Source organism: Pelobates fuscus, chromosome 5 (assembly GCF_036172605.1).
Source record: "Pelobates fuscus isolate aPelFus1 chromosome 5, aPelFus1.pri, whole genome shotgun sequence".
Classification (NCBI taxonomy): domain Eukaryota; kingdom Metazoa; phylum Chordata; class Amphibia; order Anura; family Pelobatidae; genus Pelobates; species Pelobates fuscus.
In genome coordinates this window covers 212,529,623-212,601,711 of record NC_086321.1, presented here as the reverse complement: position 1 = coordinate 212,601,711, position 72,089 = coordinate 212,529,623, and positions in this window count along the sequence as shown.

The following is a 72,089-nucleotide window of genomic DNA, read 5'->3' as shown; positions in this document are numbered from 1 at the left end:
GGGGGAAAGGTTGGGTGGGGGTGGCGCGGGGGGAGGGGTGGCGCGGGGGGAGGGGGGGCGCCTGAGTTTTGTCCTGCCTAGGGCAGCACAAAACCAGGATACACCACTCATTCCTGCAATCAACATTCCAATTGCACGCTCCCTCAAAACTTGCGAAATCTGTGGCATTGTGCTATGTGATAAAACTGCCCATTTTAGAGTGGCCTTTTTTGTGGCCAGCCTAAGGCACACCTGTGCAATAATCATGCTGTCTAATCAGCATCTTGATATGCCACACCTGTGAGGTGGATGAATTATCTCGGGAAAGGAGAAGTGCTCACTAACACAGATGTAGACAGATTTGTGAACAATATTTGAGAGAAATAGGCCTTTTGTGTACTTAGAAAAAAATATTAGAGCTTTGAGTTCAGCTCATGAAAAATGGGGGCAAAAACAAAAGTGTTGCGTTGATAATTTTGTTCAGTATATATATATATATATATATATATATATATATATATATATATACATATATATATATATATATATATATATATATATATATATATACACAAATTGATATAAAGCCATCAACCCTTGGATTTCATTCAATATAAGGAGTAAAAAAAAAAAAAGTGAAATAGGCCATCCTTAGGTTGTAAAATATATATATATATATATATATATATATATATATATATATATATATAGGCAGAATAGAGGGATGACCAGCACTCACGGTTTTCTAAGCTGTAAAAGTTGTAGATTTTAATGTAAATTCATTTTAAAATAGGACCAACGTTTCAGTCCATGTGGAGATGGCTTATGATAGAAAAATAAACATTCAATTAAGATTTTGCTTTTCATTCTGAGTTTAGTGAAGTACCCTGTATATCTTAGTATTGCAGAAGACTCCATTCTGGGAGATGCCCAGCACTAAAGTAACAGTAGGCAAACTGTTTTTTTCCATTGTACAGGGCTATAGAATTTGTTGGCGCTTTATAAATAATAATAATAACTCTTCTTGTACAAACTATGGCTAACGTGCTGTGCTGCTCACAAAAAAGTGTTTAGATTAATGATCTTCAGTTTTATATATATATATATATATATATATATATATATATATATATATATATATGTATTATTTTTTCCCCTCTGTATTGATTACTTTTTACTTGGTTTGTGAATAAAATCAACATTTAATGACTGTCCCCTAACCATAAATCTACTTTTTCCTTATCAGTCATAATTTTTTTTGGTACAATGGGATAATTTCAGAATCACAAATCAAAATGAACATAGTAATTTGATTGATCGGCCAATATTCATATAAATGCTGTTTGTAATAAAATGAATCTCTAAGTTTAATGTATTACTGGTGGTGATTGTTTCATCAAAATTTAGTAGAGTGCTAAGCTAGTCCACATTATTTCCATTTCTTATGATTAAGGGAACACGGTAAGAATAAAAATATTTATTGTAATGTTATAGTGCTCTAGTAACCATTTAGGTGACTGGGACAATTCTGTCAGAGTTAAAAAGGTAGTTTCCCATAGGAAAGCATTTAGAGGGTAGTGCACATGTGTGCCAAAAGCCGCATTAGATGGTCAGTTTTACTCTGCTTTTTCACAGAAAGGCCTCTAGTGATTGTCAGTACCCTTGAACAGAAAACATTGCTGTTCCTGAACAATGGCAATGCTTTCACCTGCAGGGTTAAAATGGTGAGGGTGGGGGCACATGGCACCCAGACCACCTTATTGAGATGAAATAGTCTGGGTGCCTATAGTGTTCCTTTAAACATATTGTAGTATGCAGTCTGTACTTTTTTGCTTCTAGCAAAACTAACAGAGAATGGGCAAACAATTAACTAGTTTGCTCTTCAGTTTAGCCCTCACTCAAATCTCAAACATGCTGCGTACATGTGCCATTTCACAGAGAACCTACACTATTTGCATTTCAGACAAATCATTTCTATAAAGGTAATCCTGACTAGCAACTAACCAGAGGGAAATCTACTTTGTTTTTGCCTGTTTTCAGTGTTTTTTTTTTATCTTTGGTTTTCCCTAGAACCTTCCTATCTTCATTTCTTGTTGCATGGGCTATAAATTGAATGGATGCATGCCATCTGATTAAGAAATGCAACATTTTGTAGAAGACGTCTACTTGGCACACTTCTTTGTTCAAAGGGAGATAATATCCTTTAGCAACGATCACAGCATTTTGTGCACCCTTTTTCTGAGCGCTGAGATACTCTTGTCAATGTGGTGTGTTTTTCAGCCTAGTAGGAAGATAACTATTTGGGTATAACTGTTTATACAATTGAGATAAATACTTGACTAGTTTCAAGTGAAGTTCAGATGGTTACTGCAGCAAATCAGAAGTATTCATTTTAATGCAAACTTTTCTTTGATAGTCTTGGTTGATTGCTATATATTTCTGTTTAAGAAGCCTTAAATAGTGAAAAGTAGCCAAGATTTGGTTTAGCCAAATAATTTTTTATGAAATTTAAATATTTTTCAGGCAAGTCAAAGGCTGGCCATGCCCAAATTCATGTTCGGGATTCAGTGTGCTTGACCATGGTTTGCATAATTGTGTTTCAAATGGAATTTGAATGCCGATTTTGATTTTGATGCTGGCAGTGATAAATGTTTTGTTAGTTATCTGTCATCATCATATTGTGTAGTACAGTATAATGGGGTCACATACAGATTTGGGATGCTAGATGCATTAATTGATTGAAATGAGTGCATTCAGAAAAAGGAATGTTTCCGAATAAAAAAGGGTTTGACCGAATGACCGAAAACACCAAAAGCTTCATCAATGCACGTATCTTGAATTGGGAGAACAATGTCAAGATTATTAAATTGGGAGGACAATATCAAGATTTTGCTTTTCATTCTGAGTTTAATGAAGTACCCTGTATATCTTAGTATTGCAGAAGACTCCATTCAGGGAGATATCCAGCACTAAAGTAACAGTAGGCAAACTGTTTTTTTTCCATTGTACAGGGCTATAGAATTTGTTGGCGCTTTATAAATAATAATAATAATAACTCTTCTTGTACAAACTATGGCTAACGTGCTGTGCTGCTCACAAAAAAAGTGTTTAGATTAATGATCTTCAGTTTTGTTTCTTTGTTAAATATATATTTTTATATAATTATAATGTATTTATGCAATGATATTATTTAATGCAGTGAATACTAGGAAGGTCGGAAGATACCATTATTGGCTAATAGGAAACACATATCTGTATGAAACAACGTTGAGCTGTTATGGATATGACATGCCATATTATAGTTGTAAATTAAAAGTTAATGATAGTTTACCATAATCAAATTATCGGTAAAAGCCAACACTCATTAAATTGATAAGTGTTTGGATAATACAGAGTATAAAATAATAAAACCCAAACTCTGCAAATTGTTCCACTTTTCCCAACTACTTGAATCAATTTTTGAAATACATTCTTTGTTTTTATATGTTACTGGAGAAAGGTTGTAAATTCCCAAAAGCAAACCTTTTTTAAAATTATACAGATATACAATTGAAGCAATTGACATTCTAAACTAAATCTAGATACAATTTATCTGAACAGATGAAAAACTTTATGAGTATTTCTCTAAAGCGGGACATAAACTGTAAAATCTTGTTAGCAGCAAGAAAGCCACATTGTCACCAGAAAAGAAAGTGTCAAGATGACTTGATGACAGAGCTGTGGCAGAACATATGTTCCAATCTCAAGAGGGTATGTTGAGAGGAAAATGTTTTGCAGCATTCTTGATCATGTTGGAACAAAATTCAGCAAGAGATTTAACTGGGACACTTAAAAGTTTTTTTTTCTGCCCCACGAGACTGCTTTGAAAAAGATATTCCAGAAAGAGAAATAATTGAAGCATTTGGCATGTAGGTTTATCCAACCAAGAACTCAACTTTGCACAAAAGAGAATTGTTTGTACATGGGGAATATATTTTACTGCTTTGAGAAAAAGGTGTCTATAAAAAGACAAAACACTGAAGGTAGTTGTATATTTTGCTAAGCATGATCTTAAATTCCTTTTTTAGTATATGCAGTAGAGCTTTTCTGCAATGGAAAGCATAGCACAGATATATTCTCTAAAAATACACAATTCTTTTAATAATTTAAAAGGAAATGTGTGATTGATATATACAGTTTTCAAAGCAAAACACTGTCAGCAGAATAATCATTAGTACGTTGCAATTATTACATTATTGATAATAATGGATTTTTTTCAAGTCACATTGTAAATAAATATTCATATAAAATATATCCATGAAATAATGGTGTCTTATTTGAGACACCATTATTTCTCAGATCAGGACAAATCAGAAGCCACACATACATTTGGAGGGTTAATAAGACACTGTCAGGATCGGGACAGGGATCCAACACGCAGAGTACAGACAGTAGAAAGGTGTCAGGATCGGGACAGGGATCCAACACGCAGAGTACAAAGAGTAGCAGATACGTATACCGGACCTTAGAATGGCCGGACTTAACGTAATACTACGTATAGAATGGTCAGGGACAAGCCGAGGTCGAGGGAACGAGAAGACAGGTAAGCGAGAGACAAGCCGGGTCAAGGATAACAGAGAAGACAGGTAAGTAATAACAAAGCCGGGTCAGAACCAAAAGACAAGAGAATACAAGAGCACTGTGTGACTAGGCTGGCTAGAACCACGACAGGGCAATGAGCAAATGCTGAGAGCTCCCTTAAATACCCTGGTTCTAGAGACTAATCACGCCTCCGCCGAGACCTGATTCGTGTCCGGGATTTGACTGACAGGTCGGGCTAGAATAGCGTCATGACGTCGACTATTGAGCGTCACGTTACAAAAAGGCATAGTTCTCTCGCGGCCGGCGTTTACATGCGCGAGGGGACCGCGAGGAACGGGAGAATCATGCCGTCTGGATGGAAAAACGTCTAAGTCTCTACCCGTCTCAGGGGTAGAGACTACAGGTACCCTGACCAAAGGTACGTATACCGGACCTTAGAATGGCCGGACTAACGTACGGAGATAGAGAGAATGGTCAAAGGCAAGCCGAGGTCGAGGGAACGAGAAGACAGGTAAGCGAGGAACAAGCCGAGTCAAAGGGTAACAGAGATAAGCAGAGTAATACAAACAAGCCGGGTCGGAACCAAAAGGATAACTGGAATACAAGAGCGCTGGGTGACTAGACAGGCTAGAACCACGACAGGGCAATGAGCAAATGGAAGAAGCACTGTTAAATACCCTGGCTCAGGAGAGTAGACACGCCTCCGACGAGTCCTGATTAGTTTCCAGACAATTGAGTGACAGGTCGGTCCGGGTTGGCGTCATGACGTCGACTGCTGGGCATCGTGTTACAAAAGGAAGTGGATCCCTCGCGGCCAGCGTGTAAATGACCGGAAGGACCGCGAGGGACGGAGGAAACAGCCCTTTTGGACGGATAAACTTCTAAGTCTCTACCTCTCTCAGAGGTAGAGACTTCAGGTACCCTGACAGTACCCCCCCTGTCAGATACGCCCACCGGGCGGAAGGAACCGGGACAAGATGGGAAGAGGGAGTGAAACGCCCTGCGGAGGCGAGGAGCATGAACATCCTCTTGAGGTACCCAACTCCTCTCCTCAGGACCATATCCTTTCCAGTCGACCAGATATTGTACTCTCCCCCGGGAGATTCGAGAATCGATGATAGAGTTGACCTCATACTCCTCCTGACCCTCCACCTGAACAGAGCGAGGAGAGGATACCGTGGAGGAAAATCTGTTGCAGACTAGCGGTTTCAGCAATGAAACATGAAAGGAGTTAGGGATGCGTAAGGCAGATGGGAGAGCTAGACGATACGCAACTGGGTTAATTCGAGTCAGAACCCTGTAAGGTCCAATATAACGAGGGGCGAACTTCATGGAAGGCACTTTTAAACGAATGTTTCTAGTACTCAACCATACTCTATCGCCTGGAACAAAAACCGGAGCCGACCTTCTACGTTTATCAGCGTGTTTCTTAACCAGCATAGAATTGTGCAGAAGAATTTGTCGAGTCTGATCCCACAACTTCCTCAAATTGGCAACATGAACATCAACCGACGGTACCCCTTGGGAAGGAGAAACCGAGGGAAGAATGGATGGATGAAAGCCATAATTCATGAAGAAGGGGCTTGAATGAGTAGAATCACAAACGAGATTGTTGTGCGCGAACTCCGCCCAAGGAATCAAACCGACCCAATCGTCCTGGTGTTCAGAAACAAAACAACGTAAATATTGTTCAATCTTTTGGTTGGTGCGTTCAGCAGCTCCGTTAGACTGAGGATGATAGGCGGAAGAGAAATTCAATTTGATACCCAGTTGAGAGCAGAAGGATCTCCAAAAACGAGAAACAAATTGGGAACCTCTGTCAGATACAATTTGGGAGGGTATCCCATGTAAACGAAAAATCTCCCTTGCGAATATCTCTGCCAACTCGGGAGAAGACGGAAGTTTAGGCAGAGGAACGAAGTGAGCCATCTTGGTGAATCTGTCAACCACGGTGAGGATAACAGTCTGTTTTTTAGATATAGGTAAATCGACAATAAAGTCCATAGCCAAACAGGACCACGGCTTTTCTGGAACCTCTAAGGGATGCAGAAATCCACATGGAAGCGTATGAGGTTGCTTGGTCTTAGTACAAACCTCACACGCACCGATGAAATCTTTGATATCCCTACGTAAAGCAGGCCACCAGAAGTCTTTAGAGATCAAAGCGCACGTCTTGCGAATGCCAGGATGTCCAGCCACCTTGCTGTTGTGGAAACATTGTAGCAGTTCCAGTTGAAGAGCAGGAGGAACGAAATGTCGACCTCCGGGAGTCTGTTTAGGGGCTAGATGTTGCAGCTTTAAGATCTCGGCAAGTAACGGAGAGTGAATCCTGAGATTCGTGTTAGCGATAATATTGCATTTCGGAACTATAGAGGAAAGAACAGGTTCAGATATAGTAGAAGGTTCATATTGGCGAGACAAAGCATCGGCTTTAGAGTTCTTAGAACCAGGTCTATAAGTAAGCACATAATTGAAGTGGGTCAGGAATAAGGACCAACGAGCTTGTCTGGCGGACAGTCGCTTAGCCTCCCCAATATAGGACAAGTTCTTGTGATCCGTTAAAATGGTAACAGGATGTAAGGTCCCCTCCAATAAATGTCTCCACTCGTTTAAAGCCATAATGACCGCTAATAATTCCCTGTCACCGATGTCATATCTGCTCTCAGGGCCAGACAGTTTCTTGGAAAAAAAACCACAAGGGTGTAGTGGTTTGTCCACCCCTAACCTTTGTGAGAGAATAGCACCTACGCCTGTCTCAGAGGCATCGACCTCGAGTAGGAACGGCAGAGTCGTATCAGGGTGGACTAAAATTGGAGCAGAGGCAAAAAGTTCCTTGAGAGTCTTGAAAGCAATGACAGCTTCAGTAGACCAAGTCTTAGTGTCAGCCCCCTGTCTGGTCATATTGGTAATAGGCGCAATAATAGAAGAGTATCCCTTAATGAAGCGCCTATAATAATTGGAGAAACCAATAAACCTCTGAATAGCCTTGAGTCCCTTAGGCAATGGCCAATCTAAAATAGACTGGAGTTTGTCGGGATCCATCTTAAAGCCTTCCCCAGAAATCACGTAACCAAGAAAGTCTATCTGAGACTGGTCAAAACTACATTTCTCCAATTTGCAGTATAACCCATGTTGAAGAAGTTTGTGTAATACCTTTCTGACTTGTCTGTGGTGGGTCTCAATCTCCCTAGAGTGTATCAGTATGTCATCCAGGTACACAATAACACAATCATGTTGAAATTCCCTGAGAACTTCATTAATCAAATCCTGAAATACTGCCGGTGCGTTACAAAGACCAAAAGGCATGACCGTGTATTCATAATGCCCATAACGGGTATTGAACGCTGTCATCCACTCGTGTCCTTGCTGGATTCTCACCAAGTTATATGCCCCTCTGAGATCCAACTTGGTGAAAATTTTAGAGCCCTTTAGGCGATCAAACAGCTCGGTAATCAAGGAGATCGGATAGGCATTTCTGATGGTTATTTTATTCAACCCTCGGTAATCAATGCAAGGTCTTAGGGAACCATCCTTCTTTTTAACAAAAAAAAAACCAGCCCCGGCAGGAGAAGAAGATCTCCTAATGAATCCTTTGTCTAGATTCTCCCGAATATATTCCTCTAGAACTGAATTCTCTTTGGTGGATAGAGGATATACATTGCCCCTCGGAGGCATGGTACCAGGTAGTAGATTAATTTTACAATCAAAAGTCCTGTGTGGAGGTAGAGTATCAGCATTCCTTTTGTCGAATACTGCTTTTAAATCCAGGTACCGAGGCGGTATCTGTAAATCTGTAGACTGGGTAGAACTACCTGGTGTGTTGATTACACCCAATGGAGAAACCCTTCGTAAACACCTCTCCTGGCAACCCTGGCCCCATGAGAGTATCTCCCCTAACTCCCAATCAATAATAGGGTTATGTCTCTTTAACCATGGGTAACCCAGGACTATGGGAACAGAAGGGGACGAAATAAGCATAAGCGATAAGTTTTCCTCGTGTAAGATACCAACAGTTAAGTTAACGGGTATGGTTTCACGAAAGATAACAGGCTCAAGTAAAGGTCTACCATCTATGGCCTCAACGGCCAAGGGTGTATCCCTTAACTGGGATGGGATAGTGTGTTTAGTAGCAAAGGCCTGGTCGATAAAATTCTCAGCAGCTCCGGAATCTATCAAAGCCATGGTCTTTAGTACTCCCTTCTCCCAAGTTAAAGAAACTGGTAGCAGAAGCCTGTGATCTTTATAGTTATGAGTAGAGGACAAAATAGAAACACCCAAGGCCTGTCCTCTAGAGAAACTTAGGTGCGGGCGTTTCCCGAGCGATTAGGACAATTCAGGCGTAAGTGACCTCTGACTCCACAATACATACACAATCCCTCCCTTCTCCTGTACTGTCTCTCCTCTTCTGAGAGGCAAGTATTGCCTATCTGCATAGGTTCAGGAAACAGTGAGGTAGTGGAATCAGGACTTTGAAATGCGGGAGCTAATTTAAAGGAAGGTCTAAAGTTCCTCTCTCGAGTGTTCTGTCTCTCTCTTAAACGCTCATCAATACGAGAAATGAACGAAATTAAATCCTCCAAATTTTCAGGAAGCTCTCTAGTAGCAACCTCGTCAAGGATTACATCTGATAGCCCGTTCAAAAATACATCTATATAAGCCTGCTCATTCCACTTAACTTCTGCCGCCAAAGACCTGAACTCTAGTGCATAATCCACAAGTGTTCGGTTATCTTGTCTCAGGCGCAAAAGTAATCTAGCTGCATTGACCTTTCTACCAGGAGGGTCAAAAGTTCTTCTAAAGGCAGCTACAAAGGCATTATAATTATATACTAACGGGTTATCATTCTCCCATAATGGGTTGGCCCATCTCAGAGCTCTCTCAATGAGTAAGGTGATAATAAATCCAACCTTCGCCCTATCTGTAGGATAGGAGCGAGGTTGTAATTCAAAGTGGATACTGATCTGGTTTAAAAAACCACGACACTTCTCAGGTGAACCACCATAACGTACTGGTGGGGTAATACGGGAAGAGGCACCTACAGTGGCTACCTCTAGGCCTGAACTCACAGGGGGAATAGAAGTAGTACGCGTCTCCTCTGGTGGGTTATTAGCACGAGATAATAACGCCTGTAGTGCTAGGGCCATCTGATCCATTCTGTGTTCCATGGCTTCAAACTTAGGATCGGAAGGACCAAGCTGACTGTTTGTACCTGCAGGATCCATTGGCCCTGTCGTAATGTCAGGATCGGGACAGGGATCCAACACGCAGAGTACAGACAGTAGAAAGGTACGTATACCGGACCTTAGAATGGCCGGACTAACGTACGGAGATAGAGAGAATGGTCAAAGGCAAGCCGAGGTCGAGGGAACGAGAAGACAGGTAAGCGAGGAACAAGCCGAGTCAAAGGGTAACAGAGATAAGCAGAGTAATACAAACAAGCCGGGTCGGAACCAAAAGGATAACTGGAATACAAGAGCGCTGGGTGACTAGACAGGCTAGAACCACGACAGGGCAATGAGCAAATGGAAGAAGCACTGTTAAATACCCTGGCTCAGGAGAGTAGACACGCCTCCGACGAGTCCTGATTAGTTTCCAGACAATTGAGTGACAGGTCGGTCCGGGTTGGCGTCATGACGTCGACTGCTGGGCGTCGTGTTACAAAAGGAAGTGGATCCCTCGCGGCCGGCGTGTAAATGACCGGAAGGACCGCGAGGGACGGAGGAAACAGCCCTTTTGGATGGATAAACTTCTAAGTCTCTACCTCTCTCAGAGGTAGAGACTTCAGGTACCCTGACAGACACTTAATAGTAATTGTAATAATTAGGCAGTACAATGTCTAAAAATTGATTTGACTGTTTCAACATTTGGTACACAATTTATGTCTCTATTTCTTTTAATAATTTAATAATTTTGATAATTAATATTAGGATATATTATTTCTACTTAAGATCGATTTACTGGTTGGGAGGTAAGTGTATGCTTATTACAATTTATCTTTGCATTGCAGTGTGAAATAAGTTTGGCAGTCATGCTACTAAAACATTGTAGATTATGCTAGCTTTAGTGTACCTATAATCTTAGTTTTATTAAAGGGACACTCCAGGCACCCAGACCACTTCTGCTCATTGGAGTGGTCTGGGTGCCAACTCCCACTACCCTTAACCCTGCAAGTGTAATTATTGCAGTTTTTCATAAACTGCAATATTTACATTGCAGGGTTAACTCCACCTCTAGTGGCTGTCTATTAGACAGCCACTAGAGGTCACTTCATTGTTTCTAGCACAGGTTTCCTGTGCTAGAGCGTCGCTGGACGTCCTCACGCTGTGTGAGGACCTCCAGCGTCGCTCAAAACCCCATAGGAAAGCATTGAAATGATTTTTCAATGCTTTCCTATGGGGAGACGTAATGCGCATGCGCGGCATTTCCGCGCATGCGCATTAGGTCTCCTCGGCCGGTGAGCGAGATTAGTCTCGCCCACCGGCCGACGTAATCACTAGGAGGAGCGTCGCGGAGGCGGAGACAGCGGCGAGGGACATCGCCGCTGTCCCAGGTAAGTGACTGAAGGGGTTTTTACCCCTTCAGTAACTGGGGATTGGTGGGTGGGAGGGAGAGGGACCCTCCAGTGCCAGAAAAACTGATCGTTTTTCTGGCACTGGAGTTTCCCTTTAATGAGAGGAAGCAAATATTTTGCTTAAGTCTCTCTTTCCTTAAGCTCAACAGCAGCACAAATTTAACATAGCAACAGAGTAAACCAATCAGAAAAATGTAACAGACAATAAAACTCCATCCCACAGTTGACTTATCCTCTTTCTAGCTGTGAACCAAATAGGAAGAAACACCAGAGGAGAAGACGAGATGAGTCCAAGACCAGTAGAAAGGGCTTTAGGCTCAGCATCTGGAGAAAACTTTAAACTGAAACAAAGATAACATAGTTGAAAACATGGATTAATTGAAGAATTGGACTTCTAAAGGCAATCAAACCTAGCCACCATAAATTCAGTAATGTATAATAATACATGCAATGAAACATGAAAAATTAACAAAATCATGACATAATACCCAAGGAAACCGAAAACTAGATATATAACATCATACTCCCCTCCCACCCCCTGGTTCAAGAGTCTTAACGGATGAGGGAAAAAAGAAGTAGGGTAACAACAGGATGGAAAAATATTTGCCTCCTGTCATTAATAAAATTAAAATTATAGGTACACTAAAGCTAGCATAATCTACAATTATATCACATGACAGGAGGCTTCATATGTTACTGTTTTAACTCTCAGACCCTGTTTTATTTTCAGGGAAAGACGGTAGTTCATCCAAGATGCAAAGAGGTCCACCACGAATATGCCCCTCAATCATAAGGTGCAGATAAAGACCAATCGGTGAAGCCACCATTCGCTGTCATCTCTCCAATGTCTGGAGAACCAATCCACCATAAGGTTCGTCTCATCAGGAAGGTATTTCATTTGCAGAGTAATGTTGCTTTGAAAACAGAAGCTGTTAATATCCTTTGTCACTTCTGAGAGGGTGTGTGATCTAGCCCCGCCTAGGCAGTTGATTTATTGAATGGAGGATATGTTATCCATCCTCAACAGTCTGAGAGATGGTTGGCGAGGCTGCAGATTGTGAATGAGCCCGCAATCAATTCCAGACAACTGATGTGGAAGATAGTTGTTGATGTCCAGTGGCTGCCTGTGGTTGCTGTCGAGCAAGTCGCACCCCACCTCCAGACCCTCTCGTCCGACTCCATGATGAAGTCTGGAGTGGGACCAAAAATCGCCTTGCCATTTGACGCTGACAATGCAGGTAGCCACCATTGGAGTTCTTCTTTAACCTTGGAGCTGAGAGGGACCATATGGTTGTACGAGGGCTGTGCCAGCAGGAATCAAGCTTTCAGGCATTGCATGGCCTGATAATGTAGTGGTCCTGGATAGATTGTTTGTTTGTATATAGGTGGAGAGAAGGCCCATGATCCGAGTTAGCATGTGGAGGGTAAGATACTCTTGATATAGGGTCCTGTGAAGTTCCTTTTCAATTCCAGAGACATTTCAATGAGGGAGACAGAGAACACACATGGAGGCATCTATTTTAAGCCCAGGAATTCGACCATATGAGATGGAGAGAGGGCCGACTTCTCCTGATTCACCACAAAGCCCAAGGACTCGAGTAATGAGATTACAAAAAGTGCCTGATGTTGCAGTATGGAGATATCATTGTAGTACAGTAAGAGATGGTCTAGGTAGATGAAGCAGTGTATGCCTTTGGAATATCGGTGTGCCGCGACTGGTTTCAACAGTTTGGTAAAACATGAGGGGGTGTAGCTGTGGTCGAATCGTTGGCTTGCTGGGTCCACCAGTACTGACAGATATGTGTCCTTTAGGTCGTGGTGGGCAAGCCAATACCCAGGGCGAAGAATGTCTTGAAGTAGATTAATGCATTCCATCTTGAAGTCTCTGTAAACAATGAAAGCATTCAGATGTCGTAAATGTATGACAGGGTGGAAATTTCCTGATTTCTTCCGGGCCAAGAAAATGGAGCTGAAGAACCCCCATCTCTGTGTCCAACCGAACGTGTTGATCTAGCGACAGAACTGGGCAATATGGGTGATCTTACTGGATGGGGGGAATGAAATTCGATTGAGTAGACTTGGACTGTATTTAAAATCCAAGAGTCTGAAGACAGAGTAATAGATTTTTTAAATCCTAGTCTTTTTGATTAAAGAATATATAGACACTGCTCAAAAAAATTAAGGGAACACTAAAATAACACATCCTAGATCTGAATGAATTAAATATTCTTATGAAATACTTTGTTCTTTGAATGTGCTGACTAGAAAATCACACAAAAATAAAAAAAATGGAAATCAAATTTTTCAACCATGGAAGTCTGGATTTGGAGTCACACTCAAAATTAGTGAGTGCAACTGGCACCTATAAGGTCACTTTTATCATCTTTACCCGTGAGTGCAACTGAGAATTTGCGTTTTCTGTTTATCAGACAATATTGCACTATGTCACTTTTCTATTTATAGGTTTACCATCAAGATCCCTAAATTCTGTAGTTTAAGCAGACTGTGATTGTCTATTGTTGTGACTTAGATGATGATCAGATCACATTTTATGACCAATTTGTGCAGAAATCCATATCATTGCAAATTCTGTATATATACATATCAGTTGTGGTTGGTTACCCTCTTGGAGGTAACCCTGGGAGGCTTTGAACGTATAAGCTAAATTGTATTTTTATTTATATTTCTGTTTTATTTCACTAGTGTCCGGTGAAATAATCACATTTGTATTTATTGTATAGATTAACATGTTTGTTGAGATCTTTGATGAAAGGTTCTTCAAACAATAGGCGCTTGGCTAAGGGATCTAGCTCCTTGAACCCGAGGTCAGAAAGCTTGGTATCTATGCATAAGAGTACCGATTTTCTTTGCTCTTTACAGAGTGGTACATTTGCATTGCCCAGCAAGCATATGGAGCATAAAGCCAAGTCTTGAATCATAGACGGGTCTAGGGATCCCTCATGTGAGAGGGCTTCATCAGCCAACATCAGTATTTTAGCAAGAGCTCCCAGGACATCCAATAGCTTGCAATGAGTCAGTTGTGAACTGTGTTCATTGCCCTTACATGGGTCATGGCAAGTCCTGGTCAGGTATGCATATACAATCATATCAGATATCCATGGTAATCGTGACCTTATCTGGTAGGAAAGGTGTGGAACATTCTGCTCGCAGTCGCTTTCGGACTTCCTGACCCAGTGATCTTCACCTTCTCCACGGATAATAAATAAGGACTTGTTAATTTTGATCTTGGGTTGGTGGGTGCGTCCATATTGATAACCAAACAGCACCTAAAGGGTAGAGTAGGCTAGTATTAGAAACAGACCACTGGCTGTCCAGTTATAATAATAATAATAATAAATTACAGCAGAATAAAAGTAACGTATAAATAACGTATAAAAACGTGGGACTCACACAGTAATGTAGGGAGGTAGAGGCACAGGCAAAGCAGACCAATTAGGGAGCAGTGAAGCAGCTGTGGTGCTAGTGTTGGTGGTGGCGGCAGGCGGGCGAGTGGTAACTTGAGAGTTGCCCGAAGCTAAGCTGGAGGAGGATGGTGCGTCAAGGTCCCGAGCAGAATCTGTAGAAGATTGAGTGTCCTGTGTTAGCCAGTCAACTATGTCCTCAGAACTTTTCGAGTTCAGGGTACATGGCCTCTGAACACTGGCCATTATTCTTGGGCCAAAGGGAATCACAGCACCACGACCACGACGGCCCCTGCAGGGTGGCCTGCCTCTGCCTGTCATTTTTTTTTCGATTAGTGGTACTATGCGTGCAAGCTACTGTGACAACAGATATGAGTGGCACTGTGCACTGGCAGAAGTTGGCAGAGTAGACGCTGTAGGCCTGACACACACGCTTGCAGACAACTAACTGCTATTCAATCTATTACAGTCAAAATTTTTTTTTTTTTAAATGTACACTATTGTTATACCAGATATGAGTTGCACTGGTGTGACACTGTGCCCTGGCAGGCCCTGAAACGCACACGTGTGAAGGAAACTGACTGCTATTACATTACAGTCAAAAAAGTATATTTTTTTTTTAAATGCAAGCTATTGTGACACCAGATATGAGTGGTGGCACTGGACAAGTGGGTACAGTATACGCTGTGAGCCTGACACACACGCTGGCAGGCAGGCAACTGCAATTAGATTACACAGTAAAAAAAGCAGACTGATGTTCTAGCCCTAAAACGGGCTTTTTGGGGTGCTGTCCTTACAGCAGAGATCAGATGAGTCCTTCAGGACTGTAGTGGACACTGAATACACTAGCCTAGCTATCGATTTCCCTATTAAATCAGCAGCAGCTACACTGTCCCTCCTCTCACTAAGAATGCAGCTTCCGGTGGGCGGGGCCTAGCTGTCATGGATGAAAGACGCTCCCTCAGTATCTCACTTTAAGCAGCTATCAACAAGCGAATTTCACCCCAGAAGGGGATGACCCATCAATGTTGCTCCTACCTGACCGACCCGACATGCTTAATAGCGGTCAGCAACTCGACAGAGTCTTACTTACCCCCACGTGGCAAGTGTGGCCTGGTGCTCCCCGGGCGGGAGAGGCGGCCCAGGATGCCCAGGAGCAGCTACTTCCCAGCAGGAGCTCCGTTACCCCCCCCTCGAACCAGTGGGGGTTATCCCGGTCCACCCCTGAGAGGCTGTCTGGAGCTAATGGACGCACAGAGCACAGCCACCCAGGCTGACATACTCATCTGCGACTCTCCCAATATGGCGGCAGCCGCGTGTCCTCCTAGTACCAGCAAAACATGGCAGGATATTGAGTCTAAGCTGGACAGACTCTTTAATCAATTTTGGAAGCAAATAACAAGCAGGAAGCCCCAACAAGCTCCACCACAGCCCCAACAAGCTCCACCACAGCTAAGCGATCCACCATTGCAAAGGCGTCGAAGACGGGACCGGAGGCACAAACAGAAATGCAGAGACTGCCCCACGTCAAGCACTCGCCTCCACCTTAAGCCACCACAATCCCGCAGCGGACGTGAAGCACCACCAGGACAGATCCGACCACCCGACAAAACAAGCTTCCACCACCTCAGACAGAGACTTGCCTTTGTTGTTCCAGGTATCAGGGACTCCCAGGGTCTGCACCTGGCGCCCAGAAGGGATTGGATGAGCACAAGCAGTAAACAGCAGCCTGCCAAGCATGTCCCACTATAGTCGATCCTCCACACCATGCCTTTGATCACATGTACTGCTCTCTGCACATTAACTAATCGTAAAGTAGCAAGCGTTTAAACATGTCATTATTTCACCTCCTAAAGAGTTTATTGTCGTAGTTCCTTACATGCCTTTACCTTAACCGTTCATGTATTATGTTATTCACTAGTCTCATCTCATGGGGCAACTCACACTTGATTTATAACTAGTGGTGGAGCTGCTGATATAAATACACAGTTGATAACGCGCAAGCTACACCCTAAACATGACAGCCATCTTTCACAACAATGTACTGCTATATACTCATACCCTCAGTGCAACTAGCCATGATATACGCACGTTCAGCCTAGCATGCTCAAATATAACACACTTCTGTCTAAAAAAAAGAAAAAAAGAAAAAAAAGAATGCAGCTTCCGAATGAATCTAAAATGGATGCTGTCCAGGAGGTTGGAGGGTCTAGGAGGGAGGGTCTGCTGCTGATTGGCTGGAATGTGCCTGCTGACTGTGAGGTACAGGGTCAAAGTTTACTCAATGATGACGAATAGGGGGCGGACCGAACATCGCATATGTTCGCCATCCGTGGCGAACGCGAACAAGCTATGTTCGCCAGGAACTATTCGCCAGCGAACTATTCGGGACATCTCTATTTGTATGTTATTGGGAACGGGAGAGTTGTGAAGGAAACAAAGGCATCTGAGTTTGATAGAAATGGATATAGTGCCCCAAAAGTCGGTACACCCATGTATATGCCATTAGGATAGAGTTTAATTCCCCCAGCAGCAAACACACACCACAGACAGCTCATATCACATATACTACAAGCAACCCACATGCAAACATTTTACATCACAGACAGCCCACATACACTATACCATAAATAGCCCACACATACCATCAGCAGCCCACAGATACCACAGCCCGCCCACCATACAGAAAGGCAACAAGCACCCCGCATACACAATCATCCCAGACAGTACACACATCACAGACAGCCCTCAAACACACATATTACATCAGACAGCAGTCATAAACACACACAATAACACAAATAGTCCACATGCATATAACCACAGACAGCCCCACCCACATAAATACCACAACAATGTACACTCATACATGAAACAGGTAGCCAACAAAAACACACACACACAAACATAATACCTAAATACCACAATATAGCAGAACCATCACATATATACCATCAGGGGGTTTCAGCAAATATAGGATCATCTCATTATATCATATCAATTTATTGTTTTTGAATGCTTTTTTTTCTGACTGTAAATACTGGGATGGAATACCAGCAGTTCTATAAAATGAAAAATAAACTCTTAAATATGAACAATGAATAATGTCATCAACAAGATGTAATTGATGCAAACCTAATACCAGCATGGAACATTTTGATAATTTTGCCTATACCAGCACCCCAGAATCTGGCTGTCACAATATTTTCAGGCAATTGTTACAACTAGGTAGTTATAAGTCATAATTGATATTTAATGGGGTAGCAATAATTCTGTATATGCACAATTAATTTTCTTTTTTTTAATATTTACATTTTATTGTTTTGATAACGTACTGGGGTGTGGGGTACAGAAAAGAAGAAGGGAGGGGAGGGAATGGGGTACATCACAACATTTTCATTATACTTTACAGTTAGTTTCAAGGTACATACATCACAATAAAGTGTCACAGTGAGTCTGGCTCTCTTGTGATGGTGACTAGATAAGCTAGGGCTCTGGCCCAAGGGGTAGTGAAGGGAGGGTTAATAACCAGGGATAGTAACATTGCATGTTAAACGCTGTCAATGTACCTTTAGTTCTAGTGTCGCTTATTGTGCGGTAGTGGTAGTGCGTATCAGTGATCTTGGAGAAGGGCGGGTGTGAACGAGGGTTTGTGTCTGTTTGTGGCGTGACCTACCTTCGTCCACATGCGCATGGGTAATAGCGAGTGCTAAAAGCTTAGTCCGTTCTCGTTTCACGGTATCTGGGGAGGGGCCATAACTATGTCACTAGTGGGTTAGGTGGATGTGATTCATTGGCGTATATGTTAGTCCACGGCTCCCAGGTGTCCTGAAATATCTGTGATTGTTTGGGGGAGGTTGTGGCCAAGCATTCATAGGTGTTGTATAGATGGATTTTATCCATTAGTTGTTGCTTAGAGGGACAGGTATTTTGTTTCCATCTGGTCGCTATGAGGTTTCTAGCTGCCAAAATGGTAAGTATCGCCATTTGTTTTAGTGGTTTGGTTAGGGGGGTGGGGAAAAGCAAGAATAGGCAGACGGTTGGATCTAGAGTGATATTCTTGACATTTAGGGAATTGAGAATATTGGTCACATGTCCCCACAGCGGTGTCAGGATTGGGCAGTCCCACCATATGTGAAACATCGTGACTTCTGCATTTTTGCACCTCCAACAATCCACTGATACCATAGGGTAGATCTTGTGTAATCTACTGGGCGTTAGATACCACCTGAAAATCTATTTTTTATGGGCTTCCACATGGGATTAGCAGTTGGTGACACCTTTAAGTGCATTAAGGGAGCATAACCAGGTGTCTCCTGATGGAGAAGAATTATATTCCGCTTGCCATTGTTTCTTGTAGGGGAAGGGTGTAGGGCAGGGGTAGGCAACCTTCGGCTCTACAGATGTTTTGGACTACATCTCCCATAATGCTTTTACAGCCATATTGCTGGCAAAGCATCAAGGGAGATGTAGTCCACAACATCTGTAGAGCCGAAGGTTGCCTACCCCTGGTGTAGGGGAAGGGTGGCGGTATTGTGTAGTAGCGAGGCAAAGCATAGAGATAGGGACTTGGGTTTCGTGGGAGTCTGCCAGCATCTGTCGTATATGATGTCTAGTGAGTGGTGATCATAGAGTGTTATATCTGCCTGTGAGAGGATTTTGTGGGTGGTGATACTTTTGAGTTGGAGGTATTGGAAAATGGAGGAGTTTGATAGTCCATATTTCCTCTGGAGGTCTGGGAAGGACATGAGCCGTTGGTTAGTGTACGTGTCTGCTATATGAGTAATACCCTGTTTTTTCCAGGAGTTCAGTGTTAGTCCTGGGGTCAGTGAGTTCAAGGCTGCAATCGGGGCTCTCGGGTGGAATTTATTAACCCTAGATTGGTGTAGGATGTCCCAATGTTTCATCGTTAGGAATGAGGTGTGAAACGCGTGGGGTGTGTGTGGTCTAAGGTGTGAGGGCGTCCATAAAAGTGGTATCAGTGAGCCTCCAGGTGCATTGGCATGCTCCATATCTACCCATTGAAAAGTTCCTTTAGCGGCGTGGAGTTTAATTGCTGCTTCTAAAAGCACAATTAGCCACATCTGGGAAGCCTAGGCCTCCCTGTTGTGGGCGTCGTTGGAGAAGTGATATTGCTAAGCCTGGTTTGCGCACTTCCCATATAAAGGATGTGAGTATAGCCTGGAGACGTTTGTAAAACGTTGGTTTAACGTATATTGGTAACATCCTGAATTTGGGGAGTAGCATCATCTTAACTGTGTTTATCCTTCCTAGCCAAGAAAGTTTCACCTTTTTCCATTGCGGAGCGTGTGTCGTGCGGAGTGATAGTAAAGGTTTAAAGTTAAAGTCAAATATTGCTGTGGGGGAGGGACCGAGTTTTACACCTAAGTAAGTGATATCATTAGTTCTCCAATCAAAACGGAAGGCTTGTTTGAGTTGAGATTGTAGTGTGCTTGGTAGGTTAATGGGAAGGGCTTGTGTTTTGCTTTGGTTGAGTTTGTAGTAGGATAGGCGTCCAAAATGGTGCAGTAAATGTATTAGTGCTGGGACTGATTTTTCAGGTTCTTGTACTGTGAGCAAAATGTCATCTGCAAACATGGAGAGACAAAACGTGTGGTCTTTGATAGGTATGCCTGTGATTTCGTCATGGTGACTAATTTTGGATGCTAGAGGTTCTAGTGAGAGAATAAAAAGAAGTGGCGAGATGGGGCACCCTTGTCTGGTGCCATTGGTGATATGGAAGGGCTTAGATAGGAAGCCTGAGTTAGATACCTTTGCTTGTGGGTCATTGTATAGGGCCATAATGCCTTTAATGAGGCCTTCTGTAAATCCAAATTTGCGGAGGACCTGTTGCATGTATTCCCAATTGACCCTATCAAAGGCCTTCTCTGCGTCCAGGGCCAATATTAGTCCTCTGGTTTGCGTCTTATGCATATGTGATAATATATTTAGAATTTTTTGCGTGTTGTCCAAGCCCTGTCTGCCTTTAATAAACCCGGACTGGTCATTATGGATCAGTGCAGGTAGAACCTGGGATAACCTGTTAGCTAAGAGTTTGGCATACATTTTGACATCCACATTGATCAGGGAGATTAGCCTAAAGTTTTGGCAGAGTGTTGGTGGCTTACCTGGTTTGGGAAGTGTCGATATGTGGGCTACTAGCATGTCTTTAGGTAATTGTCCTGAGGTATAACAGGAATTAAAGAGGTTCGTCAGGGGGCTGTCAGGAGTTTAGTGTAAGTTTGGTAGTATAGGTTGGTAATACCATCTGGGCCTGGGGCTTTCTGCTTGGGTAGGTCATGAATGATCTTCTCCACTTCTTCTACTGTGAATGGAGAAGTGAGGGTTTCTATGTCTTCAGTCTGAAGTCTAAGGACGTCCACCAAATGTAGAAAGTCTACAATAGATTGGGGAGAAGGTGGGACCGTCATTGGATTGTTTTTGAGATTGTATAAAGAGCTGTAGTAGGACGCGAATTTGTCCACTATTTCTTGTGGGTTAATTATTTTGTGATCTTTGGAACTTTTTATATGTGCTATTTTTGAGGTTTGTGACCTAGTTTTGAGTTGTGTGGCTAGCAGGGCCCCTGCTTTGTTCCCGGTAGCAAAGAACCTATGTTTGTATCTCTGTAATAGGTAGGTGTTTTTTTCTAGCTCTAGTTGTTGCAGGTCTTTCTGTAGCGCGGTAAGTTGTATATGTGTGTCCTTTGAGGGTTGGAGTTTATTTTTGTGTGTAAGATCTGCGATGTCCTGAGTTTTGTATATCGCAATCTGCACTGTTTCTGTTGATAACTAGCCAATTTAATAATTGTAAAAGCAAGACAACGAGTAAGCGCTAGATAACAGTACGGCAGCAACCCTATAAGGGAATCCCTCAAAAACCCTTAGACACAACACAGAAGAAAAGCAAATAAAAGTAAGGGCTGCGCCTTATAAAACTAAGTGACTAGTCCAGATAAAATAAGTGGGTGAAATGAAAAAGTCTTATCTAGAGACGTCTATCGAGGTCTTGTTGTATGGTAGTATTCAGTCCAAAACAATTTGTCCTTGTTATGTTCTTCCTTATGGGTCAGCTCATATGCAAGAGACAAAAGATATATAGGGAACCAAATAGTGTAGTATTTGTAACGACTGCTTTGTGTGCTTGCCATAGGATTTCCACACTTGTGTCTTCTGATGTATTTTCAATGAAGTATGCTTCTATGTCTCTCTGTATGCTAACTACCGTGTCTTGTCATGCGAGCAAGGTGTCATTCAGTCTCCAGGTGCCATTGCCTTTGGATGCGTATTGTTCGTGGATGGTCAGTGTGACTGGAGCGTGGTCCGACCATGTTATGTGGTCTATTGTGGCTGCCTGAACTTTGTCTATGTATTTGGCGGGTATCAGGAATCTGTCGATCCTTGTGTAATTATTATGCACCGCAGAGTGGAAAGTATAATCTCTGTCGGTGGGATGGAGTATTCTCCATGGGTCTACCAAGCCATGTTTAAGGATGGTGCATGCAATCTTAAAGGTAAGGGCTGTGGATCGTTGGGATGTTTTCATGTGATCTGGGCGGTGTGTAGATGTATCTATGGAGGCGTTCAACAGGAAGTTAGTACCCCCTCCTATTATGACATCCCCAAAGCTATACAGTGAAAGTAAGCCAAATATGTTAACTATAAATTCATGTTGGTTGTCATTTGGACCATAAATGTTTACCAGCGTGTAAGGGTTGTTGTTGATATAACATTGAATAATTAAATATCTGCCATGTTTATCTCCTATTTTTTTCACCAATGTGAAGGATGCATCTTTGCTAATTAAAGTAGACACCCCTCTTTTTTTTTATTTGTAGCAGGAATGAAAGTCATGGGGTAATACACTGTGTGCAGAATTATTAGGCAAATTAGTATTTTGACCACATCATCCTCTTTATGCATGTTGTCTTACTCCAAGCTATATAGGCTCGAAAGCCTACTACCAATTAAGCATATTAGGTGATGTGCATCTCTGTAATGAGAAGGGGTGTGGTCTAATGACATCAACACCCTATATCAGGTGTGCATAATTATTAGGCAACCTCCTTTCCTTTGGCAAAATGGGTCAAAAGAAGGACTTGACAGGCTCAGAAAAGTTTAAAATAGTGAGATATCTTGCAGAGGGATGCAGCACTCTTAAAATTGCAAAGCTTCTGAATCGTGATCATCGAACAATCAAGTGTTTCATTCAAAATAGTCAACAGGGTCGCAAGAAGCGTGTGGAGAAACCAAGGCGCAAAATAACTGCCCATGAACTGAGAAAAGTCAAGCGTGCAGCTGCCAAGATGCCACTTGCCACCAGTTTGGCCATATTTCAGAGCTGCAACATCACTGGAGTGCCCGAAAGCACAAGGTATGCAATACTCAGAGACATGGCCAAGGTAAGAAAGGCTGAAAGACGACCACCATTGAACAAGACACACAAGCTGAAACGTCAAGACTGGGCCAAGAAATATCTCAAGACTGATTTTTCTAAGGTTTTATGGACTCATGAAATGAGAGTGAGTCTTGATGGGCCAGATGGATGGATTGGTAAAGGGCAGAGAGCTCCAGTCCGACTCAGACGCCAGCAAGGTGGAGGTGGAGTACTGGTTTGGGCTGGGATCATCAAAGATGAGCTTGTGGGGCCTTTTCGGGTTGAGGATGGAGTCAAGCTCAACTCCCAGTTTCTGGAAGACACCTTCTTCAAGCAGTGGTACAGGAAGAAGTCTGCATCCTTCAAGAAAACATGATTTTCATGCAGGACAATGCTCCATCACACGCGTCCAAGTACTCCACAGCGTGGCTGGCAAGAAAGGGTATAAAAGAAGAAAATCTAATGACATGGTCTCCTTGTTCACCTGATCTGAACCCCATTGAGAACCTGTGGTCCATCATCAAATGTGAGATTTACAAGGAGGGAAAACAGTACACCTCTCTGAACAGTGTCTGGGAGGCTGTGGTTGCTGCTGCACGCAATGTTGATGGTGAACAGATCAAAACACTGACAGAATCCATGGATGGCAGGCTTTTGAGTGTCCTTGCAAAGAAAGGTGGCTATATTGGTCACTGATTTGCTTTTGTTATGTTTTTGAATGTAAGAAATGTATATTTGTGAATGTTGAGATGTTATATTGGTTTCACTGGTAAAAATAAATAATTGAAATGGGTATATATTTGTTTTTTGTTAAGTTGCCTAATAATTATGCACAGTAATAGTCACCTGCACACACAGATATCCCCCTAAAATAGCTCTAACTAAAAACAAACTAAAAACTACTTCCAAAAATATTCAGCTTTGATATTAATGAGTTTTTTGGGTTCATTGAGAACATGGTTGTTGTTCAATAATAAAATTAATCCTCAAAAATACAACTTGCCTAATAATTCTGCACTCCCTGTAGAGTGGAATGGAATTTATGTCTGTTACCCCATTTGAAATGGGTTTCTTGGTAGAAAGCCACTTGGGCTTTGGATTTCTTAGCCTCCGCCAGCGCTAGTCGCCGTTTGAGTGGCGTGTTCAGGCCTTTTGTATTCAATGATATAATTGGGAGGGTCATTTTACAGTGTTAGGAAAATTTGCTACACAAGGCATGAGGGACTTTGATCCAGTCTGCCATACCCTATCCATCATGAAGGTAGGTATCTTGCTATGCTCTATGGGGTGAGATGCAGGATTTCGCAGGTGTGACCACGGTGTCCTGTGACGTGGCGTACTTTGAACCAGGGTATTTAGAATGGCCTTGGGGGGAGGGGGGATTGTGGGCCTTAATTACACACATCTCAGATGATAGGTGCGAGTATAGTCTCACAGTGGTGACACTAGTGGTACAATAATGACATTCATAGTTAGACACATTATACATAACTTAACAGTTTGAACTATATACATGGTGCCGTCCAGGGTGGTACCTGAGAGTACAGATGGCATAAACAAGGCCATTAGTGGCCTAGTGGGGGTCGATGGATTGACCTGCAAGAGACTCTCATAATAAGTGAAGAGACTCTGTATGACATATTTGCGTAGCGCACGGGCTACTAACAGATGCCCAAATATGGTCGGCAATTTATGTAATATGAGTTGTAAGGTTAACCTCAGTGAGGATGCAGAGGTGTTTAACAAAACGTGAAACAGAACCTAAAATAGTAAAATAAAGATATAAAGTGTGTCAAGATGGAGCAACCGAAATGTATAGTGTCGGTTTTAGCTCATGACACTGGTTAGAAGGGAGCATGATATGTAGTGCATGTCAAAGTCACTTAGCTGTGCTCCAATCTCTGGATATCTGCATCGGAAAGCATCGTGGAGGGCTTTGTGCCCACTTGTCAGTCGGTGGTTGTTGGGGGATGTTCCATTCTTTGAGCATACGGTGTCCTTCTTCTACCGTGAGGATATGTTTTTCTGTTCCATTCCTTCTGATCATTAGCCTAGCTGGGAAACCCCATCTGTAGAGAATATTAGCATTTCTCAGAGCAGTGGTAATAGTTGCTAATGACTTTCTTTTTTTTTTTTTTTTTTTTTTTTTTTTTTTGCATATATTGCAAAAACTGCTTTATTTGTGTACTTTTTTTTTATAATTTGTATTTTATTGAGTGTTTTGCATCATAGAATACAACTGTTACAGAGTATGTCTTGGAGGCATGTATTATTCTTTTGCCTCATCTATAGGTCAGAATTCTGTTGCTTTTTCAACCGTGTCACACAGTTCGCCTTTAGTTGGGTTTTGTCATGGTCTGGTGTGTGTTCTCGTCCACTGTGGGTTGTTAGGTTTCGGCTATGTTGTGTAGTCTCGTGTAGTTATGTGTGTCTATGGTGTTGGGCTTCAGGGCTATGTGGTGTTGCGTCTCTTAGCGTGTCTTGTGAAGTGTCTGAGGGACGGAGTGTCATGGATTGTCTTCTATTCCGTCCTTGTGTGGGGTTGTCTCTCTCTCTCTCTCTCTATGTGAGTCTCGTGTGGTCTATGGGTCATGTAGCCTAGTATGGGGTTAGGTAGGTGGTAGGACTGTCCTTGTTATAGGGCCGCTCTGCCCTTAGGTTCTCTGACGTCTTTGCTGGAACACTCCGAGTCAGGCCTCAGTATTTCTTGGTGCTTTGCCCGGTAGGTTCATAGTCTTCCAAAACGCCGTGGGGTCGTCCCCAGCCGATAGGGTAAGCGTTTCGTGTTCCTTTTGGATGTTCAGCGTTCCATCGTCTCCCCAGCGGTACCGGACCTCTGCCTCTCTCAATTTCTTGGCTACTGGTGCCAGTTGTCTCCTCGCTACCAGCGCTTCAAAGGGAAGATCCCCATAAACCGTCACGCCGCAGCCCTCGATCCGGAACACCTTGATCTCTCGGGATTTGTTGAGGATAGCGGTTCTCACCCCAATGTCTCTGGTAATGACTATGGTGTCTCTAGGTGCCCCCTGAGGTGCTGCTGCCGCTTTTCGTACCCTAAACGCTGAGACCACCATCCCTTTGGTATCTCTGCTCTTTAGGCCCATCGAGTCCACCAATCTCTGGGCAAAGGGCAGCAGGGCTCCGTCATCCACTGTTTCTGGGATTCCCCGCATGCGGACATTTTTGCGTCTGTGGCGGGATTCCAGTGCGGTCACCGACCGGGTAAGTTTCTGTACCTTTGTGGCCAGGTCCTCGATATGGTCGTGGGCGGCCTGCATCTGGTGTTCCCTGTTCTGCTCTTTATTTTCTATGTTGGAGATCCTCTTGCGGAGGTCTCCTATGTCTGCTTGTGCTTCCTTTAAGTCCGCTTTCCAGACTTGCCTTATGTTTTGCAGGAGGTTTTTGATGTCACCTTTAGTCACTGGGGAGGAGTCCTCGTCGGAATCCGTTTCTGGGTAGTCTTCTCCCGGTTCAGGTGAGGTGGATATGTCTCCCTCCTCCTGGGACACTTCTGAGGCCTCCTCTTCAACTCGGGCCGCGGGCGCCATTTTGGCGGGAGCCGCGGTCGCGGCTGCAGGTCTCTCAAAGGAGAGCCTTATGTCCGGCATTCTCGGGGTCGCTGGCGGCTGGTTTTTTCTGTGTTTGCGCCCCATGGTAGTCTCTGACGGAGGGTGAGTAAGGATGTCGCCTGTGGTGCTCCTGTAGTTCACTTTTTCAGCTGTATTTTACTCTCTGTCTCCGCTAATGACTTTCTTTTAAGGAGTGTAGCTGCAGAGAAGTCGGTGAAAAGTCTTATTTTTGCATATTCTCCTGGCAGTTCAGGGAGAAGTCTTGAGGCTTTCATGATCTTATCTTTTGATGTAAAATAATGGAATTTAGCTATGGTGTCACACGGAAGCGATGTCGGCAGGTTCCTAGGCCTTGGGAGGCAGTGTATTCTATCGAGTAGAAGTTCTGCTGGTGGCAATTCTGGGGACAGAGCATGGAAGAGGCCTGCAGCAAAGTTGGGCAATTCCTGTGGGGATATGTCTTCAGGGATGCACCTTATACGTATGTTGCTCCTCCTGTCCCTATCTTCATGGTCTGACACTTTGTCTGTCAAAAAATCAAGTCTGGCATTGATGTCTGTGTATGCATATGCTAATGAATTGTGTGCAGTTATGATTTCGTCAGTTTTGTCCTCAAGGTGCCTAATGTCTGCTTTGATGTCTCTCGCCAGTTTGGAAAATACCATTTGCATGGAGCTTTTCAGTTCTGCCAGCATTCTCTGGATAGAGGAGTCTGTGGCTGGTGCAGATGCATGTGTGGAGATGGATATGTTGTCGCTGCCATCTGAGCAGGACGCTGGCGAGGACGGGTCATCGGCGCCAACTTGTTTTTTTTTTTTGCGGCGAGGTAAGCGCCGATATTTGCAGGTCCGCTGGCTTTTGTTTAAGCTTTTTAGTTGCACGGTGTACCATGATCATCAGTTGTTTAGGGAGGCTCTTTTCCGTATCTCTTACTGCTAGAATAGTCGCTGTGTAAGGTCTCTTGTGCAGGAGCTCGTGTCTTACACGTCCATCTTATATCGTTCCGCGGCCACTCCCCCGCACAATTAACTTTGATCTTTATGCATGTTGATTAACAGAGAGCTGCAACTTGGTTATCTCTCTTGCCACCAATTGAAGCTGGGCCTTAGGTACTGGTGGGGTAGCCTCTACTTGTGTCAAAGTAATACATGTACTGCCATAGTAAGAGCAAATGATAAGTGTGTGTTAGAAAACATATGTGTTGCATCTGTTATGATTAGTTTTAGAATTTCTTCCAACCCTTTATTGATGACTTACGATGCTATTGAGGCTGTTCAATTAACCATTTCAAGATTTTGGGGTATTTAAAAATAAAAAAGTCTGGGTATATAAACCTTATTTGTTTGCTCTCTTTAAGTATAAAAGGTAATCCAGACGTGATCCCCTTGCTCACAATGCCTAGAGAGGTATCGGCTATACCTTACGGACAATGTCTAACAAGGCAGAGACAAATCATCTGGAGTTACTGTATCTCTAGTGCAGAGAGCCAGCCTGCATTTTGAATCGGGACCACCCTTTTGTGTGGGATCTGTCTGATGTGCAAATGGTTTTGGTTATTTTTGTCATGGCACAAGACGAGCTAAAACTAGCTTGAGATCAGAGCAGGGACCCACCAAAGAGCAAGCTATTTGAGCTGTTGTATGTTCTCAGTACCCTATTGCACCTTGTTTTTTTGTTCTCCCTAAGTTTAAAGGGTAATCTAGAGGTGGACCTCTTGCTCATGGTGTCTAAAGAGTTATTGGTTATACCTCACTGATGATTCCTAACAAGGATGAAATGATCGTCTGGGGTTGTTGTGTCTCTTGAGCAGAGAGAACTTGTCTGCATTTTGGATCTGGACCACTCTTTTTGGTGGGATCTGTCTGATATGCAAATGGCTGGTTCTTTGTGTAATTGCACAAGATGAGCTAAAACTAGCTTGAGATCTGAGTGGGGACCCACCGAAAGGTAGGATATAGGAGCTTTTGTCTGTACTTAGTACCATCTTGCACCTTGTTTTTTGCAAACCCTCTGATTTGCTTAGTCAATGTAAAGCCACTGGGTGATGCCAAGAAATTTTGTATCACCTAGTGGTTTTACATTGGGATGTCAGATCCTGGATACCCTAAGAGGCAGGTTTGCAAAATGTCCTGTTTTCTAGGGCTGTCATTGGGAAAACAGCAAAATGATGTAAAGTGAAATATTGTTAAAGTGCCTGTTTCCTAAATACTTGAATCTATAGGCTTATTGTAGAGATAAACCTCACTACGTCAGGGGTTGAGTACATAGATTTAGGTAGGAAGAGTTCATCAAGTTGGGATTGATTAATTTTCCAGAGGTAGTCTAGTACTCCAACATTTGTACGCTTCACCAGTCAACACTGTTGTCACACATACTCTTCAGATGTCTATGAAGCCATACTTCCACATCTGCCCTTTTCACATTGGTAGCTGCTCACATGCCCACATGCACCCTTTCCGTTTGCATTTTTCCATTTCACAACATACAACCTAGAGTGTATATCGCGGATACATATATCTTTCTCAGTAAAATATTTTGTAACTAAAATGTGTTGACAGGTTGGGGGTCAAATATGCTTATTTTCCTCTTTAAATTTAATTTTACAAAAATTGCATGTGTGAAATATAAATTGTAAAACACTATAAATTGTCAAAGATGGTAAAAATTAAATTACAATGTTTGAAAATGGTTAAGAAATTAAATGAAACCACTTCTAAAATATGGAGTCACTGAATCTGAGTGGAATCATTACTAGAATTATGAATGTCAAGGGCATATAGTTGGTGTCAAAGAAGTTAATGGTTATTTCAATGCATAAAAGACAAACTGACAGTCATTGTAATCACATCTTAAGAAAAAGTATTTATAGTTCATGTAAAGACTTCAAGATATTTGAAAGACAAAAGGTTAAGTTTGAAATTTAATCATTGTGTTTAATTACTCAATCGGAAAAATATTCATTTTCAGATAATTAGTCACTGGCCTTATCTTAAGTCTAGGATAGCCTTATGCCTATCCTACGCATGCTTAAACCCCCTCACTGTGTTAACCTCTACCACTTCAGCTGGAAGGCTATTCCATGCATCCACTACCCTCTCAGTAAAGTAATACTTCCTGATATTATTTTTAAACCTGTGCCCCTCTAATTTAAGACTATGTCCTCTTGTTGTGGTAGTTTTTCTTCTTTTAAATATAGTCTTCTTCTTTACTCTGTTGATTGCCTTTATGTATTTAAAGGTTTCTATCATATCCCCCCCTGTCTCGTCTTTCCTCCAAGCTATACATGTTAAGATCCTTTAACCTTTCCTGGTAAGTTTTATCCTGCAATACATGAACCAGCTTAGTAGCTATTCTCTGAACTCTCTCTAAAGTATCAATATCCTTCTGAAGATACGATCTCCAGTACTGTGTACAATACTCCAAGTGAGGTCTCAATGGCATGAGCACTTCCCTCTTTCTACTGCTAATACCTCTCCCTATACAACCAAGCATTCTGCTAGCATTTCCAGCTGCTATATTCCATTGTCTTCCTACATGTAAGTCATCTGAAATAATTACTCCTAAATCCCTTTCATCAGATGTTGAAGTTAGTAGGGTATCAAATATCCTATACTCTGCCCTTGGGTTTTTATATCGAAGGTGCATTATCTTGCACTTATCCACATCAAATGTCAGTTGCCACAGCTCTGACCATTTTTCTAGTTTACCTAAATAATTTGCCATTTGGCTTATCCCTCCTGGAACATCAACCCTGTTGCATATCTTAGTATCATCAGCAAAAAGACATACCTTACCATCAAGACCTTCTGCAATATCACTAATAAAAATATTAAAGAGAATGGGTCCAAGTACAGATCCCTGAGGTACCCCACTGGTAACTAGACCTTACTTTGTATATACTCTGTTGAGAACAATCCTCTGTTGCCTGACATTTAGCCACTGCCTAACTCATTCAACAATATTGGAATCAAACTTAAAGATTGCAGTTTATTGATAAGCCTTCTATGTGCAACAGTGTTAAAAGCCTTACTGAAATCTAGGTAGGCAATGTCTACTGCACAACCCTGATCTATTATTTTAGATACCCAATCAAAAAAATCTATAAGATTAGTTTGGCATGATCTCCCTGAAGTAAACCCATGTTGTTTCTGATCTTAAAATCCATGTGTTTTTAGATGTTCAACAATCCTATTCTTTAACATGGCTTCCATCACTTTCCCCACTACTGGAGTAAGGCTTACTGGCCTAGTTGCCCGACTCCTCCCTACTACCCTTCTTGTGACTGGGTACAACATTTGCTAATTTCCAATCTTCTGGGACTACTCCCAATCTGATGTAATGGGTTACTCCATAATATCAACTACAGCCCACCTCTAGTGCTAATGATGTGCGGTGTACCCTGGCTAAATATTAAGGTAATGTGACAAACCGTTTGTCAATGGTTTGCAGTCTTATTGGTACTGTCGGGAGCCTGGCTTCCTTTAATGGTGGCTGTGCCATGCATCAGGCCTTTGTAGATTTGTAGAGCAGGATGTCAAGTCTATTAACCATCCATTGGTTCTGCTATTTTTTCTCAACCAGTGATTACAATTCTGTGCATAGGGATAGGATAGGTATATTTAGTCAAGCCCCCAGATGACTGATGACACCCTAGTGACACAGCCAAAGGTAGAGTTACACCTTCAGCAGCAGACAGGGTAATCTCTGTATATGCATCCTCCAGGTACTATAACCACTTAAAATCACTGATCATGGTGCTTGAAGTAACCATTTAGCTCTTTCACTACCAAGCACTTTTTGATTGAAACCACAATAGCATAACATTTATTTGAAGCAATGGATGCAAAGATAGGATATAATCATACCATAACACATACATTTTTATGTACAGTTAAATTGTACATTTCTCAAAGGTATTTTAAACTGCAATAGAAATCTTTATCAATCTTTGAAACAGAACATCTGACTGCAAGAGTAATATGACCCATTGAAACTTCCTGTACTGTTTGGTAGAAGGGGGAGCTTACATTTTCAGCAAATTTACAAGCATTATATTAGTGAGTAGTGGCTTCTGGAAAAGTAATAGGTTCCCCTACAGGCTGGTAATCAAAACTAAAGTATACATGAAAGTGTGTGAGGATTTACAAACTAGATTTCATACTTCAAAATACGTGAAAATAATCTTTACTTGATTTTGTTATTGAAGGGGTTAAGGCACCTAGCTAAATCATAAAGCATATAATCTAATAATAAAAAAGGATACACTCCTACCCACTTGTTGGAATTTTGCCGATCAATAGCGATTTACACATTTAAAGGGGAACTATCTCTTTTCAGAATTTGTAATATTATGTTTACGTATCTCTTTATATTACACAGGTTTTAGGTGTTATAAATATTATATGCAGGGCTATTTACTAAAGTAAGACTTTGAAGTTTAATTACTTTTAATTCAAAGTCATAATAGGCTAACTAAATACATAGTTGACAGGAATCCTTTCCCAGCTTGGATCTCATGGCTTTACATTTAAAATTAACTTTGAATTCACCTGAAAATGTAGAAATCCACACCTTTTTGATGCTGCAGCTGAGAGCCTTCATTTTAGATCCTTGTCAATCACTATTATGTCTGACAGGGAGCAAAGCACAGACCCAAGTGCAAAAAACAAATCCTTTGCACTTGGCAGTTAGAATAAAAACACATAAAGAGAAGAGAACTTGAAACAATGTTTGTATTTCCCCTCCTCATTTGCAGTGTTTGTCTGGAGTGAACTGGGTTATAATGTAATTTGCTAAATATTTAATATAAATGTAAAAGAAAATTAAGAATATTTGAAAAATAAAATCAACACATGTTACAGGGGAATGTACATGCTTTATTCCTCTTATAAATATCCAGAGAAGTAGCAGTTCCCTTTTTAAAAAGAGGCTTTATTTTTTTATCATATTTTATTGAGGATTTTATTGTGGAGTTTTTTGGTCTACTTAAGGCATTGAGCATTTTTTACGACTAGTAACGACACAATTGCCCGTCTCAATTTCTGGGAGTATATTTTCAGTATGTTTAATGTGCGGGAGGTGCTTTAAAACACCAGAGGAGCAACCTTCAGCACAGCAGTTGTTGTGAACTACATCTCCTGTGATGCTTTATGCATCGGGAAGCATTATGGCTGCAAGGGCATTATAGGAGTTGTAGTTCACAACATCTGGAGTGCCGAAGGTTGCTCACCCCAACATACGTATTTTATGTAAGGAATTTAAGTTATTTTACAAGAATGACAGCATGTAGATCATCATACATTTTAAAAAAACTGTTGCACTATTCTCTGTGGTTCACTGCAATCTGCTATTGCAAATTGTGGAGATTCCATGTACTGCACTTAGAGTGCTTAAAGCATTCCCTTCATCCTCTTCCATCCTGCCTCCTACAATAAAGCCATGACTGCTGAACTAAAAAGGTTGCTGAATGTAGGCAGAGAGTGAGGAAGCAGTATACAGTCCATGTGCAAAAATTATTTATTTTTTTAAATAGAAATTAAAATTCCCTTGAAAGATAAATATTTTACTCTGCAAGTTAAGCAACACTAGAGCAAGGGAGAATGGTGTTTTGACTTTATAGAATATTTTTTTTTTTTAAATGAATGTTAGCCCTTCTCTACTCGGTGTTGTCAGTAAAGGGTTTAATCAAATTAAAGACATATAAGCTTATGTAAATTATATTAAGAGAAGCTTAAATATATAAATATGAAAATAGTTTAAGACAATGTTCACTGAATTTGTCCCACAAAGTCAACAGTGAAGCAAGAAAGGGGCCTATTGTTAATTGTATAAATCCAGCTATACTCATTTTTTATTTTATTTTTTCAATTCTTTATTTTTCTTTAAGTTTTTGCATACAGTATAACATATTTCAGTGAGCAACAGGTTAAAGATTCTAACAGTACTTGCATACATTTGTCACCAAACTGGGCCTACTCAGTTTTTAGTATTTTAGGGGCTTATGCACCCAGGCTCCCCTATAGGTGGTTTGGGGGGTGCTGGAGTTGGGCTGCATGTGCCTTGTGGTTAATTTGCTTTGCGCCTTGACATGTAAGCTTTAATAGGGCACTTAATACTCATTTTTTTTTTGCCTCTATAGTTTTGCAACTGTGCTTTCTTTAAATTATAGATTTATATTTTCTATTAAATTATATATTGTCTATATAATTTATATAGAGTAGGTTTACATAAATATTTGAGATTTTCTCATTGTTGTTGCTTCATACAAACATTGTTCCTGCCATTATTACTTAGCTTTTACATTAACTTTAAAACCTTGGGCAATTATTAATATGGAGGTGCCATACACTATGTAATGTTTCATCATATATCATTTTTTTTTTAATCTCTATTTTGACATACTCATAAGCCAGTTGTTAAACAATAAGAATGTAAAGTAAAATGTGGAAATAGTTTTTAATAAATTATTGCCAACGCTTATCAAACTGTGCAATCTCATCCAAAGGTAGATGAGCCATCTCACAGTATCAATGTCTATGGAATTCAGTGATTGTAGCTAACATAGCAATAACATGATTTGAGATATCATATCATATCTCTGTTGAATCCCACTAGTAATTATCCCATGCACTGCTGAATTACTTTCTTTCCACTTCCTCTTGTAGTTATATATTAAAATATAACTCTTGTAGTTATATATTAAAATCTGTTTTTCACATGCAAGACATTACACAAACCATATTAAAAATAAAAACAACAAGCATTTGACTGACTCCGTATGTAATATTAAGACGTCTCATTGATATTAGATTGTATCATTTGCATATGTGTTTGTAAATCCAGCCACAATGCCTGCATTCAGGGCTAAGCCAAACCATCCAAAGATGCAATTTTGCTTCAACTCCCAGATCTTTTCCTATCAATTTTCCCTATCAATTTCTATGCACTAGCCAAATTACTCTGCAAGTATGTCTCTCCACAGCCACATCCATGCCTTGTGTATTTCCTCTCTGCCATGTCTATCCATTGTCACTTAGCCAATTTAGCTATATATCTCCCTAAAGCAACATGTCCCCTAGTATATCTCCAATTCCAATACACATATACAGATACAGTTACATACACACTTACACACAGACTCATAGAAACATAGAATGTGATGGCAGATAAGAGCTATTCTGCCTATCTACTCATACACACAACTACATGCTGACTCACCCACACATACAGATTTGCATACAGACGTACACACACCACTACACACACTTAAATACATACAGACTCACACACTTACATACTGAACATCACACAATTTTGTAAATATGTTTAATCTTGCTGGTTTAAGTGGGAGGGGAAAGGTTATAATAACACAATTCTGCCCCTTCACCAAAGTATTCTGGGAGTCCATCTGTGTTGTATGAGCAAGATCACACACCAGGTCCCACTAGAGACCAAAGAGAAAATACACCTACCATGACTCCTACATCATTTCTGAAACCCTAGAGACCAAGTCAAAAACCATCCTGCTCATCTATCCTCCAACTAACTCATCAGTCCCGCCATTTTCCTAGGTTTCCCATTCCACTTTCCACTCAACCACTCCTAAAATAAAGCTGCCCTTTTTTCTCAGAAATGTCACCATGTAACAAAGCCACCTTTATCAGATCCATCACCTCACATTCATATCTATAACTTGGACATAGATCCTCCCAAAAAATACTGCCACATTCCTAGCCCTCAAAACAACATCATCCTCCCTCACTCTACACCCAACTAAAAAAACTGGAAATAAATTTGCCTAACTACCTCCTCAAAAATACTTCTATCAGCACCATTCTTCCATCCTTTAAAACAACCTCTCTTTTCCATTCCTGTACAAGCTAGTAACTTACTATTCACTTCTCAATCAATGATCCAGTTACCTAGAAGTCATCAAAGGTTCTTACTGCAAACCCTCCCTCCTTCTCAAAGCCACTCACCATTCTCTCATTACTGCATCAGAACTTACATCTAAGTAATATAATTAACATTATAGTATCTTTACCCAGGATTCACTCAGTCTTCCTTTGCTAAAATGACAATGGTCACCTTATCACCATGAAGTGATACCACTAAATTACCTCCGGACCAATTCTATACCACAATCTCTGGTGCCTCATCTCCTCCCAGTTATTCTACCTTACCTCAGTCTTTAATCAACTTCTACTTATGGATTGCATTTTAGTGAATTCAAAATGGAAATTCTCTCCACTGCTAAAACAAACATTTCTGTACTTCCTACCATTTTGTTACCTGTCTCCTTTCTACCTTACTTATTGAATCTTCTGGGATTTGTTTTCCACCTTTATCTACTCATATGCTATCACCCCAGCCACCCAATCTGATTTCTGGCCTGCCCGCTTTACTGAAGCAGCTTTCCTCTATGACCATAACTTCCTCATCCAAGCACATTACTCTAAACTCTCTTCTATCCTTATTCTAGATTTATTTGCTGCCTTTGACACTGTTGATCATCCAACTCTTCTCCCTGTTCTCTCCACCTTGGCTAATCTGGGTATCACTAGACCTTGCTCTCATCCAAACTTTTGGATCATCACTATCAAGGTACACTATCAATGGATACATGGTTTCCACAACCATGTATCCATTCGACCAACCCCCTCTTCCAGTTGGTTTACCACAGGGCTCAGTTCGTAGATCTCTTCTTGCCTCCCTCTGTAGAGCCTCTCTGTCTGACCTTATCTCTTCATGTAGCTTTAATGTCCTCCGTACTCCTCAGTACTCTTTAAGAGCATATATCCACAGTTTCTGTCTGTCTTTTTCTAATATTCAGAAATATTTGCCTGCTTGTGACTCTTACTCCTCAATCTACCTTGTTCAGTTAATTGCTGACCTCTTCTTCAAAAGCTATCTTCAAATGTCTTAACCTCATCCACAAATTCCTTAAAAGTTTGGCTCCACCTACGCTCCAAACTGTCACATCCTGTTCCTGTTTCGGATCATTTCTAGCCTTGGCTTCTGATATCCAGTACTCTTTTTACAATTCTTGTTTAGTTTTTATTTGTTTTTCTGGTTTTCTATTCAATGTCTTGTTTTCTGGGTTCATTCCTTTATTCCGTTCCTGGAATTCCCAGTCACCTGGATTCCTTTAAATGTTTGTTTTTTGTTGCAACGTGCACACCCGTTCCGTTGCCATTTATGCTTTTTGTTTGTGTTCCCTGCCAGCAGTGGTCTCATTCCTCTGCTCCTTTCTTTGCAGGTAAGTACTGTGTGTGTTTTATTGTTGTACTTTTAGTCATGCATATCTAGGCAGTTAGGACCCACCGTAATTGGAGTACGTTGGCGCCATGGTGGGCTGCATACATCTTGGCCATTTATGTGTGTCTAAATCTCCAATGTTTGTTACATATATATTACTTAGTTATGTCTCCTCTTGTTTTGCCTTGTATCTCTTGTCTTGTTTTTTTGTCTGGTATTCCCAGTTCATGTACAGTCCTGTCCTGCCCTGTCCATGTCCTGTTCTTGCTTCCCTCATGTCTTGTGTACATGTTCTGGATTCTGCTTTCTGTCCTGCTCCGGTTCTGAGTTCTTCTAGTCTTATCTTGTTATCTTGTTTGGTGCCTGTTATAGTCTTACCTTGTTTCTAGTAATGGATACATGTCTGCATATCATCTAGCTCCTGGGATCCGCAGAAACTGCATCAGGGTCCTGGTATGTGGCAGCACAAACCCTGGTGTTCAACACCAGGGAGCGGGTGGTTACCCTGCACCAGACCCTGATTGTTCATTTCCACGCTGGGACTCCTACCATCATCAGGCATACAGGGGTCCCGGTCTCCGGACCGCCACCCGTGACACAAACATCCTTTCCACTCCTTCAGCTCCACCTCTTTTATCGAACCCCCTTACCTATTGGCCCTTGCAGCTCAACATATCTGCCCATTTCCCCCAGATGCAACTCCTCCAAATAGATTTAGACTGACTCTGGGCATATGACCCAAATAGGTTAGAAAGCTATACACCTAGCCACTTCTATCTCTTCTCTTTTCCTCACCTCCACCTTCTCTTGTTTGCAGTCCCTTTTTTATCACTACATTTTGCTTACTGTATACAAATTGTGTTTTTTTCCATTAATTTCCAGTATAGTGATTGTAAATCATTTTTATTTATATTTTCACCAGATGTAATGTACACTAATTGTTCAGTTGTATTCCTTATAATAACAAAATGGTACATTATATTATTGTATTTTCTTTTCACAACCCTTTGTTGCAATGCACATTTTAGATTGTAAGATCATGGAGCTTCTTATACAGTACGTTGTAGAAGGTTTAAGTCCATGGCAGGATTATTTTTCCTTTTTTTATCATGGTGTCTAATTATCTATCAACTGTCTAAAAAAAATAATTAAAAAAAATAAACATATTGTTTCTGCAACCCTTTTAATGAATGTTGCATCAGGCACATCTTATTTATTACGGGACTTGTAGCTAGGGGTAACATAAGAAACAAATATAAGGTTTTCAGCATGTGTTTGTTTTGCTGGCTTGATGTTCATTACAGAATATTTCAGGATGAAACAAGTTACTATTTAGAAATAAATAAATAATGTATTTGAAAATGTAAATGAGCTCTAAAAGCATTTCAATTATAAATCAGAAGGATCTTATATTGTTGTAAAATCACATTTATATTGTTTTTAATATTTCATCTTGCTTTGGCCTGCTGATGAAAAATACAATATTTCATTGACTAAACTGATAACAATTACCTTCATGCTTTGCCCTTGCATGTTTAAGTAATGTGGGTAATCAATAAAAGTATTTCAGACACTCACTTGAATTTCCTGTGCATAACACAATGATCTTCCATAAAGCAATTCAAAATAAAATAGTCAATTAAATCTTTAAATGAACAATTAAGTTATGTGATTTCTACAGAAGCAGTCTGTCTACGGATGATGTCACTGTAACCTATAATTGGGGTCAAGATTTGTTGGAGAACAGACTTCAAGTCTTGCTAAATGTCAGCTAGTAGTTAATACAAAGCTAATCAAAAATATGCTGTTTCATTAGCCAGATCTTAAAAACAGTCTTCAATTTTCTTTCCAGAAGCTTGATGTTATTAGATTTGTAAAACATAATGTGCATCATTTGTCAATATTCTGAGCATTAATATGAAGATAAAGGTGGAGATGGCCTTTTCCTTCAGTAATAAAGCAATTTCCTCCAGGAAACAAATTATCATATCACAGGAAAAGTAAAAACCATTGCAGCGTATATAACTATGTTATAAATATGTTTTGGATTGTAAAATAATTGTTGATGATGTCATTAAAACAATTGGTGATTACAATATTGCACCTAAACATAAGCTAAATGAAAAAGAAACACGCAAATTTATTAGAGAAACATTTGGAGGTCATTAGCATTTTTTAAAGCATTTGGTATGAGGAAATGTTCTGCTGGTATACAACTAACCCGGGTTTGATGTATGAATATATAGGAACGCTAGCATTGTGAAAATACTTGGATTGGTAAAACATAATTGACAGAAATTACAGACATGTGTTTTTTCCAACACTCGCATTTATCATTAGTCCTTACCACAATAGATTTGTTTTTTTTATATTGCTGAAAATTGAAGCTCTGGCTATGGATCAGCTTGCAAAAGCGTCATCAATTTAATTTTGTAACAAAAGGGTTTAAGGAAGCATAGAAACATGCATGAACGCCTCCCCACCTCCCACCCTCCCCCACCACAACCATCATATGGGGGAATTAAGTTTAACGAACACTAAGTGAAAAAGTTAATAAAAAAAAAAAATGTTTTTTAAATGTTTTGTACATATAATGAACTTAATTTTTTTTTATTTATTTAGATTATTGGTATACAGGGTTATATTACTACATTCTGGAAGGTTTTTTATCCAGTAAATAAGACAAAAGTGCAGCTAGTGCACTGACAGTGAAATAAATTGATAGATGATTATGCCACATATTTTTGCATCCTAGCGTTTGAGGTTGATTCGGCAAATTGTGGTTTAGTATATGCTTTCATGGAGGGAGTAAACGACAACATTCTAGAGGACACAGCAACTAAATATCTACCAGCTTGTTTTAGAAGACCTTATTGATGATGTAATAGACATTGATAATCATTTAAAAGAAGAACAATGACAGAGGAATAGATGAAGATGTCCTGCTATAGCTGTATCTCCCAGGGTCACAGTTTCTGATACTTCAACTGCATCAGACTCTGAACCTTTGCAGTAACCTAACAGATATTTAGACTGACCGTCTACTGAATGGAAGCACCTAGCCATTTTTATGGAGCATAATAAGATAGAGCTAGTTAGTTTACCTTAAAGATTATATGCACACAAAGGCACATTATAGACTAGTGCTACTTAAAGCGGCACTGTCATGCCGAACTTATCTTTCATTAATCGATTCCTCTTCTCTCACTCTGTCAGGATCTGTTCTATCATTTCTTCCTATCTGCTCTAGTTTTCTTCAAAACATAAGACAAAGTAGGAACTACTTTGCTTATGGAGGTTTCCTACGCATGACCAGCTTTGACTAGCAGAGGAGCAAAGTGTGCTTCGTTTCCGGTGATCAAAGCAATGTTTCCACAATTCTCACCTTTGATCCTTGATCTTGCGAGTCACTTAGACAGAACACCGGCGAAACTACAGAATATCGTCCTAACAGAATGAGAACAGTTTCTCTATTTGTGTTAGGATGCAAATCCGGGACTTTGTTCGGATCAGAATTTCATTCGAATGAATAAAACTCTGATCCTATAAGTGCCGCGGCTGCATCTTGCAGCCGCTTAGTAGATAGCTCCCTAATTCCCACGGTATCAGGGAGCTATCTACCAAAAGGCTGAAAGACCTAAATTGGTCTTTCAGTCAAATTTGCTAATACTAAGTAAAGATTACTTAGTGTTAGTAAATTCAACCCCTACTCGCTAGAGCACGAGTAGGGGCATGTCTAGTAAAAAGAAAAAAAAAACCTAGTGCCCCCCTCCCAAGCCCCCACCCGTGCCGCGCGAGTTGGGGCTATTAAACTGAATGGGGGACCTATTGCTTCTCCCCGGCTCCCACCCCTGAGCAGTGGGTGGGGCCCTAAATAACAATAAGGGGGTGGACCTATCATTCCCACCTGGCCCCCAACCATGAGCGGCGGGTGGGAGCTCATGGATTTCAAGTCAACCAATCAGTGATGTGACAGGTAAATTTAAAGACTTACCTGTCAGTCTCTTCATTTACCTGTCAAAACACTCTGATTGGTTGGCTTAAACCAATCAATCAGAGCGCTCTGATCCTAATTGCAGGGTATGGGAAGGCTTTATAAGCCTTTCCCCGCCCTGCGGTGCTCATTCTGTGCAGTGCCCTACATGGGTGAAGATGGATTATTTTTTAGCGTCTGTTATTTTTATTTTTATTTTTTGTCTTTTATTTTTTTGTCTTTTTTTTTTGCTCAGGTTTTTTTTTTTTGCTTGTTTTGGGGCTGAAAAAAGAAGATTTTAGAAAAAAAGAAAACATCAAATGGTAAGTTTTATTTAGTTTTTACAGGTATTTAGTCTTCTTGTTCCCCTGTCATTAGTTTTAGGGTGAGGGGTGTAGGTAGGGGTTTAATAATAAAACATTTTTGGGTGGGTGGGGTGAATAGGGGCTTGGGGACCCCTAGTCACCTGGGTGGGGTAAACATTTTCATTTCGGACCCACACTCGCCACTCATGAGTGGGGGCCGGGAGGGACAATTGGTTCCTCCTATTTTATTTAGGGCCCCCATCGGCCACTCAGGGGTGGGGGCCAGGGGGTGGACAATAGGTCCCCCGCTTATTGTTGTTTAGGGCCCCCTCCCGCTGCTCATTTAAATGTTATGTTTTATCAATCAAATTAATGTGTATGTTTCAACCGCAAAAGAAACCTATTTGGATTAGACATTTTGTTCTCATTCCTCTAAATTTATAGAAAAATTTGACAAGGTTAAAAAAAGGCTTTTTTTTCTACTCTTTCTACGATTCTCAGACATTCAGATTCTATGCTTCCTTTTAACTGAAAGCGGATACTTCTGAAATAGAAGTAGGAGCTGTTTTATCCCATCATACCTCCCCTGACCAACCATTACACCCATGTGGGTTTTATTCAAGGAAACTAATGCAAGCCGCATGTAATGATGATACAGGGCAGGGGCAGGCAACCTTCAGCACTCCAGATGTTTTGGACTTTACCTCCTATAATGCTTTTGCCAGCAGTATGGCTGTAAGAGCATTGTGGGAGATGTAGTCCACAACATCTGGAGTGCAGAAGGTTGCCTACTCCCGATACAGGGCATAGAGAGCTATTAGCCATGATTGTTGCTTTAAAAGAATGGAGGCATCAGAAATCTTGAGCTCCGCGCATCAAACGGCGAAAAACCGACTAAAACACCCAAAATAATACCCACGGACCACCAAATAACAACGATGGAGATCCCCCTAAAGCACAGCACAATGGGGAAGAAAAATAAAAAACCGGGACCAGACAAACAAACCTCTGAGCGGACGATCGGCGACATGTGGAGGCAAGCATGAGGCACGATGGAGCCTAACATGGCGGCCCTCCATGGCGGCTGCTCCAATTTCTCGGATGATTTTTCTGGAGACGCTGAGGATGATTACATGACAGCCCCGGCCATCACACGAAAGGCCAAGCCAACGGGTACCGACGGTGAGTTGGTAACCACAGGGGTCATGAAGGCACTACTGGCAGATCTCCAGAAGAATATATTGGCAGACGTAACTGCCCTCAGGGGAGAATTGCAGGGCCTAACAGGCCGCATCAGCACACTAGAGAAAACATCTCAAGGACACCAGCAGGACCTATCGACCTTGCAACAGGCGGTACTGGACCTACAAAAACAGAACCAGATACATGAACGCCGCTATGCAGCTCAAGAAGATAGCAGAAGAAGGCAGAATCTAAAGGTCAGAGGGCTCCCAGATGAGATACCTGAGACCGACCTGCCGCAGGTGGTACAGCGTATGATAGCAGCCATGTTGCCACACGAACAGGCTATGACCATCACCCTTGCTGACCAATTTCGAACCCTTAAACCTCCCAGAGCACCACCTACAGCCACGAGAGACACTATAATCACTTTCCGAAGCGTCAAGGAAAAAGCGACGATTCTCTCGGCCCTTGAGGTAAAACCCCTATGCAGTTTGAAAACAGGGGTCTGACCTTTTTTGCTGACCTGTCCGGCAGCACCCTGGCCTGGCGCAGAACGCTTCAGCTGCTCACCTCTCTGCTCCAATGGCACGGCGTTACCTACCGCTGGCGGAACTCCAGAGCCCTTAGTGTACAGAAAGGTACGGCCTCTCATCTGGTACACGACATTGAGGAAGCCCCTGACCTTCTGCAGACCCTCGGCATACAACAGACCTTGCTCAGTCAGGAACGACTTCTTCACCCAACCACCCCAGCACAGACCTGGGACCCGGCAAAAACCAACCCCTTTGTCCCGAGAGGTTCAACCCCTGAATCCTACGCTGTGGTCACCACCTAAACACGGCACTCCAGGGACTATACACTGGACGCTGCATGTAAGTCACCCCGGCAGACCCTTCTGAGACACTTGACTTGGAATGTTTCCCACACATTATTTGTAACCCCGGATTGCAGCGACTCACGCTCACCAATACAGCCAGTCTACATGGCAACCATCCTTTACAGCATGACTGACTCTCACTGAAACACGCTGGCGGTCTAGTCAGTAGTCTCCGTGCGGATCTCTAACTTACAATGCCAGCTTGACAGCGTGTGCCGGGCCCCGGTGGCTTAACCCCTATGCTCAATAGTTGCCCTTACCTAACATGTAATGCAATTGTTTGCTTTCATCTATACTACTCGCAAGGTCAGACAGCATAGTCCGATCCTTCTGATCTGAAGTTTTGTCTCTCCACTGACTATCTCTCCTATTATTATATAAGTAAAATGTACAGATAAAAGGCATCCTATAGAGTCTAGCTAGATATTGACTACCCTAAGAACATACGCTGTGATCTCCACCTATAATAGTGATGCCAAACATGTATCTACTCTTGCCTTTGTGACTCCACAATTGTGCATGACCTATTACTGCTATGTTTTATTTTATTTTTTCTTAACTTATGCGCGTTGACTTAGCTATTTTGTCTAAAGAGTTAATAAGTTATATTTAGGTTTTCAGTGAAAATCTTCCTGCGCCCTGTGTGTGCTTAGCACTGTGCCTAGCTACCTAGCGGTGACAGTCCTTTACACATACCCCAGCCAGGATAGTTAACCTGTGTCTATGCAGGGGGCTCTACAAAGTATACATTGTACTGTGATATAAGTGTATTGCTAGCTCACCTATCCTGAACTAGAACCATACCACACTCTTAACGCCTGTCATTCTACCCCACGCAAGCCCCTTGCTTAAATAACAGAAACGTGCTGGTAACTCTAAACATATTTAGTGATCCGCGCTCATGATAAGGTGACATATGGTTAGCCTATCTGTATACTTTTCCTTCATTGAAAACTAAAATGTTAATCTTGGTTGTGCAACTCCTCGATCTACATGGTACCCCCTGCTGGCATAGGCTGAGACTGGCCCTGGGACTAATCGATGGGGGGTAAAACCTAGGACACACACAGCAGCCGTAGCGCCATGTGCAGTCATTTAACATCTACACCACTGTACCTAACATAGAGGAATCTTATTCTGTAGCCTCTATGCCCACTGGCCCGCACCATGGGGCTCCTACCAGAAGTAACCAGCCTGTCGGGCCTCTCAGGATTTTCTTTTCCCAGTATTGTCGCATATATTGCCTGCATGTCTATTTTGCTCTTACCTTGCTTCTTACTACTTATTCTGTAAAGTATAAACTCGGGGGCACGTTCAAAAGAAACCCCGCTAGATCAGAAATACAGCTACTGTATATTTCTATATGTGAGCCTTAATAAGAGTGAATATGGGCGCCAAGCTTAGTTTAATTACCCAATAGCCGCATTTGTCACTGGCGCCTAGTGACAGCACGCCGCGTATCCCCTCTACCTCTCACCTAACTGGTAACCATAGATTGCAGGTGCACACCGGCTTGACTCTAGTTGACTAATTATGCCTGTTCACTTCAACATGATGCGTATGCACAGGGAGGTCTCTCACCTTACTTAGATGTAGCATGTATGCCTAACTTTGTTCTAGCAGGTACACACATGTAGACTACAAGATCGAGACCTACCTAGCATGTTATTATATCTTCTGTTCCGCGTTTATAAACGTTATAATTTTTCTATTTGTATACCTACTAACGCTGATACTTGCATGTCATATATCACTAGATAGTCTTTCCACGTTTAAAAATGTTTAAAAATGTGCTTTCACCTCAATGCCACATATGTATGGCTCTGTAATATTACTGTGATTATGTTTGCTCCTGTGGCAACGGATATCATTTTGTCAAATCATGCACAGCAAAAATAAAGAATTCAAAACAAAAAAAAAGAATGGAGGCATCTTGTAGAAAGTTCTAAAGATCATATTATTGTATTAATTGATCATAGGAATTTACCATACAAAGGAAAAGCAAAAAGGTTGAATTCCCATCAGGATAGATGGTCTCTTGTTCCTATCTCGGCTTAATTACCTCATTACATATAAACCTGGACCTTGTAATGCGAAAGTTGATGCTTTATCCAGGAAATCTGATATGGTTGAGAAAGACAATGTCGAGGGAAGTCATATTATTGCTGCAGACAGAATGATCACTGCAACTGTTCTTTTTGTATCATCTTGATTATTAGATCATATCTTTTGTATTGTCGTCATTATTAGACTAAACCTAATGACAAGTTATGTCACATCAGAAAAAAAGGATGATCTGTCTTTATGTAATGAGAGAAAGTCTTCTGGGCATCCTGGTATTACTATTACTACAACTTCTGGTGGCCATCTGTTAAAGTCTATGCAGCCCCCCATACACTGCAAACTGATGCACAGTGTACTAACACCTTTCTATCATGTCCAATTTTATGTTTTTCAGCAATCTTTTTTCAGCAATTATATAGCCATCAATATTTGGCCCTTGTCAAAGTCACTCACAAATTCAAGAACTGACTGATCACTTGCTGCATAATATATCTCACCCCTTGTCAGGTTCCATTGCAACAATATAATCAATTTCATTCACTTAACCTGTTAACCAGTCCCATATCCTGCTTCAGTCCACTGGTGTCCCATATCATTATTTGTGCTTGCATTATGCAGCGGTCACTGGAACCATGCAAGAAGCACATCAACAGTCTTCCATGCATGCTCCTGAAAGCTGGGGACTGGCTAGACAGCCTGTCATTAGGCATCACCCAACCTTGTCCCGATTCCATATCTCCCATACCATGCCTGATAAAACTGTATACCTACCAACAATGCAATGGGTGGAAGTGGGTGGTGACCGCATTGGTGGAGCTGTTTTTTTAAGTGACTTACTAATAGCAGTTTATACAACTAAAATATATTTTAGAACAAGAACAATGTGTGTAATTTACACAGATTGACTCCTAAACACATTTACTGTAGTTTAGTAGTGTAGTTTCTAGTTTGTTGTGTAGACAATTACTGTGAGTTTTATTACTTTGAAGCTCGGTTTTACACTCAAATACACCAATAATAGGAAGCTCCTATAAAAGAGGGACAGATGAATTTGGACCCAAAATATGGACTATCCCTCCTAAAAAAAGGATAGTTGGGAGGTATGAAACTGGTAAGTGAGATACAATGGATGGTGCACCCTATGTAGACGTTTAAGGAAAATTCCAAGCACCATAACCACTACAGACCATCCCAGCATAATATGTCAAACTGTTTTAGCATGGTTTGATTGTGATGCAGGATGTCAGTTTTATTCAGCCACGAATGAACACTTACATTGGGATCCAACTTCTCCTGCTCAGGAAGCCTAGGTGCAGCCCGGATTTTGCCTCAGATAAGTATCAAACAATGCTAAAATAGTTGGACAGATTAAACCAGCACAATGTCAGGGCACTGGAATGTTGCTTTAATTTTTTTACACATTTTAAAAGTTTCCCTCCACTCCTGAAATTGTTAGAATGCAACATTAAAGTTTTTGTATTTGAATCTTTATATTCCACTTTTTCACCCACTTACAGCAATTCAAATAAAATGCTTGGCAGATATATTTGTTTCTTTCTAATGTACAAATGATTCCCAAAGTATAAAGGGAGGTAATTTTCTAGTTCAGCTATTTGGGCCTGAATTTCGCAATTTGGCTTTCAAGTCAACAGGGTTCGCCATTTGGTGCACAAACCCCAGGTTTTAGTAAGAAAGTCTAAATTTGTTGATTTACATTTTAATTAACTAACTACAGAAAGCTTCTGCACACACATAATCAGACATAGATATAGTTATTAAAATAGTAATAAATAGATAAATTAGTGCATTTTGATAGGTAACATTTGTCATACAAAATGTCCCCCCTGAAGTAAAATATTTTTATTTTTCACATGCATTTCTCTATGAAATCAGAGTGTTTGTCAAGTTTGAATATAATTTACCCTGAGATCTAGATTTAGAAGGAAATGATAGACAGAAATATCCACTTCAGGCGTCCTTGTGCTTTTTGTTAAGCACTACAGGGATGGATGCAGATTAGCCTAAAATGTCAATTCTCCTTAGCTTGTTAGTAGGAACGATTTTTTAAATATACAAATTATTCCAGTTGAACTTACTCAGAAGGTCCAGAGGAACCATCTCTGAAGAAAATGGGTAATTCACATTCCGAAGTATAGTTCATTTAAATATTTTCATGAATCATTAGCAATTATTTTCTCAGTGGTCAAATTTAAAATTTAAAAATAGATTTCTTTTACACACACAATGCAAAAATGGTACAGGAGATGGAAATACTAGTAAGCCATAAGATCAGGTGAGAATACAACAGTAGTTGTGTATTGCATGCTATTGAGAAACAAAGAACATTAAGTATTAAAAACTTATTTTATTGAAAACATAGAGCAACTGCAACACACTTGGTGCCTATGCTTACGTATAAAACAATTACAAGAAATAGTTACCAGTGTGTCAGATGTACCATAATATCAAAGTGATCTAATTATTGTTTATAATTGTCTCACAAACAAGGTATGCAAATGGGTGTCAAAGTTGCACTATGAACATCTGCCACACTAAAGCTAATATTACCTTAAATCAGGGCTGTCCAACCTGTGGCCCCCCAGATGTTGCTGAACTACAACTCCCATGATTCCCTGACTATCTGTTTCATTGAAAGAATCATGGAAGTTGTAGTCCAGCAACATCTGGGGGGCCGCAGGTTGGACAGCCCTCCCTTAAATAAATGTAATATGAGAATAAGCCATAATTTGTCAGTTCTTGTTCTCATATATTATGCCTATTTAGACATCTTAACACAGTACATACATATGCAAAATTAAAATTCCCAAATGGATCATGCTTCTTGCTCATGATACAGCACCTTATATAATTGTATATAGAATAGTATATATAATATATACACAGTAGGCAGACTGTAAAAAGTGATGTAATTTTTTATTTTATTTTAAAATAATCATTATCAGCATAGGGTTCTATGACAACTTCTTTGGGCCTCACTTAATCACTGGCCATCACTTGGACAGATGTACTCAGCCACAACGAGTATATTCTTTCTAAGTACCTCACTTTAATAATTAAAATCAGAGTTTGTCTGAAATTAATTTTAATATTTTTTTTTAAAACACTAAATATCACTGATAAAAACGTTTTAGTTGCTCATGAACATTTCCTGTCACATCACAAATGAATTCACTTGGATTTCTGTACGTATCTTTCTGCATTTTTCTTACTCTACCCATCTTACATCTTGCATTCCTTTGTTTGATATTTGAGAGAGCTTTCCTACCAAATGCAAAGTTTGTATCTCTCTTAATGATCATTTTTTGAAATCTACATTTCTCCTAATGATGTAGATAAAACTTGTGTTGATGCAATAAGAAATATAAAATGGCACAGATGTTTTTAGCATGTTTAAAAGAAATTGAGTGAACAATCTTGCAATTACCTGTTTACCTGATAACGAGTGGAAATCTAAATGGAGGAATGTACAATGCATCCTTGTTTGTTCATAAATTACTTGAGCCTACAAACCACAGAGCCTTCCTTCCTAGTACAGCTACAGTTTTATCATTATGATTACTTCCACATTTCATTAATGTATCTGAAACAGATCCCTAATGAAGTTGACTTAGTAATCAAGGTCAGTTGCTAGTACACAAGATTCCCTCTGCAATTTTAGCGATGCTCTAGAAAAGCTGGTTTGGTCATATGTGGAAAAAGCCCAGTCTGGATATAGCCATCAGACATGTTGCAATGTAAGCTTCAACCAAAAAAAGCAAAGTGATAATACAATAATAAGTTATTGAAGTGCATATGTATCTTTGAATATGTGCATTCCTACAGGTATAGATGCTTCCTAGTGTGTGTCTCCATTGTATGTATGTTTGCTGGTGGATGTGCCTGAGTATCCACCCCCATATTGTAGATCTTCAAGGGTTCTGTTGGTGCCAAGATTGTATTATTCACACTATGAGACTATATTTATTTACACATTGTCAGCATTGTATAGTATTTTGATGTACTTGAATTTCAAAAGACTTAATTGCATGACTTCATAGGAGTCTATCTTCAGTAGTAGAACTGCTGCTATATATCAAGGATCTGAGATTCACAAGCAGATCACCCTGTACTTGGATTCTTGCTTAGCACCCTCTAAATGAGCATAGTATGACCATTAATAGTAACATATTCACAAACAGGCTTGGTCACTAAGCCACTAGGCAAGGTGAATAAATGACCACTTGCCGGAGCAAGCACTGCGTGTGGCCATTAAATGCTCATGTAACATTATTTATAAGTGTCCAGAATGCAAATGTATAATGTTATTTACTAATGGACCGGAATATGATTGACAGTTGGGCCAAAATCACAGTTAAGGTTAAAATGAAGGTAATAGGCTATATTCTTCCTAAATTAAATAATATGTAGGTTTATCTATTTAGATTGATACTAATAAATTGTCAACATCTGTTTTATAATTACATAGACACACAACCAGGTGTGGTATTCGATACTGATAAGTGATTAATCTCCCTATCTATATCATACATTCCACTACGAAGATTTATTTCTCAATAATTGCAATGCCTTTTTTATTAGCATTCCAATTCCATCTTCTCCGTATCAGCATACCTATTATGCCAATACACAAACTGTGTCTATTAACCTTTCGAATAAAAATGTGTTAGATTATTTTGATTGACATTCTTAAATGAATCATTCAGGCCAAACACAGCAATTACAACTTTGAAACATTTTATTTATTTATTTTTGCGGCAACTGCCTCTACTTTCATTATGTGAAATATGATTGTATTATAAACTAACTTGCATACCCATTTTTTTTCCCCCAGCGTTCAGGAAGATTTACATTTGGAACTAAATGTCTTAGTGATTGCTTTTCTGGATTTCATTACACCAGAGCAGTTAATCAAAGCAAGACTAGTCTTGAAACCATGATTCACTATTTTTTTTAACTTAGTCGTTTATACTGAATGAACATAAATATTATAGCAAACTATATTTTTTCTACCTACCATCTGAGCATCTAGAAATCTAGTTGTTTAGAGTGTGGAATAAAACGTATAATAACAGAGAATATTTACTGCTGATGATTCAGAGACATGTATTTGATAGAACTGAAGAAATGAAGACATTGACCTATTTATCAAGATGTGATAAGGTTTATTACTGCTTAACATGCATGAGTATGAGATAAGCCATTGTAAATTTGTATTGTACAGATTTAAAATATGTTGCATTTCTTATACCTCATTGCACCAATTAGTAAGGAAATTCAGTGCTGTCATAGTGAGAAAAAAAATACACAATTTTTCAGTATTTTTTTTATTTACTGGCACCTGTAAAGACACCTACCTAGAATGATAAGAAGACATAATTAAAATAGCCAGTCCATACGGTATGTTGCCCTCCATCTAAAAATAAGCAAGGGTTCTAGGATCTTCTAGCAACCAGGGGAAGCTTGACATTCCATCTTCCTTCCAGCCATGTGTGTAACTCAACACGAATAATGTAAATCCACTAGAAAAAACAGACAGTAAGAAGGTCCCTAAATTGGTCCTTAGAATAGCCAGATAATAGAATATAAATTCAAGGACCGTTAGAACAAGCCAAAGTCAAGATTAGCCAAAAATACATAATATGAAAAACAAAGTCGAGTTGGGGGAGCCAGAAAACAGACTAATCGAGAGCAAGCCGGGGCAATACCACAGTTATACAAAACAGAGAGAAGAACGCACTATTGGGATACTAATGACACTAAGAACCACAACAAGGCACTGGGGCGTGGTTAGCATAACCCTTGTTATGCCGAAGTGCTTTTGGGGTGTAGAGTGGTCCTTTAAATAATTATTGTTCAGTGTTTCCTTTTCTTTTTTTTTTTTTTTATTCTTTTTTTTTGCGTGCATGAAAGATACAAGACAGCTTACCTCGCCACAACAGCGTTTGTAAGCCTAAAAATATCACAGTTATTGTACAGTTATGGCATTGAAACAGTGCACAATTTTTATGTAGAAATGCATACACATATCTTGGGTCAGTATTGGTTACTTATTACAACGGTGTTTACTGGTTTATTCTGCGCTTTTTTGTGAGGGGTATGCCTGCTAAGCTAGTGCCATGCTTGCAAGAGAATTGTGTGTAATGAGATGTGTGAGAGCTGCTAAGGGCCCAAGGTTACGATCTAGGCCAGGGGTAGGCAACCTACGGTTTTTATATTGTGTAAATTTTAATATTAAAGTATATTTGGTAACTTTTTATTGTACCATTTATCTTTTTATACACATATATTTATTATTGCTACCTGGCATCATTCCCTTTTACCCATTGGACTCCAAGGTATCCCAGGTGGGGACTATACCACCAACGCGATTTATCAGGAGCAGTTGATCTGCTCCTGTCTTGTGAGTATCCACTTTTATTATATATTTTATTTGAAGTTATATGCAGAGAACACTATTGGTTGTCCTCTTTTATTTGAGTGCCTCTCGTATTACGGAAGGAGGAAGGACGTGAAGGAAAGTTACCCCATATCCTACAAGCGGGGATCCAAACCGCTGTACGCCCTTTATACCAGAGCTGGTTCTAGCTCTTTTAAATGTGAGTTTGCAATCAAGTTTTACATTTTGAATTCCTCAATTTCCAAACATACTACACTATTGTGGCTCTGTATTTGTTTTTATCCCCTGTATATGAGACGTCTTATAAGGAAGATAGAAAGAAAGTCTGCCGTTCCAGATCAAGCATCATTATACAATACGATTCCAAAAGACATTGTCAGATAAGACTTTCTCTTTTTATTTATTGATTTTATCCGGACTTTTTGTACTATTTAAAGTTTTATCTAAGCGCAGCCCTTCCTTGTATTTTTTACTACTTTGTGTTTTTATCCTAAGGGTTTTTGAGGGATTCCCTTATAGGGTTGCTGCTAATTTGTGTTATCTAGCGCTTACTCATTGTTTTGAACCTACGGCACTAGTGCCATGCACTGCACTCGAGGTGTCTTTGCACGGCACTCAAGGCTGCTAGAGTCAAACAGGCTCTGGCCTATCAGGAGTCCCAGTAAAACTTCAGATATCTGCTAATCCGAAAAGGTGGTGAAGGACAATCCTCAATTTATGCATTGCAGCACGTAGAGGTAGTGATCTCAGATCACTTCCTCCCAGCACTTGTGAATAGGAAGCCACTCTGTAGTAGAGCAGCTCGCAGTTGCTGTTGCAGCTCCTGTCCTTGACATGTACCTGGCCGGACTAGTCCCCACTGGAACCCAGGGAAGCCACCCATACTGCTAGATATACACAGAAATGCAGAATAACCCTCCCCATATACAAATAATACGGACAGCCCACACACAAACATACACACAATCCGCACAAACGAAACACCACTAACAATCCACATACATGCACACAACCCCACATGCAATACCCCAAACAGCCCCCACACACTACCAAACACACACTTTGACATATCCATCCACACACACACACAATTCCACAAGTAGCACCCATACACAGCTTACATTCATATGTATCATACACAATACCATAAACTACTCATGAACATAAACAATATAATAGCTCATATACGCAGGGCCTTCTTTAACTCGGGGCAAACTGGGCAGTTGCACCGTGAGCCCTGCTGGCCTCAACTATTTCTAACCCTCTGGCTGGTAATCTGCACACTAAGGAGGCCCACCGGCACAAAGGACCACCCGCTGGGCTTTTGTCAGCAGGGACCCGGTCACACGCTGAGGTGCTTTAACAGCGCGATCGGGCCCCTTGCTTTTCGGCAGCAGGCTGGGAGGAAGTGAAGGCCACGCATCACTTCCTCCCACAAAGAGAGGAGCGCGCAGGAAAGAAGAGTAGGCAGATTGGAGGGGGGCTGGCCAAGAGCTCTAGACCCCCAACTCCCAACGCCTTCAGCCATCAGCAGGAAAGGTAGGAAACTGGAGGGTGAGTTTTAAAGTGTATGTCTGTGTCAGTATGTCTGTCAGTGTGTGTGTGTGTCAGTATGTTTGTGTGTGTGTCATATCTGTGTGTGTCAGTATGTCTTTGTGTGTCAGCATGTCTGTGTGTCAGTATGTGTCAGTATGTCTTTGTGTGTGTCAGTATGTCTTTGTGTGTGTCAGTATGTCTGTGTGTGTGTCAGTATATCTGTGTGTGTGTCAGTATGTTTGTATGTCAGCATGTCTATGTGTGTGTCAGTAAATCTGTGTCAGTATATCTGTGTGTGTGTGTGTGTCAGTATGTTTGTATGACAGCATGTCTGTGTGTATGTCAGTATGTCTCTGTATGTGTCAGTATATCTGTGTGTGTGTGTGCTTGCAATCACGCCAACACCACATACAAACATATTCCACAAAAACACACAAAAACTGCTCAGTGCTAAATACAGACCTGCAAACATGAGTAAATAGTAGAGCCCCAGCTGTCAATGCTATTCTGGAGTTGCACGACAGATGGGGATCTACCTTTTAATCACCCGTGCAACAGGGAGACTGCCAAAAATGCTTGCACCTCTCTACTTTAGGTCCGCCACTGTGTTGAGGTGGAGGACGTGATTGCATGCCTGGGAAGGGGGGGACAGGGTCCAGGGGGCCCTAAGCAAATGCTTTGCCCAGGGTCCAGTCATTATTAAAGACAGCCCTGCATATATACGCACAAATACAACGATACAAAGCAATTACAGTAAAAATAACACAAGCAGAATACGGCAGCATACACACCTCGATTTATAAAAAAAAATAGGACCAGCACGCTACGGGACATCACAATCCTATATCGGCACAGTGCTGCTAAAAGGTTGCCTACCCCTGATCTAGGCCATTGTGGTCTGTGTCGCTGTGTTGCTGGTATCTAGCCAGATCGATTGTACCGATAAACATAACGCTACTGAGGTACTCGGTACAAGTTAAGGCAGTTCAAGGTGGGTGTACCAGTGTAGCATGAGAGGCTGAGGGATGCGGACTCTAGGCAGGTTAAGTTGCGCCATGAAAATATGTAACAACATTGCTAACAATTGCAACTAAAACGAAGACAGCAATATTTTATAGTAAACATGCTAGGCTCGATATTATGCTGATGCTCAGGCAAGTTACGCTTAAAAGGAAACTCCCTCTCCCTCCCACCCCCCAATCCCTGGTTACTGAAGGGGTGAAAACCCCTTCAGTGACTTACCTGGGACAGCGGCGATGTCCCTCGTTGTGATTAGCGACGCTCCTCCTTGTGATTACGTCGGCCGGTGGGTGAGACTAATCGCGCCCACCGGCCGAGGAGACCTAATGCGCATGTGCGGAAATGCCGCGCATGCGCATTACGTCTCCCCATAGGAAAGCATTGAAAAATCATTTCAATGCTTTCCTATGGGGTTTTGAGCGACACTGGAGGTCCTCACACAGCGTGAGGACGTCCAGCGACACTCTAGCACATGAAACCTGTGCTAGAAACTAGGAAGTGACCTCTAGTGGCTGTCTTGTAGACAGCCACTAGAGGTGGAGTTAACCCTGCAATGTAATTATTGCAGTTTATGAAAAACTGCAATATTTACACTTGCAGGGTTAAGGGTAGTGGGAGTTGGCACCCAGACCACTCCAATGAGCAGAAGTGGCCTGGGTGCCTGGAGTGTCCCTTTAAGGTTATGGTAAGGCGTGTAGCATAGCATTTGAGAAGGAGACTTTTATGCTTGAGTCAATAATAGCTTAAAAACATTATTACTGTGCCGGCTAACAGAGGTGAGCTAAAACGTGAAACCAAAGAGAAACAAAAGTGTGCGGCATAGCCCGCTGCAACATCGTACCGACATGAGGGAAAAAACATATCTCAGTTCATGAGGCCAAGGTCTGATATATCCAACCCCGGTAGCAGTCAGAGTGTAGGGCAGCTGGAAAGGTTTGGGGGTGTTATGGTCTGGTAGCGTGTTGTCAGTCCTTGGTCCAAGGTAGTATACTCAGCCCACACCGAGACTCGGAAGCGAGCGAGGGCAGTTCTGAGATGGCGCCTGGGTTTCCACCCTGGTAAGTCGTGAGCGGGTTTTCTGCCTGTTGCGTCTCCTGGGGTCTAGCTTTGTTGCTTTTCGGTCGTCAACACGCCATGCTTTGTGAGTCGCTGTGTGCAAGCTTGGTGTGGTCATGTGGCCCCTGGGTGCTGGCGGCTGCAACCGGGCGTGTTCCTGCGGTAGCTGTAGGTGTGCCTTCGGGTTTGCCTTCTCCCGTTTTCCATGTCGCGCTGTGGGCCTGAGTCAGTGCGCCCAAAACCTTGTATGAACGGAAGGAGCCTGAGCCCAGTGTTCCTGGGAACTGCCTGGGTCTATGGTAGGGTGCTTGCATCCTCTTGCCTCGGTGCTGTCCATGAGCTGGAGGCCTTGTACTACGGGCTTGGGTTCTAGTACGGCCCGGGGTTTTCCCCGTTGGGGAGGTGCGGTGTGCATTGTCGTCCAGCCTCTAGCTTTTGTGGTTTGCCACCTTCCGCTGGCATGGGTGCCCCCCTTGGTGTTTTACCCCCGATGCTCTCTGCGCGGTGTGGCCCCAGATTTGGAGTATTGTAATTAGGGGTACCGAGTCGTCTCGTGGGAGTTTCCTCGGTTTCCCCTCTACTTGATCCGTGCGTCTCACATGCTCTGTCTAAGCACAGATTCCCCATTATAATTCATAATGAATGTCAGTGCTGGGCTCATGTCAATGTCCTCCCATTCCTCCTCCCACACCTCACACCTCTACCGGTCCTTATACTTATTCCCTATACGTTATAAGGTTACATTTAAACACTTTACGTTTGTACTTGTATATATTTCCATAACAGTACCTTAATATAGATATTTTACCTGTTTTTTTATTCCCTTTTAATATGTCTGTGCTATGCAAATGATAATAATTATTTACCATCTCAGTACCTCCCTTCTACAAAACTCTTGCACCTGTCTTCTGTTCATAGTTGTTTTGCCATATCTCACCAACAGAGAGAATATAAATTGAATTTCATATGTAATCCTAGAGTAGCCAAATTGAAAGCATAGCTGATTTACATAGATTGTTTTTCCATTTTGGCATGTTTCTCCTATTTGAAATTCAAAATAACCCTGCAGGCTAATACAATTCTCATGGAGTCCCTTACTCTGGTTATGAAGTGATTCCTCACCCATAAGTCCTTCAATAACTCCTTCAAAAAATACATTTATTTAGGCAGACATAAGCAATTAACTTTATTGGTCTACACATCTAGACATTGAACAATATTAACAGGGTTTTCCTACTGTCTTTTCACTTGGAATATGCAATTATCCTCCTTACTTGCCTTTTGCGGGTGTTTCCAATGGGAACTATAGAAAGGAAGATAATAATTATATATTATAAAATATCCAATCTTATAAGGTTCTTATCAACATTGATTAATAAACTGTGAAATGTTTAAATGCTATTGCTCCTGCAGTCAGTTAGTTTACGTTATTGATTACATTGGGTCATGCAGTTTTGATAAAGTATGTGCATAATTTAAAACCCATTAACTTTGTCATTAAGCCAGATTCCAGGCAGTATCAGTCGTTCATATTTGGATTTTTAACAAAGACGAAATAAAGTTTTGATTGGTTCAGAAAAAGGACAGGCAGTTGCTTGGCATTTCTCAGAGTGCCATTAATTGTAATGCTTCTAAATAGCAATGATGAATTAGTGTTGAGTTTCTTTTTTCTCGCACGGAAGTGAGCATGCAACCCATTCGAGACAATGTATTTTTTTGGAGTGGAGCAATGCTTGTATATGAATATATCTACTCATTTGTGTTGAGTACCATAGAGTAAAAAGCATACTTTCATTATATTTGTTTTATTATTCAAAACACTCAACTGCTATAACAGAGTAATGCTGAAGATCATGCTCACCAATATGCTTTTTTACAGAATGTATTCATTATTTTCATAGTTGAGTTGATCTGCATTAATGGACACTACCAGCATCATCCACTAGAGGTCCTCTATGCAATGTAATTAACAATAAAGAATGCAAATGTTTTCACAAAAGGGGAGGAGATATATTGTGAAGAAGCATTTATTTTTAATGTAATTGAAAAATGTGAAGGGTAAAGATGTCATAATATGCTACTGAGTTTATTTACAAAAAACAATAGTATACTTTAATTCTTTGTTATTACAGAAATGTATTTATGTCAATTTCACAGCAAGGTGTTCCCATCAGCTATTCATTCACTGCAGATTGTTGCTACATAAACAGATTCTTTGCATATATTGTCCATTTGTTGTTTTAGCCTGATTATATGTGTGTTTAGTACACAAAAACTTGAAAACAAGGAACGTCAGGAAAGGCAAGCCTGGTGCTCATTTGATTGTTAATTCTCAAATATATATTTTTTTTATTCTCTTTGCGTGTGCGTAGTCAATAAATAAACAGATCATTATTATATATATATATATAGCAACATTTTCACTCTGCACTTGCTATTGGCTAGTGAAAATTTAGCCCAGGTTTGCAGTCACTAACACAATTTTAAGTCTGGCTGGTAGTATATAATTTCTATAATTAAGTATATACAGGTTTACTCAATAAAGTAAGAATACCAAGTGAATTTACAATTCAAGGTAAAATAGCCAAATAATTCTCTAAGCCAGCTATGCTTCCATTTTGGGTAAACAAATGGTACTTATGTAGAACACAAATGATATCCGGACCCACAGACCGAACCGGAAACCCACTGTGGAACGGATACGCCGTTAGTTGGAAAGCAAGCCAACCATATTTGGTGTGCAAACAGGAAATTTAAGCCATGATTGAAATCACCTTTAGAAAGAACCACGACAACCTATGGGAAGAATCTGCCATCTGCCAACAAATTAGATCAATACACAATTAAATCCACCTGGAGGAATCTACAATTAACTCCCTTGAACCTGCACTATTTAAAAGGACTTGGGGAGGGATGGGAACATGCATGATTTTTTTTACTGCTGTTTATTTATATTATATCTCTGAGGAAGCCCATTTTAAGTCGACAAACCCTTTTAGATATATTTTATGACTTTGTTTATTATTTTACTTTTATATCAGGCATTTTAAGCCTAATAAAACGTATTATTTTTTTTTAACCTTTTCCCTGACTCTGCTAAGTCCCTGTACCTACTGAATACCCATCCTGACCCAGTGTGGAAAGAGGACTACGGCAGCCCCATTGAGGGCCTTGAGGCGCTTCTTGAATTTATATCTCGTAAGTGCAACCAATAACTCCCGTGCTATACATTCATATTACTGTACTTCACCATGTATTGTTTATTTTTTTCTGTTACGGACTACAGCTGTATCCCTAATTTTGTATATATCTACATGCTTCCATTTTGGCTACTTTGGCCTTACATTTAATATTCACTTTGACTTCTCTTTGGATTCTAACTTTAGTGAATAACCTAGATAATTTCAAACCACAAAGGTCATCAAATCTGCTTCATGAGTGGCTAAATGCATATCAATTACACTAAGAAAGGCAGGGCTGCTACAATAAGCCTCTTTATTGTGGGCAATTGACTAGGGCTTGATGCAATTGATGTACCTGTTTTAATCATTAACACATTAACAACCCACTACCGAAAAAAAAATTGGCACCCAATCTTCTCTTTAACAAGTCTAATGCATTTTTACATAAATACAATGATCTATACAAAGCATATCATGATGCATTTATTTGTAAATGTAAAATTTGTTTAAATCTAGTGTAAGCATTGTGTTAGTGTATATGGATGATATTTCCTTAGAGTTTTGGTTCCCATGTGAACATCTTCACTAAAACTGAACATATACACTACAGGCAAGACACAAACCTTTATCCAGACTTCCACTAACTGAGGGTCAATGGTCTAATCCAGTGTCAAGATGATGGTGATACCAAAGAGAATATTTTTTTATTGAACGGTACAAATGGGCTTTCACATACATAGTAGTTTTTTTTTTTAAAACAGAAGAAAACTCAATGCAAACAAAATAAATGTAGGTCATTCAGTCAGCATGCAATTGTTGAGTATTGACCACAGCATTGCAAAATTTTGAACAGCCTGATTAGAAATAAATATAAAAAAAATAATGTATAGTTCATGGGTAAGATGCTATTTTGAATATAAAAAAAAAATGTAATTGTGTTTCCATATTATGTTATGTAGTAGATTTATTAAATTAGCCTTGTATATCTTTAATCATACATATACGAGAATAGGACAATATTTCTTTAAATTATGTTGTAGTTGGATTAGATCATCATTACTATTTTGTCTGTGAACTATTCTCAGTCATAAAAATATTTGGCTTTTCATCTTGTGGAAACAATAAATAAGTGAAAAACGCTGGTTAACTTCAAGTGGTTTAATGTGGAGAGTGGATTATGTTAAATAAGCAAGTGTTTATTCATGGAGATGAGAAGAGATTTTACTAACAAAGGGTGAGCTGTGCCATTAAAGAAGAAAGAAACTGGCATGTATTATGAATTGCCAAATGGATTATAAACCAGAAACATTGTTCTCTCAAACACCATGTTCTCGCATTTTCCTGACAATATCCAAACAGCACATTACATTTTTCTCCAAAGAGCACATGTCCCAGATGGTATAGGTTAATTTTGTCATCTAGCACATTTAATTGTTTAACAAATCTTAACTGCAAACAATCTACAGCAATGTTCAACAAAATAAGCAAAATGTAGATAACAAATTGAGCTTATATCTTCACTATTTTTAATGTTTTGTGGGAATTTTTCAAAGTTCAAGATTTAGATATTACCAAATGTTGCATATCTTAATGTATTTAGCTTATAAGCAACCCAAGTGTCCATCTAAGTGTCATCCTGTTTGTTTGCTTATATTTATTGCAAATTAAATGTGTACATTATGTCTGACGCCTTTAAACTAAAAAATAAAGACAGTAAAGATAGGGGGCGCAAACGATATGTGTGATTAGCAAAATTAATACTTATTCACACTGGTTCTTCAGTTTTTGTGAGTTCCACCTAATTATAAGAATAATTCATAGCATAATACTGTATGATACATGCAATCTTAGTATAGGTGCCAAGTTTCAACTCACAATTTGCAGAGCCACAAGTAGGCTCTGACTATAACAGCTTTTTTCAACTATCCCTTCAGGTGATCCTCCACTCCTCCGTTTTTTCAAATACCACGGTTGGTGCCAGGAATCAGCAGAGTAATGATATGCTGGTTCAGAGTTGGAGTTGCTTTCAAATAACTTTAATTAAAGTAAAATATGTATACCGGGATACAAAATACATAGAGATAAAATAACACTGATGCGTTTCGACCTATCCGGTCTTTCTCAAAGTGTATCATCTGGTTCTCTGTTCTTTTCTTTTATACCCCATCGGATGTTCTTCATTTTGGCGCCGGCTGCTTCTTTCCCACCTTTATTTTCGTTTGCCGTCTTTTTCCTACTTACGTCTCGATCTGATGACGTATTTCGGCTTTCGTTCAGACCTCTATCTGACCACAATTTTGCCGAATTCCGGATATGGTTTTGATCTCTTCACTAGGCTAGCTATGCCATCTTTGAAAGTCCGAATTTGGGCATAATGCATACAATAGTCCTGGCAAAAACCCTTTCAGGTATTGTAAACAAGGACATATATTCAAAATTATAAAATTTTAAATCACTTACAATAATTTTAAAATCCATATCAGAAAAACACACTTTTACATCACTATTAATATTACATTTTATAAAAATAAATAATACACCCAATTAATATTCAGCTTTCAATAAATTCTTTATTTTCTTAAAAAGATACTTTCAGAGATTTTCTAAAAAATAAGAGAGAAATATAATTAACATTTTTATACATATAACTATAAATTTCAACATAATAAGTTATAGTAGCGCACTCATTTCGAAATCCATATTCAACCCATTAGGGGGTAGGGTATCTAAATTAAAGATCCAGACCATCTCATATTTGCTGAGGGCTGAATCAGTATCTCCTCCCCCCCCAATGGCGAGTGATGTTCTGAATACCATAAAATCTTATTCCTCTAGGGTCTTTATCATGGCATTATAGGTATAAAGGACACCCCCCCCCCCCCCCCCCCCCACACACACACACATAGACCCTAAAATGCAATAAAAAAGGTACGCAAAAGGTATAGATGTATTAGAGTGGCCGGACTTAACATACAAAATAGTCAAAGACAAAGCCAAGGTAATAAGGAGGAGAAATCATGTAAACAGACAAGTCAAAAATCTGCAACTCAGAGAGAAGAATAACAAGTAACAAGCTATGGTAAGTAACAAGAATACTTCAGAATACAAGATGCACTATTGGTTATTTTTTTCTCACTTTGTCTGTGAACCAAATGTTGGGAAAATGCTCCTATCAGTGTACTGCTAAATATATACATAATATTTGTCGCCCCCTTCCCGTGTAAGCGGAGGGACGTAGTCACACACTCCCACACATTCAAACTCCTTATACCTGTGCCCCAGTTCCCTGTGGATACTTAATCCTCTCTTCCTTGACTGTTTTTAAACTTATCACAGTCCTTTCACAGACACTTTTTTTCGGATTCATATACTGTTTTCGTTGGTCTCCTAGCAACCACATTTGTATCCGCGAGCGTCACAACCTGATGACGTCAGTCGGGGTCTTCTCAAACTTCCGGGTTGCAATATGCTTGCAAGCAGTCACTGCACTTCATTGGTAAGTGTAAAGATTATTTTCTTATTTAAGAATGTTTGATGTTACTATCTGTTATCTTGAGAAAGATCCCCTGACTATCGAAACGTTGATTTGATGCAGATGTACCGTAATTGTATATTTTTCTAATTAAAACCACATAGTGTCACGACACTCCTTAGCAGATTTGCCCTCGTGCAGTACTCATACTCACCACTGTTTCTGTTTGGCACTGTTCCTGATTTCTTTTCATTAAGCACTTCACCTGTTTTTTTTAAGCACACCCTATCTAGTTTGGGTTCTCCCCTCACTCCTTGCCAGTTCATTGCCTTGTTTCCTGTTTCCCTGGTTTCCCGTGTTCTTGGCTCCTTGCTCCTTGCTCCTGGCTCCTGCATACTGCGACTTGGTCTTGTGTCCTGCGTCTACTGGGCTTCATCCTGTGTCCTCCTGATCCTGCATTATTGTGTCCTCCTGGTCCTTCGTTGCCGTGTCCTCTGACCCTGTGTTCTGGTTCTGTGGTCCCGGCTTTACTACCAGTGATCCTGTCCCTGCAGACTTGTTCATTTATTCTACTTTTGATCTTGATGTCACTATATTAGTCTTGTGACTCTGGATTTGTGCCCTACCTGATACTCGTGGTAGCTGCACAATCCTGCCCTTACCAAAGGACTTACAGTATTTGTTACCTGCACGATTCGTGCTTATTTTTGATTTACTGTATATGTTTTGTGGCTGTGTGTGTGTATATATATATATATATATATATATATATATATGTTGTTTTGCTTTCTCCTTTGGTTCCCTGTAAATATATCTGATTCTTGCTTTACCCTATTTGTGTATTGGCATTTATTTCTCTGCTGAATGGGTTCCCACATTTAAAGTGACAGTGCTGTTCCAGGGCAGCACCCCTTCATGTCATTACACATATCCACTTTGAAGTCCTGTGAGTGCACCCCTTTTTTCCAGTTTATATTTTGATGCGGGTTCAGTACCCAGGCATAAAACTATTTTTTGTATTCATAGTAAGGAGAGTGCTGAGCTTTTATATGTACACTGAACAAAATTATAAACGCAACACTTTTGTTTTTGCCCCCCTTTTTCATGAGCTGAACTCAAAGATCTAAGACTTTTTCTATGTACACAAAAGGCCTATTTCTCTCAAATATTGTTCACAAACCCGTCTAAATCTGTGTTAGTGAGCACTTCTCCTTTGCCAAGATAATCCATCCACCTCATAGGCATGGCATATCAAGATGCTGATTAGACAGCATGATTATTGCAAAGGTGTGCCTTAAGCTGGCCACAATAAAAGGCCACCTTTGCAGTAGTAACATCACTGCAAATTTGTAATTTCTGTGGGAAAACCAAGTCCTATGGCTTGACTGGTGTGCAGATTTTTGTTTAACATAGTATTGACCAACCGGCTTTCTAAAGGGCAAGCACATACCTTAGAAGGGAACAGCTGTGTCAAAGGTAATGATTAGAACATTGTTAAGAAATATAAGGACTCCCCTAAAAACTGTCCACTCCACAAAAGGACTTATCCTCTGTGAAAAATACAGAGGATTTCAAGATAAATCACTCTTAAAATCCTCTGTATCAGATGCCATTGACTGGAGAGCTAGAAGATTTGTGGTGGAATCAATCATGGCAAGACTTGCCGGTTTCCCGCATCCTTCTAGGGCAGGGGTAGGCAACCTTCGGCTCTACAGATGTTGTGGACTACATCTCCCTTGATGCTTTGCCAGCAATATGGCTGTAAAAGCATTATGGGAGATGTAGTCCAAAACATCTGTAGAGCCGAAGGTTGCCTACCCCTGTTCTAGGGAGAGAAATCATGCAAGAGCGCAAAGTGATAGAGCAACACAATGGACCATCTATTGCTCCCTTCATTCATCGCCTAGACTGTGGATGAGTGATAGTAGGGAAGGTTTGTTTTTCCGGTGTACATAAACATTTATCAGTACACAATTATTAAAAATGGATGTCCTAGTTTTAGTTCCATGTACATCAGAGAAAGCTAAAGCTCACTTTCCAACCTCTTCCCTCTGCCCATAAAGCAACAGTCAGGCTGAGGGCCTCAACAGGTGAACATATCTTCCTTCATACAAATGACAATGGCAAACTAGCACCTTCTATAAAGGATCTTGCCATCCTTATAATGATGGTGAAATAATTCCATCAGGATGAGACCAATAGCTGGATTGCACCACATACTTTCATCTGCAAAACTCCTGTTTACAGTCCGCATATTGTATATTGCCTTACATCACTCACTTACATACTCTTCTCCACAACACCATATAGATGGTTCTACTATCCAACCTATTCCTACATAAAATGACCTCCAACAAACCAAGACTGATGAGAACATTCCCACTAGGGAACATGAACCTCCTCTAATACAGAGAAGTTTAGGAGTAGATTAGGAAAGAGACAGAGATACTTTCACCTTCTGGGCATTAACAATGGGAAAACCCTGCACCAGACAAGGAGTTATCTTCACCTTAAATAGGCTTTGCGACTCCTGTGAGTATCCAGGGTGTTTCTCTGCTTAGTCTGCAATCATTTGACCGGGATGCACCTTTGCAAGAAGAAAAATTCAATGGATGGAACATTTGAAGAAAGTCTCTCTCAGAGCTTGAATGGATGAAGATACCTTGACAGTACACACATATCTCTCTCAGTCAAGCACAGAGAACAAAGATGCATGTCTTCTGTGGTGTATCCAGAAATGTAATTGCGGCCATGGCATGCTTCAGAATCATTCATTCAAACATGACAGCTGATGTTGGTTGGAGATTTGGAAACACAAAACTTGCACCTTGCCGAGAGATCATCATCTTAGTCCCTCATTTTGAGCTTCTTTGCGCAGCTGTACTAGAAGTTTTTTGCAGGTGCAGTCATTGCCCAGTTACGGTAGATATCAGCTTTGAAGTACTGACCTTCTATTTAGAAAGCAAAGTTGTTCTAGGTTACATCCACAATGAGTGAAGATAATTCTATATTTATGTAAACAACTGGGTGCAAGGGAGTCAACTACTGCAGATCAATACGTACCAACCAAAATACTGCAAAACAAAAAAAAAAATAAGGTCAGTCCTAGCAATCAAACTAGCTATCAACACCTTTTAGGAAAGATGGCATAAAGGAGTATATTTCAACCTTGATGGATCACAGGAAATGGCAAGAGTACAAAAGAGATCTCCATAAAGGTGATCTAGTGATGATAAAAGACAATTGAGCTAAAATAACTCAGCTATAGGTATGGTAACAAACATATTTTCTAGTAAAAAAAAAAAAAAAAAAAGTTGCAGAAGGTAGAGGTAAAAACGACTAAGGGAGACTTCCCTCCAGTCACAAAGGCTCATTGGGTTATTCACTAAAAAAAAAAAAAAAAAACTGATTTTGTCCAGGTGTTCAAAATGCAGTGAAAAGGAGTAAATTCAACCTGCATTGGCAATGTGCAGATTAACTTAAGCCAAATACAGTCAGAATTTGGTTTGTCCAACCAGATTTTGTCAGGGGTCCGTGGGCGGCTAGGAGGGGAGGCTGCTCGCAACTTGCAGCACTCACCCTCAGTCCATCGCCGCCCGCGGTCTCCCCTCCTCCTACCTGTCAGCGAGCGGCGTCTCCTCTCTGCCGCTCGCCGCTCGCATCCATTACGCCTCCCAGCGGCAGCATGTATAACGCTGCACGCTGGAAGGCCGTTAATTTATGCAAACGCCGGGGTCACGTGAGTGACCCGGCGTTAAAGCAACAGTACCACAATCACAGTGGGAGGCTTAGATATCTCCCACGTGTGATTGTTAATTCTGATTGGAAGTTATCCAATCAGAATTAAACCTAGGGTATTTATACTTACCTTTCCTGTTCCTCCCTGCCCTGTTGTGGTCTTTGCTGTATAGTATTGATTCTGAACTTGTGATTTCTGGTTACGTACTCTCTGGCTTGTTATACTGACTTTGTGACTTTCTCCTACCCTTTGACCTCGGCTTGTTTATCGTTATCCTGTCTTCTGGCTCCCCTGACTCGGCTTGTCTCCTGACTATTCTGTGTGTGCTTAGCCCGGCCACTCTAAGGTCTGGTACGGCACCTTTTCTGTGTGTGTGTGTGTGTCTGTTAGCGTGTTGGGTTCCCGGGAATCGTGACAGATTTGAAGCAATCTCCTAGATGCATTGGGTGTCTGTGCGTACATCTGAATCCTATGTAAGTATACAGATTGGAAGATTTATGAAACACAAAGTTTTAACAATATTCGGACTCAAATCCGTTCTATAGGATGCAAATTCACAAATTATCATTCATTTGCTTTTTTGCAACTGAGTTGGTAATTTAAAGAATTATGTGGCTGCTTGGACGCACTTGTTAGCTAGCTTCCACATGAAATAATTTACAAAATTTTAAATAAATAAAAAGCCTATGGTCGTCAATAATATCCATATTTTAATATATTATTGACCACTTCAAGCAATATCTGCCATTTCTCCCAGAGATATCCACCAAGTCCTGAGGTACTGAAGGTAATTTTGAAAATGTTACCATTTTTCTGTCCCTTGTTTTCTCACTCTACTGGGACTATTTTTTCATGTAAATAGTTTTATTGTATTCTGTATATGCAGTCATTTAGTATTTGCAGTACATGTGATTATTATTTTGTTGGGGAATCTATTAAAGATAGTTCTACAAGCAATTGAATAATAAGATGTGAAATATATTAAAACTATCATAGGGCAATATGCAAACATAAAGTGTACACTAGAAAAGTAGTTTGGAGCACTCACAATCTAGAGAGCCATATAAGTCGGCTCTACTTTAGTAGCGTGTAGAATACTCCAGTATTGATGCTGCAGTTAAGGTGGTGGTTCCCCAGGAACATAAGTCAAATTCCGTATGGCTAGAAATCAGGAACCAAAATAAAATATAAATGTATTATTTTATTTGAAGTAAAAAAACATAGGAACAGACACAATGTGTTTCGACCACTTTCTTGGTCTTCTTCAGGTAAAATTATGGTACACAGCAATGACAGGTTTATATACCTTATACATAAATACAAAAATAAATAACACATGTGTAAAACTAATACAAATCCCGCCCCCCATAGTTCAAACATGGCAGTTCCGGTCCTTCTTTCCCTTCCAATATGGAGGGTAGGTAGTCTTTGTTCCATACCTTCTATATACGCTGACCTTCTTAACATGGCTGTGCTGTATGGATTCCATGTTCACTCGCGTAATTTCTCGTATTAAGCGGGACGTCATTTCCGGTATTGAACCGAAACGTCACTTCCGGTTCGCGTCATCTGAACAGAGGGTGGAACGTTTTTTATTCCGAAGATATGATTGGCTCGTCATACTGAGTCCATAATAAATTTGTTAAACGTTACTCATAGTAACCATAAAAAAGAAAGGAAAGGGTAAAAAAATTAGCAGATAAATGCAATTACATATAATAAAATACATAAATTCACAAACATACAAACAATATGCATATATTAAAAAATGATGTTAATTGGCAATGTGATAAAAAATATAAATTCAAAATCAGTTCTTAACATGACAATCATAATATACTAACAAAATATATGGAATAAAATGTATTATAAAATGGGACCAATATCAAAATCTAGATTTAACCCCTTTGGGTGTAAAGTTTGTAGGTCAAAAATCCAAGAGCTTTCCTTTTTACTTAGGTTTAACGCACTATTGTCACCTCTCCAATTATTTAAAAACTTTTGAATGGCCATAAACTCTAGATCTTTAGGATTAGACTGATGTATTTCTTTAAAAAAAAGTGTTTAGATACACTATGATTTAGGAAACCCTTCTTTATATTTCTAATATGTTCGTTTACACAAATTTTTAAAGATCTAGAAGTTTTTTCCTGCATATTGTAGACCACATTTGCATTTTAAAAGGTAAATGACATTCTTTGATTCACAAGAGATAAAAGAAGATACAGAAAATTGCTTATGGGTCACAGACGATATAAGTTTTTTTTTATTATTATTAATATTAGTACTTCTGCAAGCATTACAATTTCCACAATGGAAAAGGCCTTTCTGTTTCTTAGACCACTCGTCTATGAAAGTATGCTTTTCTTCAACATTTATATAACTAGAGGTTAAAATCTGCATCAGATTCCTAGCGCCTCTGAAGATAAATTTTGGCTTATGTCCTAAAAAATCCTTAATATCGTGTTCTTGTTGAAGAATGTGCCAATTTTTGTTGATAACCTTTTTAAGAATTCCTATATTACTTGAATAAATGAAAATAAAAGGAAAATGGTTAGATTTTAATGTATCTTTCTTTTCTTTATACTTAAGTAAATCTGATCTTTCAATAACATTAACATTCTTCAAACTGTTTGACATCCTCTTTATAACCTTTTTGCAAGAACCGTTTTCTGAAGAATTCTGATTGTTCATTAAAATCTTTTTGTTCTGTGCAGTTACGTTTTAACCATAGGAATTTACCTTTTGGTATATTGGTAGCCAGGGGTCATGATGACAACTTTTTGTATCAAGAAAACTATTAAAATATCAAATTGTTTAAAATAAGTTCTAGTTTTGACCCGATTATTTGAAATAAAAATATTAAGATCTAAAAAATGTATTGAGGTAGGGCTAATGTTTTTAGTTAACTTAATCCCCCATTCATTAAGATTAAGATAATTAAAAAATAAATAAAATTCAATCTTTGTCCCTTTCAATACCATAAAAACATCATCAATGTATCTTTTATAAAGGACCAAGTTTGCCCCATATTCATGCCCTTGATATATAAAAGTTCTTTCCCAAAATGACATGAATAAATTGGCGCAACTTGGGGCAAACTTGGTCCCCATAGCTTTTCCCCGAATTTGAAGATAGAAATAATTTTGAAACCAAAAATTATTATTGGTTAAAATCATTAAAATTCCTTTAATTAAAAATTCAATATGTACTTCTGTAAATTCTCTGGATTGTTGGAGATAAAATCCCTCAGCTTCAAGTCCTTTTTGATGTTCAATGATAGTATATAAACTCGTCACATCACATGTAACTAAAAAATAACCTTCTTCCCACTTAAAATCATTAAAAATGTTTTAAAGGCTCATTGAATCTTTTGAATAGGCTGTGCCTTGTGGAGTGTACTCCTTGAGCTTTGGTACAATAGCTAGAAATTTGATACTGCAGGAGAGTAATCTAAATCATACTAAACAGAGTAATACAGTCCCCTGGGGTCCCCCAGGCATGAGTTACACTCCAAAATGGCCGGCAAAGCAAAGGGAACAAAAAAGGGAGAAATGCGTCCCCAGGATCCTGAAGATTGATGCCGAGAGCCGATGCCGTGCGGGGTCTCGGTGGTGCCCTGATGTGGTAGTCTATGTCTCACTCTCAGTAGTCCAAGAGTGCAGGGGGGTGCATCTCCACCGTTGGAACGCATAAGGGAGATGGTCGTGAACTTCCTGTATTTCTTTCTGTTGGATGCATTGCAACAGAAAGAAATACAGGAAGTTCGTGACCATCTCCCTTATGCGTTCCAACGGTGGAACGCAAACTGGAAATACGCAAGAAATGAACGCGACCCGGAAGTAACACCCAATGTGAATTAAGAAATGGATTTAAAAGGACGATCACCACTAGGACAGTAAGCCAGCAACTGAGGAAGCCTCCCTGAGAGGTGAAACGCGTATTGCTACCTTTTCAAGATACACCAGTACAAACTGTAAGGTTTTTATTTATTTTAAACTTTTTTGTGCACTTTATGGAATAAAGCACTTTGATTACTCCAACTGTATGCCTGTGATTACAACAAAAGGAAGATCTCTTACATACAGAGGAGGGAGTGGGACCTCTTATATCCCACAAAGCTGATGATCTGAGCCGGATATTGATTGGCTCCTTGTTTGTGAGTGCAAATTCATTGGGATTTTATTGGGAATATTGTAATTTTCCCCATCAGCACCAACGATATTGCACCATTATTTGTTTCCTTTGTTTTTTATCCTATTATAGGAATACCATTTATACAGTCAGAATTTCTACTGTTATGTGCATGTAAGATATTCTGTCTAAATTCTGTTTATGTTTTGTACTATTGGTGAAGGTTAAGGGGACCCCACCTAGACGTTAGAGTATCTTACACCCACACCTATTTCTCACTGAACACCTGCATACCTTTACCTATGGCCATACTGTCAGGGTGGCGGTCCGGTGCCCGGGACCCAGACAGTGCCCGGGCGGCGGTGCAGGACCGGGACCCAGTATGCCTGATGTTCAGAGTAGGAGTCATGGTGTGGAGGTGGATTAGCAGGGCCTGGTGCAGGGTAACTGCACGCCCCCTGGTGTTGAGCACCAGCGTTTGTGCAGCCACATACCAAGACCCTGAATCAGCTTCAGCGGATACCAGGAACTAGGAGCTTGAAAATTAAGCAGACCTCCCAGGAGCTGAATATGGAGGCTCTGTAGCAGGATTGTATCCAGTACTAGAAACAAGGCAAGACTAGAGATAGACACCAAACATGAAAACATTGCATAAGCCTGCCAACAACGCTATTGTACCCCAATCTGGCAGGTCCTACACTGCCTAATGTATGCTAAAACAACCAAAAGACATGTATAGCAATTACCTGCAAGAAAGGGCAGAAGCCTTGAGGAGCTGCCTGCAGGAACACTGAAACAGAGTGAATGATGGAAAACAAACGGGTGTGGCAACATAAAACAAACATTTAAATGAAACCTGGAGACTGGGAATCCCAGGGATGGATTACAGGAATGAACCCAGAAATCCCAGCATAAAGAAAACCAGACATAGAATAGAAAACCAAAAACCAAGAAAAACTAAACAAGAATTGTAACAAGAGTACTGGATACTAGAAGCCAAGGCCAGACATCTCCACAGAACAGAGCAGGACGTGACACGTACCATGATATCGGGTGTATGTCTCATAGAGTGTCGCTTGACAGGTTTCTCTGTGTGCTCCCCGATGTACCCGTGCACCGGGTGGCCTTTGTTTTCCGTTTTGTCGCCGATTTTTCTGTTTGTATGCTGTTGATCCAAAAGAAGGCAAAAAAACATAGTCTGAAGCACAATTTTGCAACAAGCTAGGAAAAAAAATTCCTTCTTGATCCCAGAATGGCAGTCAGATTTATCCTTGGATCAAGCAATTATTACCCTATATTGAAAGATTATATCCTTGAATATTCTGTTTTTGCAAGTATGCATCTAGTAGCTGTTTGAACATCTGTATGGACTCTGATAAAACCACTTCTTCAGGCAGATAATTCCACATCCTTATTGTTCTTACAGTAAAAAACATTTCCTTTGCCTTAGACGAAATCTTCTTTCTTCCAGTCTAAACGCATGACCTTGTGTCCTATGTAAAGTCCGGTTTGTGAATAGATTTCCACACAATGGTTTGTATTGGCCCTGAATATATTTATATAATGTTATTATATCCCCTCTCAGGCGACGTTTTTCTAAACTAAATAGGTTTAAATTTGTTAACTTTTCTTCATAGCTGATATGTTCCATTCCTTTTATTAATTTTGTAGCACGCCTCTGCACTTTTTCTAGTGCCATAATATCCTTCTTTAGAACAGGTGCCCAAAATTGCACAGCATATTCAATATGTGATCTTACGAGTGATTTATAAAGAGGCAAAATGATATTCTCGTCCCGAGAATTAATCCCCTTTTTCATGCATGACAATACCTTACTGGCCTTGGCCACTGCTGATTGACATTGCACATTGTTGCATAGTTTGTTGTCTATAACAATTCCCAAGTCCTTTCCGTGTGTTGGTATGCCTAATTCACTTCTATTAAGGGTATATGTTGCTTGTGTATTCTTTACGCCGAAGTGCATAACTTTGCATTTTTCAACATTAAATTTCATCTGCTATTTGAGTGCCCAGTCCCCCAGTCTATCTAAATCCCTCTGCAGCAAAGTAATATATTGCTCACATTGTATTATACAGAGTTTTGTGTCATCTGCAAACACTGAAACATAACTTTCAATGCTGTCTTTAAGATCATTTATAAACATGTTAAATAGAAGGGGTCCCAGAACAGACCCCTGAGGGACACCACTTGCCACCTATGTCCAGCTTGAAAATGTACCATTAATGACAACTCTTTGCACTCTGTTTTTAAGCCAATGTTCTACCCAAGAACAAGCATTTTCATCTAGACCGATTTCTTTGAGTTTGAACACTAATCTGTTTTGTGTACAACTGTATCAAATGCCTTGGCAAA